This window comes from Electrona antarctica (assembly GCF_951216825.1).
Source record: "Electrona antarctica genome assembly, chromosome: 16".
Lineage (NCBI taxonomy): Eukaryota > Metazoa > Chordata > Actinopteri > Myctophiformes > Myctophidae > Electrona > Electrona antarctica.
Window position 1 is genome coordinate 11,731,591 of NC_136797.1, and position 72,089 is coordinate 11,803,679.

The 72,089-nt window shown below is 43.9% G+C and overlaps 5 protein-coding genes across 8 annotated transcripts in view; 3 read left to right on the plus strand and 2 right to left on the minus strand.

Annotated features, from left to right (window-relative positions):
* Positions 1–6,816: 6,816 nt before the first annotated feature.
* Positions 6,817–17,324, plus strand: ptgdsa (prostaglandin D2 synthase a). 2 transcript variants are annotated; one of them, XM_079524412.1, is made up of 8 exons: positions 6,817–6,931; positions 11,270–11,409; positions 11,773–11,849; positions 14,798–14,908; positions 15,897–15,998; positions 16,528–16,582; positions 16,687–16,911; positions 17,236–17,324. In XM_079524412.1, exons 1-6 carry the CDS (start codon positions 6,839–6,841, stop codon positions 16,560–16,562), a joined length of 558 nt encoding a protein of 185 aa, XP_079380538.1. In that variant the 5' UTR covers positions 6,817–6,838; the 3' UTR covers positions 16,563–16,582; positions 16,687–16,911; positions 17,236–17,324. The 2 variants fall into 2 exon arrangements, with proteins under 2 accessions (XP_079380538.1, XP_079380539.1); XM_079524413.1 differs by having other exon boundaries at positions 16,531–16,582.
* Positions 17,325–21,353: 4,029 nt separating this feature from the next.
* LOC306940327 (protein AMBP-like) lies at positions 21,354–23,650 on the plus strand (the record flags this gene model as incomplete). Its single annotated transcript, XM_079525346.1, has 5 exons — positions 21,354–21,373; positions 21,509–21,585; positions 21,996–22,115; positions 22,565–22,666; positions 23,622–23,650. The coding sequence occupies 5 exons, from the start codon at positions 21,354–21,356 to the stop codon at positions 23,648–23,650; spliced, it is 348 nt and encodes a 115-aa protein (XP_079381472.1).
* A 1,141-nt stretch (positions 23,651–24,791) lies between these two features.
* LOC306940180 (protein AMBP-like) lies at positions 24,792–32,538 on the plus strand. Its single transcript, XM_079525190.1, has 10 exons — positions 24,792–24,958; positions 27,162–27,304; positions 28,186–28,256; positions 28,391–28,501; positions 29,367–29,468; positions 30,075–30,130; positions 31,212–31,302; positions 31,756–31,923; positions 32,071–32,241; positions 32,431–32,538. The coding sequence occupies exons 1-10, from the start codon at positions 24,821–24,823 to the stop codon at positions 32,457–32,459; spliced, it is 1,080 nt and encodes a 359-aa protein (XP_079381316.1). The 5' UTR covers positions 24,792–24,820; the 3' UTR covers positions 32,460–32,538.
* Positions 32,539–50,374: 17,836 nt separating this feature from the next.
* nrarpa (NOTCH regulated ankyrin repeat protein a) lies at positions 50,375–54,940 on the minus strand. Its single transcript, XM_079524120.1, has one exon. It carries the CDS (start codon positions 54,315–54,317, stop codon positions 53,970–53,972), a length of 348 nt encoding a protein of 115 aa, XP_079380246.1. The 5' UTR covers positions 54,318–54,940; the 3' UTR covers positions 50,375–53,969.
* An 11,785-nt stretch (positions 54,941–66,725) lies between these two features.
* The window catches only part of exd3 (exonuclease 3'-5' domain containing 3), a 54,781-nt gene continuing 49,417 nt past the window's right edge, over positions 66,726–72,089 (minus strand). For 2 of the 3 annotated variants that reach the window (XM_079524436.1, XM_079524437.1), the window contains 2 exons: positions 67,714–67,780; positions 66,726–67,492 (listed from right to left, as the gene is read on the minus strand). In XM_079524436.1, coding sequence (XP_079380562.1) covers positions 67,119–67,492; positions 67,714–67,780 — 441 coding nt within the window. In that variant the 3' untranslated portion in view covers positions 66,726–67,118. The remainder of the gene's footprint in view (positions 67,493–67,713; positions 67,781–72,089) is intronic. The other variant, XR_013791918.1, reaches the window with a different exon arrangement.

The window sequence follows — 72,089 nt, forward strand, 5'->3', positions numbered from 1 at the left end:
AAGGCCAGGTCTGGGTGTTCCATTGTGCAGAGAGGAAGCTTCTTTTGGGTCAAACAACAGTAGTGTGTTGCCGTTAGAGGCAATTGCCCATTGGCTCTGTGTCACTCCATTTGATGATGTTTGGCTATAACTCCAATCCTTGTATTGGGAATTGAAGTCCCCTGCATAGAAGGCATGGGCGCTGGTACCAGAGGAGTGAGTGAATTCACATCATCATATGTCTTCTGCAGATCAGCTTCCACCAATATGGAAGGAGGTGGTGTTAGGAGGTGGTGTTAGGTCAGGAGGTAGTATTAAAAGAAGGTGGTATTAGGAGGTGATATTAGAAGAAGTTGGTGGGAGCCGATCTGCATCTACTTAACAGGGGGCGGGTGGGGGTGCGCGAGCATGCTCAAATACGTTGCTTGTCAAACAGGGCCACTCCAATATGGCCTCTCCAATATGGCACAGAAACCCATTAGAAAAGACATACACTAGCTAGGCAACACACATTGTATCTATGGCAAGGCGCTGATTATCAAAACATAACAATTGAATAGTAAACACTAAACGGTGCAGGCACACGCACAACTGGCACAGAGACCAGAAAAGAGAAAGCAACAGATATGGGGCATAATTGGCCCACAGCGCAGCAGCCGCCAACCATAACAACACAATACAAAATATAACATTAACAATAGTGGCACAGCAGCGACCTTCAGAACACAATAGAAGACATAGGTCATAGCAGCCAGCAACAGTTGGCACATCAGAATTCAATCTGCTATTACCTTCCACATTCAGGACAGTCACTGTCAGCACGGGGGGTATAAAGTTTAGGGATAAAGTTTGCCCGCTTCTGTCTTCTTCTCTGACACAGTGCAATTCAACTTCAGCCATTCAATTAGTGGGACATCACTGAGAGCGCAGAGAACGTGCACACATCAAAAGCACACACAGCTGACAGATTGTTAATTAAGGCTGAACTCCGATGGAGTTGCAAAGGGAAATAAAGAATAAAGAATGACTTCAATCCTACAGTTTGAATTCTGTACACACGCACAGAGAGCAAAAATGATATGGGGAAAACAAATAAAAAATTTATTTTTTTTCCTCGACTTTCGACGGTGTGTATTATGCTTTTTGTAATCTTGTAGTACTCGCAGTTCAATGTATTTTCAAGAAAAGAAGGAAGTACTCGCAGTTTGTACTTAAGTAAAAGTATCAGTACAGAATCATATACATAGTCTTGTTTGGTATTCAAGAATTGAAAAGTATTGGCACAAAAATAGTTTAAGAAGTTTAAGAAGTTTTCAAATGTAATTTTTTTTAAATCCTTTGAACATAACAGATGTACAAGATCACAACGTGCACGTGAGCTTGGGGTTACAACCAAACATCATCAAATGGAGAGACACAGAGCCAATGGGCCTCTAGCACCAACTCACTACTGTTGTTTGACCCAACAGCATGTGCACCAAGGTGCTCCCCGCTCGATCATGATTGGAGGAAACAAAAACAAAACCTAAGGTGTTTTGACCCCAGGGGTTAACTGGGGACAGGGAGGAACTCCTTATTGGTCAGTGCACTCTATAGTAGGGAGGATTATCACAAAAAAGCGATTTGAATTAAGTGAAATCACTGAATATACCTTTAAGTAGAACCTGGCAACAGCAGACGTTATGAATATGGACGATTCAGTGCCACAGAGCTTGTGGTGTCGGGAAGAGTCAACCAGATGATACCTGATGCAAAGGGAAGAGTCAACCAGATGATACCTGATGCAAAGGGAAGAGTCAACCAGATGATACCTGATGCAAAGGGAAGAGTCAACCAGATGATACCTGATGCAAAGGGAAGAGTCAACCAGATGATACCTGATGCAAAGGGAAGAGTCAACCAGATGATACCTGATGCAAAGGGAAGAGTCAACCAGATGATACCTGATGCAAAGGGAAGAGTCAACCAGATGATACCTGATGCAAAGGGAAGAGTCAACCAGATGATACCTGATGCAAAGGGAAGAGTCAACCAGATGATACCTGATGCAAAGGGAAGAGTCAACCAGATGATACCTGATGCAAAGGGAAGAGTCAACCAGATGATACCTGATGCAAAGGGAAGAGTCAACCAGATGATACCTGATGCAAAGGGAAGAGTCAACCAGATGATACCTGATGCAAAGGGAAGAGTCAACCAGATGATACCTGATGCAAAGGGAAGAGTCAACCAGATGATACCTGATGCAAAGGGAAGAGTCACATATGATACCTGATTTAAGGGGCTTGTCAGATGTGTGCAGGACAAGACGAAGACAAACACACTGGAAAGACCTGTGGACAAGCTATGACTCATCTTTGAGACGGACACTGATGTTTGTTTTCATGATAAAGTTTCACCCACGTGGCCTGGGCCATGGCTCAGTGGTCCAGGCACCTTGGCTGGTAATCCAGTCTGGCCCGGGTTCGACTCCCGATCCCGACGGCCTTTACTGCATGTCTTCCCCCCCCCCCCCCCCCCATCTCTCTCCCCATTTACTGTCAGCCTACTGTCTGTCTGTCCCTCCATAAAAAAAATAAAAATAAAAACATTTAAGTTTCACCCATGTGTCGCCACATACATATGCCTGCTACATGCAAAACAGTCAAGTTCACCCACGTGTCACTGCAGTTACACACGATGACATTCACCCACATGCCGTCACATACCTATGCCGCTGCATGCCATTACATTCACACACATACCTAAGCCGTTACGAGCAATGACATTCACCCACGTGTCGCCACATACATAATGCCTGCTACACGCGAGGACATTCACAAACATGTCGCCACAGTGATGTCAGATCATATAAAGTGGTATAATAATGTTAAGATAAAATACAGTGTAGTGGTGTACTATGATATGGTAGCAGTCCATGGTCGTGCTCGTGAGGAGGCCGGGTGCACAGTCACACTCTTGATAGGCTCAGTGAAGGCTCTGTGAAGAGGCCTGGTCCACGGTCACACTCTTGATAGGCAGCTGGGGGTCCATAATACAAGTCCATGGAACTGCAGAGTGGGAGACAAAAATTAACTCCGGGGAGCGGCTCCCCAGATGATGAGTTAGTGGCAGGCCTTACTGGACCGTGAGTCTGTACAGTGTTAATAACAACCACACTGATGGGAAACGAACCCACACAATCAAGGGGAGGAGGAGAAGAGGAGAGGAGAAGATAAAAGGGAGGAGGGGATGGGGATGGCAAGGGGAAGGGGGAGACGTAGAGTTCTCAACGGGCCTGAGGCTCAGCTCGACCATAACGCTAAAGCATAGCATCAATGCTAGCGAGCTAAAATGAGGTCCATACTTGCTCTAGAAAACACCAATGTTCCCATCATGCTCACCGGATAATCCGAAAAGACATCGCTGATCAGTTCAAAACCACGGACAGCGCATAAGGTTCAGAGAAGAGAGCGTGCAAAGGCCGCGACTAAAACAGAAACTTGTGGTTGGTCATACAGAGACGGTGCTGGTGGGGCACTAGCAACAGTGCACAGCAACCGGAGAGGTAAAAAAATGGAAAATAGCAAGGCAATGTTATAGCGATATCAAACGCCGCAAGACTTCCAAAACAAGTCAACAAGATTTGCACTTTTTCACCCTTCAGTGTGTGCATATGAGTCTTTTATGAACAGTTCAAGTGCCATGACTGAGGTACAGACGCATTTTCATTACTGACACATGGCAAAGGCCAGGTTTGGGTTGGTATGGGTGTTCCATTGTGCAGAGAGGAAGCTTTTGGGTCAAACAACAGTAGTGTGTTGCCGTTAGAGGCCCATTGGCGCTGTGTCACTCCATTTGATGATGTTTGGCTGTAAACCCAATCCTTGTATTGGGAATTGAAGTCCCCTGCATAGAAGGCAGGTGCTGGTACCTGTGGGAGTGAGTGAATTCACATCATCATATAGGTCTTCTGCAGATCAGCTTCCACCAACATGGAAGGAGGTGGTGTTAGGAGGTGGTGTTAGAATGACGGGTTAGGAGGTGCTATTAGAAGGTGGTATTAGAAGGTGGTATTAGAAGAAGTTGGTGGAAGCTGATTGCTGAATTCATTCACTCCTGCTAGTACTTGCACCTGCAATATACACAGGTCCATTTCAATGAATTAGAATATTGTAAAGAGTCCTTGGGTTTCTTGAAAGGCGCTATATAGATTAAAGTTATAATTATTATTATTATAATTGTGTAAGTTCATTTTTTCCCTAATATAATTCAAAAAGTGAAACTTTCATATATTCTCAATTCATTGTGCATAAAGTGAAGTATTTAAAACCTTTTGTTTTAATCTTGATGATTATGGCGTACAACTCATGAAAATAAAAAAATCCTATCACAACAAATTAGTATATTTTACGAGACTACTAAAAAACAAGAAATGTCGACCATCTGAAAATTATATTAAAGTGTAGAGAGCACACACGATGTGCATTTTATTATTTAACAGTTTGCAAAAATATATATAATCTCTGCCGAAGCTCGAATCCTAAAAACAGGGCTTGGGGACAGCCTTACGTTACACCCCTTCATGATAGACCATAAGCCTTGGTGGCTTGGATTGCAGCCTTATGAAGTTTTATAAATTTTTCCAGAAAACTATTGGGGAAATGAATCAATCTGTGTCACTACAAAATGGCTGTCACTAGGCCGTGATGCTATGCTTTAGCATTCAAGATGGAAGCCAAAAGCGGACGCATGTCATAGTGGAATAGTCTAAAATCACTGGCACCCAAGTGCCATACCACCTTCGTTATTGTGTTAACGTTGTTTGATAAAAGCAGATCACAAACGCAATTGGATGAGTGGGGAGTCAATGGAGGGTATTGCAACTCTAGATTCATCCCCATTGTAAAAAAAAATCTAGAGTTGCAAATTGCGGCTAACCTTACCCCTAAACTTATTAGCTGTGTGTGTGTGTGTGTGTGTGTGTGTGTGTGTGTGTGTGTGTGTGTGTGTGTGTGTGTGTGTGTGTGTGTGTGTGTGTGCAGAGCACTTCATTTGTGGTCAAATCATTTGAACACTGAAATAAACAAATACATACATTTGATTATTAAGGTAAAATAAGACGACATGGAAACAGACTAAAGTGCAAAAATGAACAATATGGCCAACAGTGGCATGTGCTCAATCAAACAAAAGCCATTAGCAGCATTAGCCACAACAAACAAGTCCTACCATGTGCTTTCTCCTTCACCCTGCATGAGAGCTGGAACACCATTTCCTGCAGAGTCAAAATGGCTCTCCACCAGGAGGAACAAGACTTTTGTACTTCCTGCTGGTCATGTGACTATAGGTCAGGTGCAGTAGGTGCACCGTTCACCTGGATTCCCACATGCATTTTGACCATATTTGAAAATAGCCGATCTACAGGCTCGCAATGTGACGCATTGTGAGCTTGTATACAGCTGCTATTTTCAAAAGGTTTTTAATATTTGAAAACTTGAAATGGGACATTCTGCACAATGACTACTTTTACTTTTGGTATTTAAGTACTTTTTTATGCCAATATACTTTTGTACTTTTACTCAAGTAAATGTTGAATACCGGACTTTTATTTGTATAACGTATAATTTCTACATTGCAGAATTGATACTTTCACTCAAAGTAAAACATTTGAGTAGCCTTCTTTTGTATTGTATTGTATTGCACCACATTTTCAAGATTTTTCAAAAATAGCAGACCTACAAGCTCGTAGCTTGTAGATCTGCAATTATTCAATAGCTAAAGTATAACATAATGCTTAAAACACCAAAAGGGGTTTCCGCCCAAAATGGGTTATATACAGTATGTTTACATTGTAATGAGAACATATTGCTAATTTTACTGTCCAATGACATGGGCCAAAAAAAAATTGCCCAATAGTGACAGCCGGTCAGTAAGTGGATTCATGAATATATGTATATACACAATATTTTAGGCCAATAAAAAAGACTATATACCAAAATGTTCCACCCGTCCACCTCGACTGCCGGACTATGTGAAATGGCACGAGGGACGATACAGGTATACCCAGAGCCATCTAATAGAAGAGTTACGACATTTTGGGGGGACGGAAACCAAACGCTCAAGCGCCGTTCATGCAGCCTGAACTGAGACAAGCTGGAGTTGGAAATACATTGTTTTCAACGAGGGCGGCACAAATAAGAGCTATTTTAAGCATGTGTGCAACATGACAACTGTTTTAAAGTATTGTACAGTAACAACTAAAGTCTCTTTAATGTGTATGTTGTACTATTACTAAAACCATAAAAAAAAGAGGGATTTAAGATCATTAAAGCTGGGCTGTTGCCTGGTGTCCAATGCATTTCTGCCTATACTTCCGGTCCAAGACTTGTCCCTATTTGTTGTCCCCATTCTCAATAGAAGTCTATGTAGGAGAGCCGCCAATGGACTGCAGGCCCCACGAAGTGAACGCAGTTTGCGTAACTCTGTCTATGATATCTAAGGCTCTGGGTATATACTCAGAAAGACCACCCCCAGTGCCCTCCTGCAGGGCCCTGTATGTTCCACTCTGTCGTCAAACAGTTGACTCCTGTGTCCTCAGCTGCAGGTCCTCCGAGATGATTGGCTAGGCATCAGGTGGGTGGGTCATGAAAGAAAAAAAAAGAGAAAAAGAAAAAAAGAAAAAGAAAACAAGCTGTGGCATTGCCACTCCATACCTGTACTTTTCACCTCATTTAATACGGTTCACTTTAGGACTACATCTCTCTCTCTCTCTCTCTCTCTCTCTCTCTCTCTCTCTCCCCCCCCTCTCTCTCTCTCTCTCTCCTTTCTGGCCCCAGCTGTCTCTCTCTCAGTCATTTGGCCTCTTCTCCGAGCAAACATGAGGATCTCCGTGGTTGTCATGGTGACGCTGTCATATGTGACAGCGCTGCACGCAGATGTACAGCCCCAGAAAGACTTCAACCTACAGAGGGTAGGACATGCGCACACGCACGCACGCACACACACAAACACGCGCACACACACACGCGCACACACACACACAGAGAGCATGTATTCAGCAATATACTAAGTTTACCGTAACCATCTTTTAAATAGTAATGCAAACGAGGTCAATCCAGTTGACGATATTATAGCTTCATGGAGGTTTTTGTATACATGTATGCTGAATGTTTTGGCCGCGGTGTTGTTGTTCTACTGTTAATTTAACACCAAGAGTGTGTAAAAACATGAGGGTCAATAATTCTTATTACGCTGCCGTCAGAGTTACATGAACACAAGATCTTACTGTGTAATGTGTGACATACAGACATGCAGTGACTCTCAGAGAGCCTCTTGTTTGACAGAGCTGTCATTCAGCTGTCCAGTTCCATGTCCCCCCCTAGTCTGTCCTCCTCTCTATTGACTGACCTCTTCTCTGAGGGAACGCTGTGTTCTGATGTGGCTGTGTGTGTGTGCGTGCGCGTGCGTGCGTGTATGTGTGTGTGTGTGTAGTATGTGTGTGTGTGTGTGTGTGTGTGTGTGTGTGTGTGTGTGTGTGTGTGTGTGTGTGTGTGTGTGTGTGTGTGTGTGTGTGTGTGTGCGTGCGTGCGTGTGTGCGTGCGTGCGTGCGTGCGTGCGTGCGTGCGTGCGTGCGTGCGTGCGTGCGTGCGTGTGTGTGTGTGTGAGAGAGAGAGAGAGAGAAAAGGGGAGGTAGAGCTCGTTTGTGTGTGCGCGTGCGTGCGTGCATGTTTACGTATGTGTGTGTTTGTGTTTGTGTGCGTGCGTGCGTGCGTGCACAATCGTTGCACAATCGTGTGAGTGAGTTTTTGGGTGGCCAGTGCTAACCCTGACCTGGTATAGCAGTTGGACACTTGGCTTCAATAGCTATATTCAGTGTTGTTCAAGTTACTTTTAACTAGTAATTAGTTATAGTTATAGTTACTAGTCTGAAAAAGTAACTGATGATTTTCCAATTCAGATGTTGTTTTCAAGGGGAAAAAAATCCCTAATGTAACTGATACAGTTGGTTTGTTTTAAGCTCTACTTGCCAAAAGAGAGGAAAAAACAGGAAAAGAACACGGTTCTTTTGGATCCCATTACGTAACGTGGGTAACTACTAACTCACCCATTGACAACACAGTAACTATAATGGCGTTACTGAATGGGAAAATGGAAAGAGTCACGTTAAAAGTTACAGCAAAAAAGTAGTTTCTTTATGTAAAGTGACTTAATGTAAGGGCGTTGGTTCCAACACCGGCTATAATCAATCCAAAGCAAACTATTATAGGCTGACATTTTGCTTCAACGCCAAAACTATAAAATGCTTCTTCTATAAAAAACTATACTTCATTTCCGTCTGGGAGAACTATGTTCCACATGACCTGCCACACACTGCACGTTGTGGGAGGGGATTTCGTCACCATCACTGAGTGCAGAGTTGAATTGAAAAGTTCTTAAAACTGTTAAGCCATTTAGACCTGGGAACGGTTCTACAAATCCTGACAGTTTTCTGACAAACCCATGTTTCTATGTATGTGGTTCTCAAACATTTTCATGTCAAGGACCCCCAAGATTATATGAAATTGGCCGCCGACCCCCATCTGAAAATATGTTGTTCCAGGGGGACCCCCCAGCCCCCAGAAGCAAAGATTTGAGTTAAAAACGTTGGCTCTGAAAGAATATTCAAAAATTTGCACTACATTTTCACGATTTTTCAAAAATAGCAGACCTACAAGCTTGTAGCGCGGCACTCGGTGCCGCGCTATGAGCTTGTAGATCTGCAATTTTTCAATAGCTAAAGTATAACAATGCTTAAAACACCAAAAGGGGTTCCCGCCAAAATGGGTTAAGGGAGTGTAAAATAAAACAAAAAGTGGACAGTGACAGAACATGATGCGGTGAAAATGATGTAAAACTTTGATAGAACTTTGGGTTGTATTAGATATATACCTAAATATGTGTGGATGATCTTTATGTTGTTTGCTTCTGTGCTCCATGGACAAGAAACTGATTCCATTCGAGGAAATGGGGTCTCAAAAATCACACTTTTGGCACATAAACAACAAGCTTCTCCAACGAAGATTTTGCCAGCTATGGGCCAGTGACAAAATGGGGTTAGCAAGATGACATATGGTTTTTTTAAATCTTCTTTGTGTGTGCGTGCGTGCGTGCGTGCGTGCGTGCTGCGTGCATGCATGCATGCATGCATGCATGCATGCGTGCGTGCGTAATTGCGTGCGTGCGTGCCCATCCATCCCCCCATCCATCTCTCTCCTCCTTTCCTGTCAAACTACTGTAGTCTATCATTAAAGGTAAAAAGCCCCCTTATAAAAAACAAAACAAACTAGAAAAAGTGCCCTTCTGGGCACAGGTCTCCACCAGGAGGATAGGAGTGTGTGTGATGTTTGGCAAAATGTTTCGGAGTAATATAAACATGTTTTTTTGTTTGTTTGTTTCTTGCAACAATTTTCTTCGTTTTGTTGAGGAAATGCAGAGCCAGATCACTCATAGCATCTCTGAGGATAGAATTCTGGATGAGCAGGACATGTGCAGCATTTTTTACAAAACGGGCTACTCCTGAAAACTTTGGAAGGCAATCTTAGCTAATCACTGGCTCGTCTTGATCACATGACTACAGAGATCATGTGTACCGATGTGCGTGAGATTTGGATTAAATCTGTGCGACTAACACAAACAATGTGTTTTGCAGAAATCGGCCTCATGGTGGCGCTATAACCGGCAGATGTGGAGGGATGCAGGGAAAATGTTTTTCCATGGCCTCTAGGGAGTGTGCATACATAAGTTGTCGATGCAGTTATAGGTAAAAACAGGAATTGTCCTGTTATAGCGCCACCGTGAGGCTGATTTGGGGGGGAAATAGTGGCATGTCGTCCTCGGCCTATATGTGCGTGTATAATTTCATGGAAATTGGACACTGTGTTTGTGATTTGTGGCATTTTGTTTGAAACGGACCAATCATGTGAGTTTTGGAAGCCAATCTTAGCCAATCAGGATGGAAGATGGGAAATTGTGCAGATCTGTGTTGATCACATGACTATGGAGATAGTGTATACCGAATTGTGTGATGTATGGATCAAATGTGTACGAGTTATCTACATAAATGTGTTTTGCCTAAATCGGCCTCATGGTGGCGCTATAACAGGCCGTTGAGGAATATTTGGGGCAGAGGTTCGTCGTTGGCATCCAGGGAGTGTGTGTGCACAGTTTGGCATGGATCGGGCCAATGGTGCCAGAGATTAGCTGATGAAATATTTGGGGCAGAGGTTCGTCGTTGGCATCCAGGGAGTGTGTGTGCACAGTTTGGCATGGATCGCGGGCCAATGGTGCCAGAGATTAGCTGATAACGGACGGACGGAAGGACGGACGGAAGGAAGGACACACACACACACACACACACACGGACGGAGTGCAAAACATACTCTCTCCCCATGCCTTCGGCCTGGTGGAGACAATAATGTATAGGACTCAAAAGGGTGTGAAACTACTAGATCCTGCCATGCTCCTCTCTTACCAGAGGAGGATGAGCAGAGACAGCAGGCTGTCACCACCACATCAATGCAGTGGTCACTCTACTACTACTGTCTGGCAAATAGTATACCACTGTAGCAGAGCATCAGGTTCTGATCTAGCAGGCTCAGGAACCGTCTCATTCACCAGGCCACAGGAATTCCATTTAGGCCTGACATTGAAATTTAAAAAAATGTCTTCAAAATCCTGACAGTTTTCTGAAAAACCTCATGTTCAGTATCAGTGGTGCTCAATATTTCATGTCAAGGACCCCAAACATTATATGTAATATGCCTCCGCCCCCCCATCTGAAAATATGTTGTTCCAGGGACCCTCCAGAAGAAAAGATTTGAGTTAAAATGTTCACTCTGTAATAGCCTATTTATATTCAAAGATTTGAGGCACAGTTTCACGATTTTTCTAAAATAGCAGACGTACAAGTTCATAACACGGCACTCGGTGCCGCGCTATGAACTTGAAGATCTGCTATTTTTCAATAGCTAAAGTATAACATAATGCTAAAACACCAAAAGGGGTTATTTTTTTTTGTTTTTTTTGTGGCTTTCGCCTTTATTTAATTTTTTGGAGGGACAAAAAATGTGCCTGGACCGCTGAGCCACGGCCCAGGCCACTTCTTGCATGAGGAAGTTACAAATATACCTTCTTGAATCGTCACTCTCGAATCTTCAATCTGAATCTTAGTTAAGGGATTTGCTCTCATCTCCATGCATTTGGATGTGTGTGCGTGTCATACGTGTGTGTGTGTGTTTTGTGCTGATATATCGTATTTGTGTGTGTCTAGTTTGCAGGGAGGTGGTTTCGCGTTGGCCTGGCCTACGACTCTGCAGCATTTGCTCCCTACAGAGACAAAATGAGGATCTCCATGGGCATGATAACACCACACAACAACGGCAATGTGAACCTCACCATGTGGGACCTCACGTGAGTCTGTGCGTGCGTGGGTGTGTGCGTGCGCGCGAGCGTGCGTGCGTGCGTGCGTGCGTGCGTGCGTGCGTGCGTGCGTGCGTGCGTGCGTGCGTGCGTGCGTGCGTGCGGCATAAGGGAGGGAATGCAGAGAAAGATCAGCAGGGTGGGGTCATTTATGCTTATAGTTGTGTGCCAGTATCGTGCAAAATAGCAGATCTACATGCCATTTTCGGTGCCTGTATAGCAGATATACTGTACAACATGCTTGTAAATCTTGCATTTCATTGGCGACGCTGCATGGTGTACAGCCAAGTATAACGAAGCCCTTTAGTCGGGCTAAAGTAAACATTGACACTGTGTTATCCTTATATGGTCTAGACCCGCAGGTTGTGTAAGCAAGCTGTACAGATATGAGAGGACCAACAAGGCTGGCCAGTTCACCTACTTAAGCACACGTAAGTCTGTTATTAAAGGTTTCTGTCTGTCTGTCTGTCTGTCTGTCTGTCTGTCTGTCTGTCTGTCTGTCTGTCTGTCTGTCTGTCTGTCTGTCTGTCCACAAATCCTGTTATCCTGTATAATAAAGTATTAATTAATGAATTAAGCTGAAAGACACGCATGTGTCACTTATTATAACAGACACAACATCTTGTATGTTGTGCTAATTCTGAGGTTTTAAATTCTGACATGAAAGGCCCATTGTGCAATATATCGGCAGCCATGTTACTGAATAAGGACAATAATTATAGGCTGCTGCAGCTCTCCCCTCCCCTTCACAAATGTGCAACAGATTTTACAGCAGTGAAAGAGGGACAAAACCCCTTGCGCTTTTTGACTACAAGCGAACCGTGCCGTATTGATTGATTCAGATAAGGTTCTCAGAACCTCATTTTGGCCCTGCTCATAGAGGTAGAAAGTATTACACTTTCAAACGTTTCCAAAATAGTGACAAAAGCAGATCTACTGTGTACAAGGGTTGTGGTATAGGTCATGCCATTTCTTTCATTCGTTGTCAAAAATAACCATCCATTAGCTATTGTTACTGGTCATTTCAAGCTGATTGTTTTGGGAAGTAAGTAAGTAGCCTTGCCGAGCCATGAGGCCCATAGGGCAGGAGCCTATCTCCTGTTTCTGTAGCGTGAGGCAGCTTGATGTATACAAGTACACCCCCTGGACATGACGCTAGTATGTCGCAGGGACTTACCCCCAATCCAACCCTTGATGCTGAGTGTCAAGCAGGGAGGCACTGGGTCCCATTTTTATAGTCTTTGGTATGACCCGGCCGGGGATCGAACCCCGACCTCCCAGTCTCAGGGCGGACACTCTAACCACAAGGCCACTGAGCTGGTGTTTTGGGAAGTGCTGGTAGACTATGGCAGCTCTGGAAGCTCTAAGTCAAATTTTAATAACATCCTACTAGAAATGCGCCACGTCTCTGCGTGCGTGCGTGTGTGTGTGTATGTACGGTTGTAATGCACGTAACTCGAGAACCGTTTGCCCCACCAACTTCGACACACGCGTTCCACACCCCCGCAGGGAGTGCAGTGCCCGGCCTCGAGTCGGTCGGACCCACGGTTCTCCAGAACCACCACAAAATGGTCAGGCTCTGCCAGTTGCCCGAATCAGCCTAAATCCCCTCACCGGTGCAATTTCCAGCCTCTGGCTAAGCCAATTGATTGCCATGGCAACCCCACATCTGCAAATTGATTACTTAACCACTCTACTTGTCACAGTCAGTTTGCACTCTTCAGACACAGGGAGACCGGCAGATACAGAAATCTCCATGTGGGACACAGACAGACAGTTCAAATGGGTTCTATGACAAGTTGACAACGGGTATTATTAAGTAGGCCGATGGCTGACGGGCACGTACAGGTCTAGTGCTTTATAAATCTTTTATTCAACTAGACTGGTGCCCGGCTGTATGAGCACTGAGTCTGTAATGTAACTGGTGCCCGGCTATGCAATACCTGTTGTACCCGTGTCAGAGTACGCGATCCACCCATCTGTCTGTGACCCATATATGGAGATTTCTGAGCTCTTCAGTGTTGTCAGCCAAGATGTCGTGCCGCAGCACGTCTACATAGGTGGTACGCTTCTTTCCCCTCCTGGCTTTGCCCTGGGTTGGCTCCCATAGGGTCAATTTACTTGCCTCAAGTTCTGGGTGCCTGACGCAGTGCCCTGCCAGCCTCATCCTTCTCTCTCTGACTTTGTCCGTGACCCGTGGGTAGGTCCACATTTCTGATGCGGTCCGTCCATGTGACACCTATAGTGCCATTCATAGCATTCTTGTGTAGACCCCATCCAGGGCTTTTTCCTGTATTGTATTGTAAGGGTCCATGTCTCGGCCCCATCAGGTCTAGAGCCCGGGCAGAGGCCTTTTGTGTGCCGGTTCTGGACAACCGTGGGTCCGACCGACTCGACACCGGGCACTGCACTCCCTGTGGGTTCCATTTGTACAGAGTTACAGACCCATAAGGGTCCATTTGGTTCCAAACTATCAAGCTGGGGGACCCCCTGGAACTCCCTACAGTCATTGACTGTAGTATATGAGTGATTCCATGTACATCATTTGAGGCTGTAATACTGGAAACAGCCAGGAGAGGGCGACAGAGATAGGCCACTCCTGGGACTTGCTTGCACTCATCCCATCTCAGAAAGCTTTGTAGACCAGGGGTCACTCACCAACACCAACACCGTACATTTGTCCCGTGGCAAGATTTAGATTTTCTGTTTTACACACCATTATAATGTTCTTATTTTTGAGGGGCGCTAGCACCTCCTATATACAGGTTTAATGTTTGTTTTTAGTGCAATGTTTGTTTTAAAAACGCCATTGACAATGAAGGGAAAATGTACGTCATCTTGTCCCTAACACAAACATTAAATGCCATTAACAATAAAGAGAATTTAATGTTTGGTTTGTCACCGTTTGTTTTACATCATCATTACATCACCTAATCATAGCAACATGAGTTAGACTTTAATATATTAGCGCCCTTCACTTCACACGGGTGTGATTTTATCATAACACCCACTTACTGAATGTTAAGTCTCCAGGTTATTATGACACTATGGCAGGAGTCCAATAGTATAGTTCTCAAATGTTTTATTTGCAAGGACCCCCTTAACTTCCATTTGAACACACTCAGAGTTACAGACCTGTTATTCGGGGCGATCCATTTATGTGTTTCCCATATTATTGTCCACTCATTTTGTATGTCCGACTTGTCCGTGGCAAAATATGTATGTTGACAAAAATGTCCCGTTTTAGAGTAGACCCATGCAGTCAGATAAGTTCCAAGTTTTTTTTGAATGATCTTGAAAGTGCATGTGAGAAACTACTATGTAAGAAACTACTACTATATAGAGTAGTAGTAATAAGGTCCTGTTCTGTCTCTCTCAGGTCACAGCATGATGAAGGACATCACAGTGGTGGAGACAAACTACACTGAATACGCCCTGGTCCTCAAACACAAGAAGTTTGAAAGAGAGTACACACAGGTGGCTCTGTATGGTGAGACATGCACGCACGCACTCACGCGCACGCACACACACACATGCACGCACGCACACACACATACGCGCATGCACACACACACACACACACACACACACACACGTGCACACACACACACACACACACACACACACACACACACACACACACAGACACACAGACACACACACCAAAGTAACTAAAGTTTTCAAATAAAACCAGTAGAAGTACAATATTTGGATCCGAGATGTAGATATGTAGTGTGGAAGTAAAAGTATTGGAAATTGGAAATACTCAAGTAACGTACAAAATACTTCACAATTGTGCTTAAGTGCTTAAGTAAAGGTACTTAATTACTGTCCACCACTGCCCTCTGCATCAGGGGTGGGCAACTTTGATGATGGAGAGGGGCCAATAAAATTGTAATACTAATCATTAAGCTACTAATTTATAGACTAAAGTAATTACAGCGAGTCCTGGTTGCATGTTTGGAATTGTAACAGCTGAAGTGAATAATATATCAGTGTTCTGATATTAACCTGCAGGCCGCATTAAGTGAAGGTGGGGGCCGCATGTGGCCCCCGGGCCGCCAGTTGCCCATGTATGCTCTACAGCAGTGGTTCCCAAAGAGGGGTCCGGGGACCCTCAGGGGTCCTTGAGGGAGTTCCAGGGGGTCCTGCAGCTAAATGATAGTTTGGAACCAAATGGGTCTGTAACTCTGAGAGCGTACAAATGGAACCAAATGGACCCTAATGTGTCCATTTGGTTCCATTTGTACAAATGCCATTAAATGGGGGGTCCGTAGCCTAATGCACGTCAAACTGGGGGTCCTTGAAATGAAAATGGTTGAAAGTCACTGTTAAAGCCGTAAAAAATCATTTGGGGGTCCTTGGCCTATAGGCGGGCTAATTAGTGCCAATTTTGGGGGTCCTTGACATGAAAAGGTTTGGGAACCGCTGCTCTACAGTCAGTCATACAGTATTTCTGCCTGTGTCTCTCCCTGCAGGTCGTTCTCGTTCTCTTCGACCCGAGATCATTCAGAAGTTCAGAGACTTTGCGCGGTCCCGGGGTTTCCCCCCAGAGGCTGTTCTCACACCACCTCACGGAGGTAAGCAGGGGTTACAATAGAAGATATGTGCAGGTATACACTCTCAAAACACATGCACACATTAACACATTTTTGGGCGGGAACCCCTTTCGGTGTTTTAAAGCATTGTTATACTTTAGCTATTGGAATAGCAGATCTACAAGCTCGTAGCGCGGCACCGAGTGCCGCGCTATGAACTTGTAGGTCTGCTATTTTTGAAAAATCGTGAAAATGTGCCTCAAATCTTTGAATATATATTATTACAGAGTGAACATTTTAACTCAAATCTTTGCTTCTGAGGGGTTCCTGGAACAACATATTTTGAGATGGGGAGGGCGGAGGCATATTACATATACTTTTTGGGGTCTTGACATGAAATATTGAGCAACACTGATACAAAAACATAAGGTTTTTCAGAAAACTGGCAGGACTGGAATAATTTCTTTCCCTAAATGGGTTTATGCACACATGCATTGATATAATATTAATTAACAGGTTGATCGAATGCGGCATTCCTAATTCATATTGGTGTCTCTTTTTCATTTTCCAGCAGAGAACTGCCCGCCGATAGGATCTGGGCGCTAAAGTTGGATCTCTTTCTACAGGTATATTTCACGCTTAAATGAAAAACTTTGTGATTTGCTTTTTTGAAATAGTCAGATATGCTCCTGTTCCACAGATAATCAACCTTTTGTTTCCCTCATTCCAGCTCATTGAAAACGATGACAACCTGGTGTTGAACTGCTACTGCATTTCCTTCCAATTTCTTCCAAGAACAACAATGTGATCAATTCAAGTATCGAGCCTATACACCTACTCCTCCCTCAGTTTGGACGGCATGCACTTGAGCCATGTGTCAAATCGACTGACCGGCTTCATCGGTGTGCTTGTATTTGGCTAAGAGAAATGTTGTAGAGTTTAATTAAGCGAGGGTGTGGCTTAACGTGATTATTGCCACTTCAGTGATGCTTGCGGAACTCGACTACGTCTCGTTCCTGACCGCATCACGGTCGTGGCAATAATCACGTTAAACCACACCCTCGAGTGTAATATTGCAATTATACAACAGTTACCCGTAAAACTAAGAAAATCGCTGAAAAAAACTTATTTTTTTAATGACAGATGTAGTCACTACGACCACAAATGTCCCAAGAAACTAGCTAGCCTAGCCACCGAGTTTGCTGCGCTCTGGGAAAACAGCAGCTGAATTATTTGTTTTGATTAGTTGTGGAGTGGTGCTCGTTTGAACCACGGCTAGAAGGCTGTTTCAACCAATCAGATTGCTTCCTCGAAACGACCTGTTGTATAATTGATATTAATTAATTACTGAATTAATTTTACCCATTCGACATTATTCCGGTAGAGTGTCTCAGCCCTATAGCGGTCGCTTTATCACCTTTAAGGTGTATTACTGGTATATATACAAACAATCATTGACAATGTTGATTATTATCGATATGTATACTTGTCACCATCAGATTTTCAGCACATTGTGTCATATTGCCATTACAGTATATTACATTGCTGTGCACATTCTATGGCAAATATATAACTCACATTATGAATAAATAAAGCGTGCTTACATCAAACAGCTCTTGATGTTTAAGTGTGCTTCGAAGAGCCAAATGTCAAAGAGTAAAAAAAGAATGAAAGGTAATATTGTAGGTACAACCACTTCTAATTGCATTTGTATAACTTTTGGGAGAACAGTGGCCATCATATCTATCATATCTATCATATCTATCATATCATATCTATCATATCCATCATATCTATCATATCTCTGCTGTCAGACTCAGACAGAAACAGCTATGGCCAAGATACGGTATGACCTTTTCAGGAAATGAAAAGAAAAAACATGTTTTGCCTCATCCAAGTTGGTATACTGTGACTTTATACATTGGCAGGTACTTGAATGAATGTGTCCTTATTATCACCACTTTATACCCAAATACAGTTCAAGTGGAGTTTTCCGTCTGACAACTATCTCCACGAGTTGGAGTTATGTGGTTTGATTCAACGACAGTTTGAGGATCCAGTGGAGTTGGATACACGCGCGCACACGTGTGTGTGTGTGTGTGTGTGTGTGTGTGTGTGTGTGTGTGTGTGTGTGTTGCTTGTGCTGACCTGGTTCTCTGCAGCGTCACACAGATCAAACTAGCTTCCTCGCCCTCACAACAGTGTTTGAGGCCGCAGCTCTGTTAGGCTACGACCAAAGTATAAATCTTAATTTGCTCCTTGGAGTTTTGGCAAAACAAAGACTAAAATATATACACACTGAAAGAGTACTGGTAAGATCTGTCACGGTAGCCATTTTCATACAGTCATGTGGTTGCATTTTCTCACTTAGCTGTTGAGCAGCTGTTTCCAATTACCTTTATTCGTCTTTTTGATTGGACAGTCACAGTCAGATAACCCGGGAACCCAGGTGACCCTGGTCTGATCAACCAACTTATGCCGTTTTTATGTGGGCTGTGCTCCTACAGTACCAAAGTATTTCCTGCCAGCTCACAGGCTAGCTGATATTGCTTCTGACAAAAAACACACGCCGCATGATATCTCCTTAAGGTACTGACAGCAAGGGAGCCCGTGCCCTTGGCTGGATTTACCACTGGCGGTGGTGGCTCAGGGGTAGAGTGGCTAGTTCAAACCCGGGCTCCCCCAGAGTTAGTGTCGAAGTAGCCTCGGAAACCCAGACGTTTTTATTTCCAGGGAGAAAAAAAAAGTCTGGGTCCGAGTCCACTTCAATTTGGCATACAGTAGCGCAAACGTCAATCACTCTCTGCTGATTTCTGATCGTCTGCACCTTTGTTAAATTGACGCACACCCGTACACACACACTCCTCTCTCTCTCTGTTGCTCTAATTAATTAGTCACATGTCCAGCAGCTGCACACAGTTTCTGCCGGTGGATCCTGCCGGGAGCTGCTATGCCATAGAAAGCATAGGTGAGCTCCAGGCTAGTGTCGAAGTGTCCTTGAGCAAGACACTGAACCCCTAATTTCTCCTGATGTGCTGGTTGGTGCCTTGCATGGTTTCGGCCACCATCTGTGTATGAATGTGTGTGTGAATGGGTGAATGTAATGCACAAGTAAAGCGCCTTGGATAAAGGCGCTATATAAATGCACCATTTACTATTTACGTCTGGGCTAGGGTGGGCTGCAGCCCAGGGGCCGTACCCCAGTCGATGACATATTTTTGTTTTATTAGGGTGATTTTGCCGTGCCCACCCCAATAAAATCTGCCAAAACGAACACCCACGTGGCAAAGCTGTAAGGAGCCAAAGATTACTCTAGCCAAAGGGGCCTCAACTCCTATAAATCCACGGCACTGCCCGTACGTGCCCCTTCCACTGCCCGTACGTGCCCTTCCACTGCCCGTACGTGCCCTTCCACTGCCTGTACGTGCCCTTCCACTGCCCGTACGTGCCCTTCCACTGCCTGTACGTGCCCTTCCACTGCCCGTACGTCCCCTTCCACTGCCCGTACGTGCCCTTCCACTGCCCGTACTCGCCCTTCCACTGCCCGTACGTGCCCTTCCACTGCCCGTACTCGCCCTTCCACTGCCTGTACGTGCCCTTCCACTGCCTGTACGTGCCCTTCCACTGCCCGTACGTGCCCCTTCCACTGCCCGTACTCGCCCTTCCACTGCCCGTACGTGCCCTTCCACTGCCCGTACGTGCCCTTCCACTGCCCGTAACTCTTGAGAGATCTCAAGAGTTACACTATTGTTAAACATCTGCGTTACTTAATTTACTACGTCGGCACACAATGCAGAATAAAGGGAATGCAGAATAATTGTTATTTTGATCAACGTTTGCCTGTTGTCTTCTACGGTACCAACATCAATACAACATGGAAACGATAACAAAATTTAGTCTTGGGTCTGAGAGGCTAAATGTCATCAAATGGTGGTTAGGTATTTTTGTAAATCTCTATGGGAAAAATATATAACCTCAGCCTCTTCCGTCTCTATAGCAGTGGTTCTCAAATGTTTCATTTCGAGGACTCCCTTAACTCTCAGAGTTACAGACCAAGGCTCAATTTGGAACCCCCTCAACGAAAACTGAGGAGGGACCCTCCCCATGGGGAGTTTGGGGACCCCACTTTGAGAATCACTGCTCCAGGGACGCGCACACATAGACCTGAAAGGGGGCTTGAGCCCCTGTCATTTGACCCGTCTGTAAAAGTGCAGCATTTACTCCATGGTGAAAGAAATGCAAATGCATTTCCTTTCCATTCCATGCAGGAAGGCAGCGTTCAGGATAATCTTTTTTCCCCCGAAGTCTCCTGAACTTGAACGCAGCATTTTGCGTTAAACTAATTTGTTTAGAAATCTATGTCGTTACACACCGCATCTCCAGTAGATAAAGAGTGCTGGGTTGCGCCTCGGAAATAGCTGATGTACAAGCTCTCAACGCGTCGCAGCGCGACGCGTTGTGAGCTTGTAGATCTGCTATTGACCGGAGAGATGACGTCATACACTCCGTGCCTATAAGGCCCCGTGAGGCTCTCCAACGCACTCGGCCCTAGTGGTAAGAGGAGGGACTGCAGGCGGACCCGTGGAGTTATGACGAGGAAACCCTGTGCTCTCTACCCTTTTAATACTCTATGCTATAGTCCCGTGCTTTGGTTAGTTGTTTTGGCTTTTTCTGATAAGCATTGATTATTTCTTTGTTCAAACTCTGAAGTCCAACACAGTGCGCGCACGCACGCATGCACGCACGCACGCGCACGCACACGCGCACGCGCACACGCACACACACACACACACACACACACACACACACACACACACAGGGGACAGAAACACAAGGGTGCAAAAAAGAGGCGATAAACACCTCCAGTGTCTGATGAGAGCAGACCGTCACAGAATGCATAACGAAGTGGTTTCTCTGCTGGTGGTTCTGGGGTGCATCCGGTCCCTCCAGGGGGTCCCTGTCCTCCCGGAACCTCTCTATCCCACACAGGAGAACTTTGATCTGAGCAGGGTGAGTGAGTGTCATCACAACACACTACAGCGTATAGCCCAATTTCTACTACTCATATTACGTTCTGTCATTTTAGTACTTGTTTTAAATATTTTATACATTATTCCCTTTGGCCTCTGTGTTGTTGAACTGTTCAAATGTTTTATTTGTGTGTCCTTTCTCTGTCAAAATTATGCTTTTATTTGGCATGGCATGTTTCAGTGTAAATAATAATAAGGGTAATAACAACAACAACAATAATAATAATAATGCTCCCATTAGTTCGGGGGTAAGTGGTATGAGGTGGCAGTGGCATCTACCTGTCCCCACTATGTGCAACGTCAGAGGAAAGACCCAACCATTGGTATGCTGAAACTGCAAGATGTTACTCCAGAGGGGCTTGTCAAAATGACAGGAGCTCTACTAAGGTGGGACTTTTATTTATGCTCAAAATACACACTCATGCACACATCATGCACATTCAATCGCTTCCCCACAATAAAGTTGCTGAAATTGTTAATGCGTGCGTGCGGGTGTGTGTGTGTGTGTGTGTGTGCGTGTAGGGGTGGCACATGTAAGCAGACCTCAGCAGATTATGGCTTGACTAACACACCAGGACGGTTCTTCTATCATATTGCAAGTACGTCTCTCTCTCTCTCTCTCTCTCTCTCTCTCTCTCTCTCTCAAGGCCAGTCCACACCAATGCAACATTCAAGTACTTGCACGTTGCAACTACAGGCAACCATTCTGCCCAATGGCAGTTGCAAGGAGTTGCATTGCATTGGTGTGCACTGGCCTTAAAACTGTTTTGTTGCAAGGATTTGCGACAAGTTGTTGCAATGGTGCGGTCTGGACGACACACCGACACACACACCGACACACACACGCACACGTGCACGCACGCACACACACACACACACACACACACACACACACACACGCTCCACCTCTGTCTGCCTTATCTTATACACTGTTATATTATGTCATTAATTTAGGCCTACAGTATGTGTCATCGATTCTACATTTACGTGCATGCTGTCCTCCCTGCAGAGTTTGGAGCTGATGTGGATTCATATGTGGTTCATACTAACTACGATGAGTACGCCTTGATGATTATGCTGAGCACAGAGACGTCATCCATGGACAAGACCATCATAGTCAAGCTGTACAGTGAGTTGGACAGATTGGACTCTTCCACCTTGGCCTGTCTGTCTGTCTGTAGGCCTATTCGTTCTTATACTGGTTTGTAAAGTGAACCAAGAGGATTTAAGTTAGGCCTGACATCGAAATTTAAAAAATGTCTTCAAAATCCTGACAGTTTTCTGAAAAACCTGTATCAATGGTGGTCAATATTTTATGTCAAGGACCCCAAAGGTTTTATGTAATATGCGTCCGCTCCCCCATCTGAAAATATGTTGTTCCAGGGACCTCCCCAGAAGAAAAGATTTGAGTTAAAATGTTCACTCTGTAATAATATATATTCCAAGATTTGAGGCACATTTTCACGATTTTTCATTGATTGGCTGGCCTCTAAACCAATGGGAGACTAGCCCTATACGGCCAATGAGACACTAAGCCCCACGGTCAATGGGACACTAAGGGCTCCATTTTCGTCACAGGTCGGACTATGGAAGTGAGAGACTCTGTGGTGGATGACTTCAAGACGTTGGTCAGAGAGCAGGGGATTACTGATGATGCCATCATCATTAAACAGAACATGGGTATATACTGTACACACACACACACACACACACACACACCCACGAGAAATTGGGAATTAGCATAAATTAAAACTAAATTGGGAGAGACTTGAAAATATGTAATACTAATTGATTGAAATGTTTATTTGAATAAAGCAATGTATAACAATATAAACAGAAAGGTCAGAATAACAAGCAGTACAAAAATTATTAAAAAAAGCAAATTCAAAAGGAGTGAGAATGAGCATGGCTTATTGCTCCCACCCCCTTGCCATTAATACTAAATAGTAAATATCATTCAATAATCTATTCAAAACTTGTATAACTAAATCTGTGATATCTATGCATGCTAATATAATATAATACTCACACATGTTGTTTGTATAATGCTTATTTTTCAGTTTTCTTTTCTCCAGGTGAATGTGTTGTAGAGGGTAGGAATGTAGCAGAACCTACTGCTTTACCTCAGGTAGGTCCCATATTATTCTTAAATCAAACAACAAAACTATACTTTCAGCCTCAGCCTTGCCAGCCGCACACAGAGCCTATGGAACACATTCCTCTTTTCCGCCATCAGACTTGAACACTACAAGGCAGTGTTGTTTTTAGCAGCAAATTTTGATTTTAGTTTTAGTCGTAGTCTCTTGAATAGTTTTCATTTAGTCTTAGTCACATTTTAGTCACCTGGAATGTCTTAGTGTTAGTCTAGTTTTAGTCGACTAAATATCATAAGATTTTAGTCAACTAAATCTACAGTTGATTTAGTGGAACAAAATGTGTTTTGACGGGCCTTGATGCCGTCGTAATGACAGACTTTTTCACTTGCTGAAAATAGCAGATCTACAAGCCCACAACGCAATTCAAAACCAACCTGTTGGAGTGGGATAATAAAACTAAACATGGTCTATTCACTTTCGCACATTCAAGCGCACAAAACATATAAATACCAACACTGATTGATTATTCACTTTTGCAGATGAAGAGATCCTGACTGTAGCAAGCTGATGAAGACAGAAGCTGCATCGGAACATGCCAGACACATCAATGTCATTTTGTTAGCTGTTATATTGTCTATTTGCCTTCTTGTCTTATACATTTTAAACATACACAGCACTTGTTATACTGCATATTATGTAAATGCATGATGTGGATAATGTGATAACTAAAAACAGAAAACAGCAGGGGGAAACATTTGAAAAGCAACTGGATGCATTTGTTTACATGCAGCTTTGCACTTTTTGCTTTGCGAGAAGTAAATGGTTTTTAATTCTGATACAAGACTTGAATGAGCATGTGTTTCAGAGTAAATGGTGCAAACACGCCGTACTGGAAGACTTGACAACTGAAATATGTAAATATATAAAAGAAAGAATAAAAATGGAGGAAAGTGTAATATGGACCTTTTTCTTTTCTTCATTTATTTCAAGAGTACCTTAGGGTTCAGTTTGGTACTCAGAGTTAAACTATTAAACACACGATTGTAATAATACCCATCCTGGGTGGGAACCCCTTTTGGTGTTTTAAGCATTGTTATACTTTAGCTATTGAAAAATAGCAGATCTACAAGCGATGCATGTCTGTAACATATACTGTAGGGTACAATATTGGAACAACCAACCATAACTTTTAGAATAGTGGTGTGTGTGTGTGTGTGTGTGTGTGTGTGTGTGTGTGTGTGTGTGTGTGTGTGTGTGTGTGTGTGTGTGTGTGTGTGTGTGTGTGTGTGTGTGTGTGTGTGTGTGTGTGTGTGTGTGTGTGTCATATACTCATAAGGAACAAATGTGTGGTGGGCACTGATCACCATCAGTCTGTCAGATGACTTTTATTGATTTGGTGATATTTGCTTCAAATGTCCAATTCTGAAGTCCAATGACTAGAGAGAGAGAGAGAGAGAGAGAGAGAGAGAGAGAGAGAGAGAGAGAGAGAGAGATAGAGAGAGAGAGAGAGAGAGAGAACTTTGCTCTTTCAGTTGTTTATTTTCTCATTTGAAGGGGAGGGGGGGGCGAGACAGGCAAACACAAACACAACATACACCATGGGTCAATGGCCCCTGTCCCACTTTGTTTAGCAAGGCTGAGATGGTGTTTTCCAGTGGTGAAGTCAAATCTAGTAAAGGGTGAGCCGTTGGAGGATTCAGAGTCTCACAAGCTTTAAGTCTATTAGTCAAAAGGCAAGATGGACAAGATGCAGAAAGGAGCGGATCTGGTTCCTCTGGTGTTGTTGGTGCTGCTGGGGTGCGTCTGGACCCTCCAGGCGGTCCCCGTGCCCACGGACCCCCTCTACCCCACGCAGGAGAACTTTGATCTGAGCAGGGTGAGTGCACGATGGAAGACGTACTTTAGCTATTGAAAAATAGCAGACCTACAAGCTCAAAGAACGTTTTTACTCAAATATTTGCTTCTGGGGGGTCCCTGGAACAACATCATTTCAAATGGGGGTTGGTGGCCAAATACAGATAATTCTGCAGGGGGTCCTTGACATGAAATAGTTTGAGAACCATGGGCATAGAAACATAGGGTTTTTCAGAAAACTATCAGGATTTAGAAGACATTTGTAGAATCGTCCTCAGGTCAAAATGGGTTAATGATTGTTATTATGGATCAAGACTCACGGGTCTATCCGTGGTGTAGGTCTAAATATGTGCATCCTATTTCAGGCTATAGAAATAATCATATATTCTGTCTAATTTGCTTCCTAACCAGGTGAATATTATATTTGAATGGCTACTTATTTATAAAACAATAATTGTATTACTTTTGAAGCCAGTTCAGCAAGTTCAGCTAACTTTTAAAAATTGTATTATTATTATTATTTTATACCGTTAACACGTATGTCGAATTTGAAGTCAGCAGGGCGAACGTTTCTCGGGTTACGTGCATTACAACCGCACACACATACGTACATACGTACAGAGACATGGTGCATTTATAGGTACAGTAAAAAATCTCACCCGTGCTGAAGTAAGTGGTGCAACTCCGTGTGGGGGTCCCCAGGGGGGTCCCCAGAACTTCCAGACCCCCAGGAACGCACCAAGGGGGCCGGGGAGGTTCCGGCGAGCCGCCCTGCGTCCGAAACGGTTGAGAAATGACTGAGTTACCGTGTGGGGGTCCCCACGGGGTCCCTCTACTGTACTGTTTTCACGCCTGAAATCATCATATATACAGTTAATAGGCTGCACAACAGTGTCACTTGGTTTTGAAAACCAACCAAATGCTATTTTCGTGCTCGGACAGACCCAGCCAGCCAACCAGAGACACACAAAGCTCTGTAATGAAGTGGTCGCACCACTTAAAAATGATATAGGCCTATTCATTTTCCATGCCAGGTTTTATATTATTTATATTTTCTCTCACTTCATTACTTCTCGGTTCACTTCATTCATGAAATTATCCCATTACACCTGCTGTTTATTTATGTTCTATGTGATTTCTATGGGTTGGCCTTTGTTCGTCTCAATGTCAGATCAAACTGCTTCTATTCCTTCTCTTTCTACTGCCCCCTACTGGCATGTCCATGTCTTCTTCTGATGACCCATATAATTCTCTGTATGATGTTGTTGTTCTCGATGATGCTGATAAAATGTATAAATTGTAAAGTACTGTATGCTACTAAAAAGTGAATTAAAAACATTGGGTATACTTCTTATTAAGCCTATAGGCGTTTTAGGCTGTAAAGAAATAACAGTTGGCCTGAAATCCCTGAATATAACACAAGCTATTTTGATTATTATTTTTTGGTTACTTTTACGCCCCCCAACCCCCCCCCCCCCCCCCCCCTGTGCTGTGGACCCCCACTTGAAAATATTATGTGCCAGTGACCCCTATACCTATCCAAAAGAGATTTGTATTTTGTCCACATTTTTGAAAATAGCTACAAGCTCACAATGCATTGTAACACATCGAGCTTGTAGGAATGTAGGTCATCTACTTTCAAATAGCTAAAAACTAAAATTGGGCATTTTGCTGCATGGGGACCCTCTGGACCCTCTCAAGGACCCGCGTTGAGAACCAGCGACTATGTCTTCATTAATTCATATTTTTTATTTGTCTTAATTTACAGTGTATTATCAGTTTAGTGGTGAAACAGGCCTGCCTACATGCTGCTGCAAATGCAAATAAACAAAGACATAAACATTTTAAAGATGTCTTCTAAATCATGACAGTTTTCTGAAATACCTATGTTTCTATGTCAGTGGTTCTCAACCTTTTTCATGTCAAGGACCCCCAGAATTATCTGTATTTGGCCGCGGAACCCCCATCTGAAAATATGTTGTTCCAAACCCCCCCCCCCCCCCCCCCCTCCCAGAAGCAAAGATTTGCTCTGAAAGAATATATATTCAAAGATGTGCGGCACATTTTCACGATTTTTCAAAAATAGCAGACCTACAAGCTTGTAGATCTGCTATTTTTCAATAGCTAAAGCATAACATAATGCTTTAAAACACCAAAACGGGTTCCTGCCCAGAATAATTAAAGTGTAAATATATTTCAACAATGCTCCTATCTCCTCAACCCAGATGATGGGGAAGTGGTACGCCGTGGCCAAATGGAACACATGTCCCCATAAGCAGCAGCGCCACAAAGGAGAGGTCGCCATTAACTCTCTGGTCCTGGAAACCGACGGTGAGGGAAACGTCATGATGACAAAAACTGGACTGAGGTAAGACCAGTGTTGTTCAAGTTACTTTAAAAAAGTAATTAGTTATAGTTATACTAGTTATAAAAGTAACTAATTACTTTACTAGTTACTAAATTATGAAAGTAACTAGTTACTATAGTTATTTTACTTTACTTTATAATAAAGGAGAAAGAAAAACTAAAAACATATATACAATTTTACAATTCAGATTTAAAAAAATCCCTAATGTCACTGCTACAGTCGTGGTTTGTTTTAAGCTCTACTTGCCAATAGAGAGGAAAAAAATCACACCCGTGTGAACTGAGTGGTGCAACTCCCCCCCCCTCTCTCTCTCTCATTAGCAGGCAACAGTGCATCACTATCTCTCTCTCTGTTTCTGGCACAACAGCGCCCCTACTGGTACTCATGAGTCACACATAACGTCACAAACATAGGTTAACGTCACGGACATTGCTGTTCCTTGGAGTGGTTGCACCACTCAAAAAACAGGAAAAGAACACGGTTCTTTTGGATCCCATTACGTAACGTGGGTAACTACTAACTCACCCATTGAAAACACAGTAACTATAATGGCGTTACTGAATGGGAAAATGGAAAGAGTTACGTTAAAAGTTACAGCAAAAAAGTAGTTTCTTTATGTAAAGTGACTTAATGTAAGGGCGTTAGTTCCAACACTGGGTAAGACACATACAGTATGCACGCGCACAAGCGCACACACGCGTGCACGTGCGCGCGCACGCACACACACACACACACACACACACACACACACACACACACACACACACACACACACACACACACACACACACACACACACACACACACACACACACACACACACACACACACACACACACACACACACACACACCAAATGTGTGTTTTTTTCTTCTTTCTAGGCATGGGCAATGTAAGCAGTTCAGTGCAGATTATCAGCTGACCGAAACACCAGGACGATTCTCTTTTCAGAGTATGTCTGTCATTAACTAATCCTCCTGATCCTCCTCTCTCTTTCAACACAGATATTATTATTTCTTTGTTATAGAAGAATGAACACTCACCGCTATATTGTGTTTGCCTGTGTGTATGTGCTCTTCTCAACAGAGTTCGGGGTTGATGCCGATGCTTACGTGGTCCACACAAACTACGATGAGTATGCCATAGTGATAATGATCCTGTCACATGGACACAACAAAACTTCCGTTAAGCTGTACAGTGAGTAGAAATCCTCCCATGATTTATCAGACGTTTTGAGGGGCTCTAGCGCCTCCTATATTCAGCTAGTAAGTGTAGATTTCTTCTTGCACAAACATTACATTCCCATTGACAATGAATGGAGAGTTTTATGTCATAGTGTCTGAGCCAATAGGCACAGGGCTCCATCTTGCGCCACCCTTTTTACTATTTTGAAAAACATTTTAAAATAGTTCAACTAGCCGATCTACATCGTCACGTTGTGAGCTTGTAGATCGGCTATTTGAACTATTTTAAAAGGGTTTTTTAAAATAGTAAAAAATGGCAAAATATGTTTAGGGTTTAGGGTTAAGGGGTGGCGCAAGATATAGCCCATATAGTGTCCGTTTTACCTCATGAATAATGTACGATGATAAGAGCTCCTCTCACTTCACACGAGTGTGATTTTTTTATATTATATAGCCTATTGAAACCTTAATAATTCAGTGTCATCAGCCTTCTATGTTTAACCGTTCTTTGTATATATTATAATTCTTAAATGTCGGGTGTGTCCGGTCCACACATAGTAAGTAGCCTTGCCGAGCCATGAGGCCCATAGGGCAGGAGCCTATCTCCTGTTTCTGTAGCGTGAGGCAGCTTGATGTACAATTACACCCCCTGGACATGACGCTAGTATGTCGCAGGGACTTACCCCCAATCCAACCCTTGATGCTGAGTGTCAAGCAGGGAGGCACTGGGTCCCATTTTTACAGTCTTTGGTATGACCCGGCCGGGGATTGAACCCCGGCCTCCCAGTCTCAGGGCGGACACTCTAACCACAAGGCCACTGAGTTGGTCCACACATGCCCAATTATTAAGATTGGAGTCTGCCGCTCTCCTCCACCAGGTCGGACCATGGAGGTGAGGGACGCTGTGCTGGATGACTTCAGGACACTGGTCAGAGAACAGGGGATGACGGACGACAACATCATTATTTCTAAGAACAAGGGTAGACACACACACACACACACACACACACGCGCGCGCGCGCGTGCACTGCTTGAGGAGTTTAGATGCTTAGATTGAGGAGCATCCCCCAAAATCAAATTACAGAACATATGACACATTCTTACAACAATACTACTAGTGTCCATGATAAATAAACTGTATAGTGAACACAGATATTTTCAATCAATGCAGTTTAGTATTTATCTTATGAGTTTAAATGATCCGACAACATACAGTATACATTTTCTCGGCATTATGTTACACTTGGACGTAAAAGGATAAATACTATGTTTTTTTATGGTCCAACGCGACGCGTTGTGAGCTTGTAGATCTGCTATTTTCAGCATGCAACCAAGTGTAAAATGACTTGTCTTTTACTCATACTGGATCTCTTGTCCACTAGTCCCTTCCTAATATTTCACTCTAGTTTTTATCTGTTGACGAAATTGTCAACATATTTAGTCTGGGTTTTAGTCATCATAGCTTAGTTTTCATACGTAGTTTTCGTCAGTGAAAAAAGGTAGTCGACGAACATTTTTCGTCTTGGTTTTAGTCGACGAAAACAACACTGGTACCAGTGATAAGGATGATATATCTCTCTTCACAGGTGAGTGTGTTCCAGGAGAGCAGGCGATACAGCAAGTGACAGCACCTGAGCCTCAGGTATAATTTGTTTCCCTTGTCGAGTGACAGTGTCTCTTGCTGAAAAGAATGGGTTTGGAAAAAGAAAAGAAAGAAAAAAAGAAACACTCGCATTGCATTTTTTTGTTGAGAATCACTGAGTTTTGGGGAGAAAAAAAGGGCTTTAAAGGGAGGGGACCTCTTACACACAAACAATATGTATAAAAGTATATCTGGAACAGCGACATAGATCATCCATACTGTAGATGTAAGCATGCAACTGCAAGTCTGCAACCTTGGTTCATTTGGCCTTGAGTAATACTCATTCACATCTGCACTGTAACTAGAGATGTCCCGATAGTGTATTGGTATCGGAAAAGTATCTGTATCGGCACTTATTTGTCATATCGGTTCATAATGGTATCGGCGAATATGCCAGTCAGTCTAACCACCGATCCGACACAGGGGTAAGGGGTTGACACCATTGGCAGGTAAATAAAATGTTGGGACATGTGGAGTTCACATTTGAGTGAGGAGTCTGCTATAAACACAACACGAGATATAGCTAGATTTTTTTTAAAGGAGCATTCAGTGATTTGAGTGATTTGGAAAACCACCCAGTCCGCCCCGGTAACAAAATGTGCACATGCACGCTCTACAGTGGGGGGAAGTGCAACAGGCCAACAGCATGTGCATCAAGGCCCGCCCCCACTCGATCATGATTGGAGGAAGGCCCATCTCATCCTGATTGGATGAAGGCTTTGCCACCCGCCACCAAAACTGAAATTAGGGTTTTTTGACCCCAGGGGCTCACTGGGGACAGGGAGGAACTCCTTATATGGTCAGCACACTCTATAGTAGGGAGGATTATCCAGAAAAAAAGAAAAAACAAGTGATATTTAGATTAAGTCAAATCACTGAATATACCTTTAAGATTTGTTTTTGTGCTTTTGTGCCTTTATTGATAGTTACAGTGAAGACGGATAGGAAAGAGGGAGAGAGAGAGAAGGATGGAGCAAAATTGTCTGTGGGACTTTCAATGCAATATGAACATTTAGCAATTTCCCTATTTGACTTTGTTAAAATACCCGACTGTGTCTGTCTCGATTGTGCTTGTGTTCAGAGGTTTAGGAGAAGTGCGGTACCTCTCCTACCACACTTCACAGAAGAGGGATCTGGTATGGGAGAAGATGCACCCATGTTCAAAGGACCTGGTAGGACTCTATCATTCTCATTTCAGTTAACCATTTTTTTACCCCTCTATCACACGGAACTTTGCTTTTTGTGTCCATATCACTTACGCCCAAAATTAATGTGAATTAATTTACTTTTACTGTGTGGCCCCAGTGCCCCCCACAAAATGACCGGAACTACTTAATATTTACCAAAACTAGAGCAGAACTCCCACCACGGGACTCGGGCAATCAATTAATACAGTTGCAACCACTATATTAATGGCAAGTATTTCATACAGCTTAAGTTAAAAAAATCTGAACTATCCCTTTAAGCCCAGTTCAGACCAAAGACTCACGGTGAGCCAAGTTGAAACAAATTCATGTCGCCTAGACTGTAACTGCTGCTTCATATTCACTAAATTGTTTTTTTTAAATCTCTCTCGTAATCGGTTCACTCTCACTCTCTGTTTTTATCGCCCTTGTTCCTCACAGAGTCCTGTGGGGCAGCGCCAGATGCGGGGCCATGTTTTGGGATGGTGCAGCATTTCTTCTACAACTCCTCCTCGATGAGCTGCCAAATGTTCAACTATGGAGGCTGTCTGGGCAACCAGAACAACTTCGCCACCGAGAGAGAGTGTCTGCAGAGCTGTCGTACCGAGGGTTAGTGGTGCATATTGTTTACACTACAGAGAGGAAACACTGTCCTGGTTCCTTTGTTTTTACTGTCTCACAGAACAATTACAACTATATTTTTCTCTTTCTTAATTCTTTCTTTCTTTCTTTCTTTCTACATATGTCTACGTTTAGCTGCGTGTCGTCTGCCAATGGCGGCCTTCCCCTGTAGAGGCCAGCCACCAGTGTGGGCCTTTGACTCTGTCAGCGGTCTGTGTCTGGCCTACAAACAGGGCTTCTGCCAGGCCAATGGCAACAAGTTCTACAGCAAGGCTGAGTGTGAGGAGTACTGCGGTGTAGTCAAAGGTGAGATGAATGAACAAGAGAAAGACACAGAAAGGGAAACACAAACAGCAACACACCCACAAATACTTGCAGACACAGTACAATCAAACATATGCATGAGCAAACATAGCATAAACAAATACACATACTGTAGGCCTATGTATAGTCTATATACAGTATGGTAATGTTTATGTATTTTCAACTTTACAGGTGAAGAGGCCACACTACTGCCAGCATGAAATGAAGAGACAATTTATGGACCCAAACCCCATCACATGGATGCAAGATAGAGACAGTCATATAAAATAAAAATGAATCATGATTTTGTAACAATGACAGTGTCTTTGCGGACTACATGCCTGTTGCAGATCACCAATAAACACATTCAAAGGTTTGCCTGAATGTGATACAATACCTTGTTGATTTAAATGTGTTCTTGTTCTTCTGGGATGGGGCAACTGTCAGTGATTAGTGTTGATTGGTGAGGAGGCACTCTCCTCCCAATGGGGGCTCCTTTTTGGCAGGTGAGCCACTAGGAAAATAACTTCGTTAACAAAAGCTAAAAATAACGTAATAAATGACAACATTGAAGCCAACAAAAAAAAAGAGAAACATTCTGGGAGGCAATTAATCAAGGCTGTAGCAACAGAATTCAGCCCAATCTGAAAGTTTCAGCATAATTTCAGATGGCTCGCTCACCACTGACAAACTGGTTGTGGGCGAACTGTTTTAACCGTTTTTTCACTACTTTTTCACAACTTCCCCCACATTCAGGACAGGTTATGGCTCTGGCCACATCCAAACTCACAATGAGAAACTAGGTGCTCAAAAAGATGCATTTCCCATTCAAACCGAAGATGTGCTGAAAAAGTCTCATCGCCCTTCAGCCAAACAAGGCCACATCCCCACCAGATTCCTCAGAGACGCAGCTGTCTCCATTGCTCCCATAGTAACCCACATTACAAATGTATCCATCAGTCAGTGTCACGTCCCACAAGACTTCAAATTGCCTCAAGTAATCCCTCTATATAAGAAAGGAAGCAAATTAGAACCTGGCAACTACCGCCCTAGTCCTTTGTTCCATCTCAAAGGTCATAGAGAGATTATAATTCAAGAACAAATGAACAGCTACCTCGCCAAGCGTAAACTGCTGTTTGAATTCCAATCTGGCTTCAGAACATCCCACTCCACTGACACAGGTCTACTGTATTTGAACGACTACATCAAACGTGAGGTAGACTCAGGCAAATTCTGTGGCATGGTCAAGCTGGACCTCCAAAAGGCGCTCGACACTGTAAATCATTAAATTCTACTGGACAAGCTGAAGAATAAACTGAACTAGAAAAAGTGCCCTTCCGGGCACAGGTCTCCACCAGGAGGATAGGAGTGTGTGTGATGTTTGGCAAAATGTTTAGGAGGATGTTTTTTTTTATTTGTTTTTGCAACAATTTTCTTCATTTTGTTGAGGAAATGCAGAGCCAGATCACTCATAGCATCTCTAAGGATAGAATTCTGGATGAGCAGGACATGTGCAGCATTTTGTACAAAACGGGCCACTCCTGAAAACTTTGGAAGGCAATCTTAGCCAATCAGTGTCCAATCTGAGAAATCCAACAGACTCGTCTTGATCACATGACTACAGAGATCATGTGTACCGTTTGCCATTTCTTCATACGCCTTTGATGGCAATTGGATGATTTGAGGCATTTTGTTCCAAAAATGTGTTTTGCAAAAATCAACCTGTTGGTGGCGCTATAACAGGCCAATGTGAAAAGGGTGGGATATATTCCTCAGCCTAGTAAGAAAATGTGTGAAAGATTTCACGTAAATTGCATGCTGCGTTCATGATTTGAGGCTTTTGTTCAAAACGGGGCAATCTTGCAAACTGTGAAAGCCAATTATAACCAATTAGGATGGAATATGAAATATGGGACAGATCCACCTTGAGCACATGACCATAGAGATACTGTGTAACGATTTGTGAGATTTTTGAACAGAATCTGGAGGAGTAATATCAAAAAATGTGTTTTACAAGAGTCGGCCTCCTGGTGGCGCTATAAAAGGCAGATGCGGAAAATGCAGGTCAAAGGTTTGTCCTCGGCCTCTGGGGAGTGTGCATGCAACGTTTCACGCAGATCGGTGCAGTTTTAGGTAACAAATGTGAAAAGCTGCCTCATGGTGGCGCTATAACAGGCCGTTCTGGAAAATGTGGGGCAGAGGTTCATCGTTGGCATCCAGGGAATGTGTGTGCAAAGTTTGGCATCGACCGGGTTAACGGTGCCGGAGATTAGCTGTTCACAGACGGACGGAAGGACGGAAGGAAGGACGGACACACGGACGGAGTGCAAAACATACTCTCTCCCCATGCCTTCGGCCTGGTGGAGACAATGAAATCCTACCTGGAGGGAAGAGAACAAGTGGTTGACATCAATGGAACGATGTCCTCGTCCCTCCCAGACCTTAGTGAACTGTGGGGTTCCCCAAGGACACATACTTGGGCCGTAAATGATTCTCCTTTACATTAACGACATGAATGCTGCCTGTAACTGCAAATTGTTCTCATTTGCGGACGACTCGGCACTCAAAATTAAAGTTGAGGAGGCTCTCATTTTTTCCGAACACATCAAAATCCGTACTTGGCTTACCGATAACAAACTCTCACTATACAATCTTGGTAAAACAGAATCTATTCTTTTCGGTTCCAAACATTCCCTCACCAAGGTCAACGTAAATTAGGTTAAAGTTGATGACATAGTAATCTTCGGCAAATAAGAGATGACATATTTGGGCTGTGGTCTCGACAACAAGCTGACAGGTGAAAGCATGCATGGCAACGAAGGTGATCAAAAACAGTTGATCAAAGAACAACATTCCTGGGCAGAATTTCCTCTTTTGTCAACAAGTGTTGTTTTCGTCGACTAAAACCAAGACGAAAAATGTTCGTCGGACTACCTTTTTTCACTGACGAAAACTACATGGAAACTAAATGAAAACTTTATGTAATATGTAATATGCCGCCGACCCCCAGAAAATATGTTGTTCCAGGGACCCCCCAGAAGCAAAGATTTGAGTTAAAAACTGAAACTCTGAAAGAATATATTCAAAGATTTGAGGCTATTTCAAAAATAGCAGACCCGAGTGCCTCGCTATGAGCTTGTAGATCTGCTATTTTTCAATAGCTAAAGTGTAACATAATGCTTAAAACACCAAAAGGGGTTCCCGCCCAAAATGGGATTTAACACATTAGAATCAAACACTAATCTGATCCCGATATCCAGACTATGATGTCAGGCATCTATGACATCTATGACTCCATATGGAAATGTTTCAGCTTATTATTTTGTGTAATATTGTTTCAGCTTTTCTTTTCTCGTGTTTCCTTTAGATCTGCTCACTGTGCTACAGTATTTCTCCCCTTTTCTCTTTCATGCAATGTATCTCAGTATACGGTACGCAGAGGAGGATCAAGTGCATGTTTGTGTGCGCGTGTGCGTGCGTGCATGTGTGTGCGTGCTGTATGTGTGCCTCTCCTCCTCCTCCCCCCCTCTCTCATTCTACTCCACGCTAAGGAGCCAGGTTTCCTGCTCTGAGTTCCCAGAGTTCCCGGCGGCTGCTGGTGGTAGAATGCTGGGAATATCCGGAGAGGAAGGGGAAGTGACATCACAGAGGTGACCTTCCGTACCAGGCCATATCACCTTGTGCCCCCCTCCCCCCCCACATCACTCCCCTCCACATGCGCGCACACGCACGCACGCACGCACGCACGCACGGAGAGAGAGAAAGGGGAGAGATTATTATTTTATTTTTTTCAGCAGCAAAGGTATATACAAATATAGAATTGTGATTAAAAAAAAGATAAGGTTTGACATTCAATGGATCTTTCAATGAATATATATCAACACATGTACATCCCATCAACAGTCAGTATATATATATATACTGTATATATATATATATATATATATATATATACAGTCTGACAGTCAAGCGTGTGTCCACGCGCGCGTCCTCTCTTCTGTCCTCCAGGCAACATTATAGACCACATCATGACCCTTGACCCAGTGACCTCAATAATATCCAAACCTCACTGTCTCTCTGCACAGCGTGTGACACTCTGGCCCCCTTTTTCTGCTTTCATGTGACCCCTCGGTGACACACGCACGCACGCACGCACGCACGCACGCACGCACGCACGCACGCACGCACGCACGCACACAGCGCAACTCACGCACGCGCGCGCGCGCACGCACGCACGCACACCAGTGGTGGAAAGTAACTAACTACTTTTACTTAAGTACTGTACATTCTGCACAATGAGTACTTTTACTTTTAGTACTTAAGTACATTTTGATGCCGATATACTTTTGTACTTTTACTCAAGTACATTTTCAAGTCCATACTTTTACTTGTAACGAAGTAGTTCTAAATTGCAGTATTGGCACTTTTACTTAAGTAAAACAATTGAGTACTTTTTCCACCACTGACACGCGCACACACACACGCGCACACACACCAAAGGCTTAAATGACCACTCAGTGACACTATACCCAGACAGCCAAGTCAGACACAATGGAAGACACAGCACGTTCCATCCCCAGGTGGCATCCAGAGACTCTAGACAGATCAATGGTCTAATGGGCTCCAAAGCAATGGGCGATGATCATTAACCCCTGGGCCTGCAGTGTGTGAGTCCCTGTTACTGCCCCATAGACCCCAGACTATTGTGTGTGTGTGTGTGTGTGTGTGTGTGTGTGTGTGTGTGTGTGTGTGTGTGTGTGTGTGTGTGTGTGTGTGTGTGTGTGTGTGTGTGTGTGTGTGCATACAAAACCTTTTCCCTTTGTTGGATGGAGTTGTTTAACCACTTAAGCCATACATACCGGTGTTGATTTTAGTCATAGTCTCTTGAAACGTTTTCATTTAGTTTTAGTCACATTTCAGTCACCTGGAATGTTTTAGATCAACATATGGAATGTCAGAACAGGTCAACTCCATATATGGACATCTAAGGGTTTGAGGTCAGATGTAGAGCTGCTGGCCGGCTCCATATAAACAGATCTAGGACGATCCAGTGTTCTCCATGTATGGCTATCCAGGGTTTGATGAGGTCAGTGTCGTGATCTTCATATATGGAGACGGCCATATATGGAGCGTGTCACGAGGCGTGGTGGTGTGACAGACGGACCTACGGTCGCAATTATTACAGATTATTATCACATGCAGCTTCAATACGTATGGCCAGTTTTTTTTTTTTTTGCAACGATATTTGGTTTAACTTTAGAGGGAAGATCCAACACACACACACACACACACACACACACACACACACACACACACACACACACACACACACACACACACACACACACACACACACACACACACACACACACACACACACACACACACACACACACACACACACACACACACACACACACACACACACACACACACACACACACACACACACACACACACACACACACACACCTCTTTTTTTCTGTAGGCATCCCCTCTAATTCCAAAAGCTCAACCATGAGTCCACACACCAGTGTGCGTGCGTGCGTGCGTGCGTCAGGGTTGGTGGTGGTGGGAGGACAATGGGCAGTGAGGGGGCTGGTTGAATAGAGCCATTGAGTCTGTTCAGCCAGACAGAAAAGCATGTCCCATCTCACTTCAAAACCCACAGTTTCACTCTGTACAACTAGGCCTTTATTCTCCATAATTACTCCCTAACACACACATACACATGCACGTGCATGCTCGCACGCACACACACACACACACACACACACACACGCACGCACGCACGCACGCACGCACGCACGCACGCACGCACGCACGCACGCACGCACGCACGCACGCACACATTATGCTAACAAAAAAAACACACACATACATTTAGCAGTGGCAGTGGGACAGCAACAACCTTGACATAAACAAAACCCCAAAGAATGTCACTTAAAAAATAGCAGATCTACAACCTCACCGAGTGCCGCGCTATGAGCTTGTAGGTCTTTGAATATATATTCTTTCAGAGCGAACGCTTTTAACTCAAATCTTTGCTTCTGGGGAGTCCCTGGAACAACATATTTTCAGATGGGGGTCGGCAGCCAATTACATATAATCTTGGGGGTCCTTGACATGAAAATGTTTGAGAACCACTGACATAGAAACATAGGGTTTTTGGTGCTGATGAGGGGAAAATGGCATCATAAGGTCAAAACTTTTGCGGTTTCACCTACGAACGTCTTCGTCTAGACGCCGCCTGAGTCACAGATAAGTTCACGTGGCCAAAAACAAGCCAACTCTTGCGAGAGAAATAAGTCAAATCTCCCCTCGAAACACAACACATCACACTGTGACACATACTTGAGCCAGGGCTTAATAAGTGGAGACACCAGAACGATTCACACTCCCCCAAACCTATGGGTATTCATAGTATATCGAAGAGATGTTGGCTTGTTATAGATTTTTAAAACTGGAACTGGAAAAATACCAGCCCAAAGTCGCAGTAAATAAGTGGACTTGGCAACACTGCAGGTGAGTATAGGCAGACACTAGGAGGCAGAGAACTGCTGACCATAGAGTAGTAGAGAGAGTGGGACAGTATAGCACTGAGGTGATGGACTGTGGGAGTGACAGACAGACAGACAGATAGAGAGAGAGAGGGCCCTTCACACGGCCCTCTCTCACCTGGATGACAGGCAGCTGAAGGACAAATATGTACGTAACCTCGTATGCTGTTTGTGGACTACACACAGTCTGGTCGGGACTGTGTGTAGTCCAGGGTCTTTTGAGCTTACTGTGTAGAGTCTACACAGTAAGCTCAAAAGACCCGGGCATGCATGTGCGACTGGACACTAAACTTCCTGATAGGGTTGTCCTGATCGGATCGGGAGATCGGGAAATCGGCTCCGATCACATCATTTTCAAAAGATCGGAAACGGGAAGAGAAGATCGGATTTTTAATTGTCTAATGTAAATCTCAAAGAAAGTATGTATAAGCAATGAGATTTTGTAAAAAACTGTTGTGCATGCTAGTTGTTTTCCTTCTGGTCCCAGTCAGAGATCATCAAACAAAGACTATAGTCACACTCAGAGGCGTGAAAGACACATGATGAAACAAAGGAAATGAAACCCCCGCTATGCATGATTGCATAGGTGTCTGTAGTACTCTGTATGAGAGAGATACTCTTTAAGAGTTTTAACTTGACTTCAGTTCTATAAGTGTTATATAAAAATCGGATCTGGAAAAGATCGGTATTGGTATATGTCTCAAAATCAAATGATCGGAATCGGATCAGGAGCAAAAACAACGTGATCAGGACATCCCTACTTCCTGATAACCCGTCGCCATGCAGGGTGCACGGTGGCCAAACATCACATCTGACCCCATGAAACCCTCAGCACAGGAGTCCCCCAGGGATGTGTGCTGAGCCCTCTCCTCCTGTACTCCCTATAGTATATACTCGCTCATCATCAAACATGCTGACAGCAGGACAGCAGTGAAATAGGCCGGATTGCTGGCAACGACGAGTCCGCTTACACAAACATGGACGAGGTGATGACTTCAGTCCTGGTATAAATCTCGCTGAGTCTAGTTCTCTAGAGAGAGTTTGGGGGAAATCGGTCAATCACATTTAGCTCAAGTCGGCTGCATTTTGGAACATGCCACATACAGTAGGCTACATTACATACACATCCGATCTGAACGGGAGTATACTATACATGGGCATTTAGGTTATGTGTAACCCACGTTCCCCGCAATTTAATGTGTCGGTGCTGCATAATACGCTAAACCCGCTATTTGTTTAATGTTAATTAAATTCGCAGTTTTTTAATAATTAAAAAGAAAGAGCGGATTTGTCGCGGACCTGGTGGTGACGAGGCTGTCGCGTTATGACGAAACCGGAAATCAAGCCATGCTGCTAGGGCTTCTGGGAAAATTAGTTCAATGCAAGTGAACGGGCGGTTTGTTTGGACTACAACATGCTGTGGAGGCTGTGTTCGTTTCGCATCGTAATGGCGGCATGTTTTTCTCTTCAACAACAAACCATGGGACTAGTATTTTCCGCCGGATTTTCGTCGATCAAAGCTGCAAATACTTTGGTGTTATGCTCCAAAGGTAATAGATCAATCCCTGGCAGCCTAGATAGGATGGATAGATTAATCTAAGGCCCGAAAGTGTTAATGGACTGGCTTTCTTTTCTTCCACCTGTTTCTTTATCTTCGTCTATCACTGTTTCTCCTCCCTCGCTCAAGCTCTCCGTGTCCCGCCTCAGAACCAACCAACCTCCATCGCACAAAACACACACTGTCGCCTGTGTTTTGGAATGGCATTGTATCGCGCATAGGCACGCACGCACGCACGCGCGCGCACACAGGCAGCAGCAGAATGCTGTAATGTGCTGTGTTTTGCTGAGGTGGTGGTGGGAGGGGAGGGGGGCTTGTCAGGGGAGCGAGCAGGAAGGGGGGGGGCGGGGGGGGGTGGCCAGGTTGGGGGTTGATGCTCCATATGGGCTCAACCCGCCCCCCCTACATCCCTCCATCCTCCTATCCATCCCTCCCCCTGCAAACAGGCAGATGTCATATGGGACGTTCCACCCCGGTGGGGCACAGGGGTCACCCTGCACAGGGGTAAATAACAGAACAGGAGGGGGGGGGGGGGGGGGGGGGGGAGAGAGAGAGAGAGAGCATACATGCCTTCCTGCCAACAGTCATTCACCTCCAATCCGCCAAGCACATGCACCAAATACACATGCATGCGCGTGCTCACCACACACACACACACACATGAAATGCTCCCTATAAATCAAATCAATCTGTGCATATAATCTGCTTATGTGTAGTGCATGTGCACATTTCGCCATGAGCCACACTTTAATATATTAGTATGGGGGGAGGGGGGGGGGGGGGTACCACCAACCTGTGGATTCTGGACACTGTCATACAACAAAACATAATAGGGAATTTATTTATAGTGGGGTGCAGGGTGGAGATAAACATTAAACATAAAATAATGAAATATGGAGGCATATATATATATATATATATATATATATATATATATATATATATATATATATATATATATATATATATACAGACAGACAGACAAAATCTTGTCGCGTCCTAATTCCTTCACGCGTGTCACTGTTGGGCAGAAACCTCTTATATATATATATAGGAATTAGGGCGCGACAAGATTTTTGTGAAGGTGTCTGCAGTGGCGTATATGACTGTGGAGCTATGGGCCCTCTGTGGAGCTATGGGCCCTCTGTGGAGCTATGGGCCCTCTGTGGAGCTATGGGCCCTCTGTGGAGCTATGGGCCCTCTGTGGAGCTATGGGCCCTCTGTGGAGCTATGGGCCCTCTGTGGAGCTATGGGCCCTCTGTGGAGCTATGGGCCCTCTGTGGAGCTATGGGCCCTCTGTGGAGCTATGGGCCCTCTGTGGAGCTATGGGCCCTCTGTGGAGCTATGGGCCCTCTGTGGAGCTATGGGCCCTCTGTGGAGCTATGGGCCCTCTGTGGAGCTATGGGCCCTCTGTGGAGCTATGGGCCCTCTGTGGAGCTATGGGCCCTCTGTGGAGCTATGGGCCCTCTGTGGAGCTATGGGCCCTCTGTGGAGCTATGGGCCCTCTGTGGAGCTATGGGCCCTCTGTGGAGCTATGGGCCCTCTGTGGAGCTATGGGCCCTCTGTGGAGCTATGGGCCCTCTGTGGAGCTATGGGCCCTCTGTGGAGCTATGGGCCCTCTGTGGAGCTATGGGCCCTCTGTGGAGCTATGGGCCCTCTGTGGAGCTATGGGCCCTCTGTGGAGCTATGGGCCCTCTGTGGAGCTATGGGCCCTCTGTGGAGCTATGGGCCCTCTGTGGAGCTATGGGCCCTCGATGCTGTGGAGCTATGGGCCCTCTGTGGAGCTATGGGCCCTCGATGCTGTGGAGCTATGGGCCCTCTGTGGAGCTATGGGCCCTCTGTGGAGCTATGGGCCCTCTGTGGAGCTATGGGCCCTCTGTGGAGCTATGGGCCCTCTGTGGAGCTATGGGCCCGCGATGCTGTGGAGCTATGGGCCCTCTGTGGAGCTATGGGCCCTCTGTGGAGCTATGGGCCCTCTGTGGAGCTATGGGCCCTCTGTGGAGCTATGGGCCCGCGATGCTGTGGAGCTATGGGCCCGCGATGCTGTGGAGCTATGGGCCCGCGATGCTGTGGAGCTATGGGCCCTCTGTGGAGCTATGGGCCCGCGATGCTGTGGAGCTATGGGCCCTCTGTGGAGCTATGGGCCCTCTGTGGAGCTATGGGCCCTCTGTGGAGCTATGGGCCCGCGATGCTGTGGAGCTATGGGCCCTCTGTGGAGCTATGGGCCCTCTGTGGAGCTATGGGCCCTCTGTGGAGCTATGGGCCCTCTGTGGAGCTATGGGCCCTCTGTGGAGCTATGGGCCCTCTGTGGAGCTATGGGCCCGCGATGCTGTGGAGCTATGGGCCCGCGATGCTGTGGAGCTATGGGCCCGCGATGCTGTGGAGCTATGGGCCCGCGATGCTGTGGAGCTATGGGCCCGCGATGCTGTGGAGCTATGGGCCCGCGGTGGAGCTATGGGCCCGCGATGCTGTGGAGCTATGGGCCCGCGGTGGAGCTATGGGCCCGCGATGCTAAACAAAGCAGGGCAAGGAAAAAAAACACATGAGAGTACAAACCCACACGACACACACACACACATAGTCTCACACACACACACACACACACACACACACACACACACACACACACACACACACACACACACACACACACACACACACACACACACACACACACACACACACACACACACACACACACACACACACACACACACACACACACACACAGGAGGCAGTTTTCTGTGTATTGAGGATGAATAGTTATATGCCTTCAGGGAGAAGAAGGAGTAAGGTTACTTTTACACACACACACTGCACTTATACAGATCCCTTTACCACTGGGGTTTAACATGGATTTGAATGAGAAAGAGGGGGACAGAGGGGTGGACGGACAGACAGACAGACAGACAGACAGACAGACAGACAGACAGACAGACAGACAGACAGACAGACAGACAGACAGACAGACAGACAGACAGACAGACAGGGGACTCCCTTTGTGTAACAGGAGGTCTGCTGCTGCTCTGTTCCAGTATGGCTATGGGAGATGGAAGAGTGGGGTCACCCCCTCTCTCTCTCTATCTCTCTCTCTCTCTATCTCTCTCTCGTCTTTCTGACATAGGCTGGCTTGCAGTGTTGCCAGACTGTGTGTGAGAGAGAAACAAGCCCCAAAAAAAGCAATTAAGCGAGCGCTTCACTTCGCCCCTTTTAAAACGTGTAGGCTATTTGAAAATAGCAGATCTACAAGCTCAAAAATCTTGAAGACATTCTGAAAAAAATGTGGAATATTCTTTCAACTTTTTTTTTAACACCACAAATCTTGTATGGGGGGTGGGGGGTTACTGGCATAACATCACATGTTTTCAGATGGGGGAGGGTCCGCAGACAAACAAATATATATTCATTTGGGGGGGGGGGTCCTTGAATTGAAAATGTAACCCTGGTTTAAACAACATTAGGAAAGACCCCCCCACCCCTCCAAAGAAAACAAATAAATAAACGCAACTTTACAGGGAAAAAAAACACGCCCAAAGTCGCTTACCGGTATATTAAGCTGACATGGCAACACTTGGCTGGCTGGCTGGCTGCTCTGTCTCTCCTCTTCATCCCCCCCACCCCATCTCTGTCCATCCATCCCCTCCCTCTCTCTTTGCTATTAGCATAGCAGCTGCCCTACTACAGGCAGGGTGTGGGGTGGGTGGGACAGGACAGGTTGCTCTGTGCATAATGTGTGTGTGTGTGTGTGTGTGTGTGTGTGTGTGGGGGGGGGGGGGTCCAGTCAATGGCAGCCCGTCTGGCTGCCTGAATAGCAAGCTAAAGGCAGGCCCCCGTGAGCTAGACAAAGGAGGGGGGGGGGACGGGGGGGGGGGCTGGGAGTGGTGGGGGTTGAAGGAGAGAGAGAGAAGAGAGGGAGGGGAGGGGTGCAGAAGAATGAGTGCAGTGAATGGAGTGCCTTGTCACCCAGTATACTATGGAGGAGAAGAAAAAAAAACACAGAATGGAACTGGGAAGAATGAAAGAAAAAAAGTTCAAAAAGGAGCGAAGAAGGGGCAAGGAAAAGGACTGGCCCCGGCCACCTGTCTCTCTCTCTCCCTCTCTCTCCTTCTGCTCTCTCTCTCTCTCTCTCTCGCACACACACGCACACGCACACACACACACACACACACACACACACACACACACACACACACACACACACACACACACACACACACACACACACACACACACACACACACACACACACACTATTTACACCCCATCTTACCAGCAAACAGCCTTTTGGGGGGGGGGGGGGGGGACTGGTAGCGACAGACAGACATGTTTGTGTTTTCTGAAGAAGAAAGTGCAATATCAGCAGCTATAGGATTTAAAGCCCGTGTCAAAGCGTTGCCGGCTTGATGTGCTTTCTGCATTTTATCGTTTACAAATTGCCTATAACTGTAGGTAATTTAGTTGCAAACCCATTTTTGGACTGAGGTCGATTCAATAAAAATGTCTTCTGAATCCTAAACGTTTTCTGAAATACTTGTTTGTTTCTTGACATGTTTCCATGTCAGTATAGTGCTCAAGGCCCCGATAAATATGTGTAATTGGCCCGTTGACCCCCATCTGAAAATGGGTTGTTCTGATGGAGAAAACTATTGTTGCCTTTTTTTTGAGGGGCGCCAGGTTTAATGTTTGTCTTTATAGTTCAATGTTTGTTTTGTAAACGCCATTGACAATGAAGGGAACATGTACGTCATAATGTGCCTCATTACGTCATTGTCTCTTTATTGTTAATGGCGTTTAATGTTTGTGTTGGCATCAACATGAGTTAGACATTTATAGAGGGAATGCACATGCATAACGTGAATGGCAAATCGAGTGGCAAAATTAGTGACAAAGAGAGTTTAGTGTCGTTTATTGTCGTTTAATGCAATCAAATTCAAGTTTTGTGGGCGTTCCTGCATGCATAACTTCCAGGTACGATGATGTCATGCGCATACCCTCTATTAATCGGGAATTGAACCTCAACTCAATGCTACAGCAGGTGAAATTGCCCACCAAATTAAACTGTTGGGTATGTATGTGGAACCAAATGGTTCCATTTGTACACTCTGAGTTAAATTAACATTGATTTTACAATATAAATTTGGGGTCTCAGAGATAGAAATGTCATTAAATGGGGGTCCGTAGACTAATGCATGTCAAACTTGGGGGGTCCTTGAAATTAAACAGGTTGAGAATAACCGCTAGAGCCGTAACAATCTTCTTTTGTGGAGGTCCCTGGAATATCTTTTCAAATGGGGGTCCGTGGGGCCGATGAGTGTCAAGTTGGGGGTCCTTGACATGAAAAGGTTTGGGAACCAAGCCCCCAGTAAGGCTATCCAACGTTGAAGATGCCACTACCTACTGGCGAAATGTGGAATTGCAGCACTTTAATGGAGGTGGACGGACGTTCATGACGTCACGTGCGTGAGGTCCGGGGCTAGGCTAAACTTCCGCTCGCTCGAGCCATTGAGTTATAATCAAGGGGCCAGTGAGGCTATTCAACGTTGAAGCACTGGGCCCTAGTGGTGGGAGGAGGGACTACAGGCGGACCCATGGATTCATGACCGGGAAACCCCGTGCAGCTGGGCTTTAACATTGAGCGCTCGGTTGCACTTCCGCATTTGACCACCAAAATTTGGTGGTCAAATTTAGTAGACGTTCTGAGACGGTACTTCCGGCAGTCTTCCGGGTGCTTCAAAACGCCACTGAGCAACTTCCACTGACATGAATAGCGCCAGTTCAGTCTCTATCCTTTTATATACTCTATGGTTATAATTATACTTCCGGCAGTCTTTCGGGTGCTTCAAAACGCCACTGAGCAACTTCGGTCTCTATCCTTTATAGCTCTATGTTTGGGAACCACCGATGTAAATTATATCTGAACAACTTTAAGCTTCTTGATAGAATAGCCGATCAAGTCAACAAGCTCACAAAGCGTTGCAAAAGGGGAAAAATACCAGACCAAGTACAGAGCCGGCCCGACCCAGTCGGGTTTATTTCACGGGAACCCCTTTTGGTGTTTTAAGCATTATGTTATACTTGAGCTATTGAAAAATAGCAGATCTACAAGCTCATAGCGCGGCACCGAGTGCCGCGCTATGAACTTGTAGGTCTGCTATTTTTTGAAAAATCGTGAAAATGTAACTCAAATCTTTTAATATATATTCTTTCAGAGTTTCCGTTTTTAACTCAAATCTTTGCTTCTGGAGGGTCACTGCATGGAACAACACATTTTCAGATGGGGGGTCGGCGGCATATTACATATACTTTTTGGGGTCCTTGACATGAAATATTGAGAACCACTGATATAGAAACATGAGGTTTTTCAGAAAAAAAATACATTTTAAAAAGAAATTTTTTAAATGTTGACGTCAAGCCTAAATGGGTTAAAGAGGGTTCAAGTTGTTGATGGATCATTAAATGATCCGAAACAAAAAGGCTATGGTCAATATAGAGTCTGCTCACTACACTCACTAACCCCATTTAGACCCGAGGACGATTCTACAAATCCTGACAGTTTCCTGAAAAACCTCTGTTTCTATGTCAGTGGTTCTCAAACATTTTCATGTCAAAGACCCCCAAGATTATATGTAATTGGCCTCCGACCCCCATCTGAAAATATGTTGTTCCAGGGACCCCCCAGAAGCAAGGATTTGAGTTAAAAACATTGGCTCTGAAAGAATATATATATTCAAAGATTTGCACTACATTTTCACGTTTTTTTTCAAAAATAGCAGATCTACAAGCTCATAGTGCGGCTCTCGGTGCCGTGCTATGAGCTTGTAGATCTGCTATTTTTCAATAGCTAAAGTATAACATAATGCTTAAAACACTTTAAAAATATTAAAACCACTTCCTAAAATGCTATAGGCAGCTGGAGATGAACCACCAACTCGTTTACTCAATCACCATTTCTTTGATGTTTCAACATTTCACAGTCAAAATATAATAGTAATAAAACATAAAAGTACACACTTGCAGACTGCTTGTTGAGTGCTCCCACCCCTAAGGTTGTGTGAAATGTCTTACCGATTGTTTTTCTCATGACCGGCCGATAGGACGGATACCGATACTGATCTTGTGAAATGTTGCAAAATGTTCCAAAAATTATTATATGTCAAAACCCACGTCAAAACTGTTCCTGTGTGTGTGGGGAGGAAGGGGAGAAAGTTTAGGCCTGTCACAAAGATGCAAAATTATGTTATATGTACTATATATATATATCCGATTAACATTTATATACCACTTAAATGGTGTAAAAGATCAGTTTATCCAGAGGGTAAATTGCCGATCACAGATGCCGATTAGAGTGAATATTGGCCGATCACTGATCGCTGGCCGATTATCGGCGCATCTCTAGTTTTCGACTATTGCCATAAAGCAACATTTTGTTGTAGATGTAATTGTTATTCTGAAAGAATAACAATTTCTTTGCTTTATAATATTTAGTTAGATATCAGCATACAGTATATTCCATTCTCAAGTCTCTCTGCTGAAGAAATCATTTCCAAATACCTGAACTGCTCTTGTGTCTGCTGTGTCTGGCCGGTGTAAAGCTATAATCTATTTGGCAGGCCTGCAGCCCCAAGACCAGAAATGCAGGCGAAAGTCTAATTTATACTTTGCCGTATACATGTATAGTTGTATACTGTTGTGTTTTAAAGAATTCTGTTATTGTCAGCGTGCCGTGCCAGTGTGTGCCACTGGTGTACGTAGAAGTAAAAATGAGGCTTAAGGCACATGAAGAATCTATTAGGGGGCCTATATAGCAGCTAGCAGCAAAACCTGGGAGAGCAGCCAACTCAGCCGGCAGACAATGGGAACCCAGCTCAACAAAAACATCCTGCAGAAGTGAGAGACGGAGGGAGGGGGGGGACGGGGGACGTGAGGAAGGAAAGGACAAGCAAGTAGCAAAGCCAGAAAGCTGTTTGGTCCAGCAGCAACACAGTAAAGGGGCTGCTGTTTAGGAGCAAGACAACGCTAGCCGGGGTGTAAAATGGACCATATATAACAGTGGTTCCCAAACGTTTGCATGTCAAGGACCCCCAAATTGACACTAAATAGCCCCGCGGACCCCCATTTGAAAAGATAATGCCAGGGACCCCAATAAGAGAAGATTTGTATGGCTCTAGCAGTGATTTTCAACCCGTTTAATCTCAGTTTGACATGCATTAGTCTACGGACCCCCCATTTAATAGCATTTCTATCTCTGGGACCCCCAATTTATATTGTAAAATCAATGCTAATTTAACTCTGAGAGTGTACAAATGGAACCCGGACCCCACTTTGGGAACCACTGCTATGTACTGTATGTTTTTGGTCTTGGTCTGGTAAAGGGGAGATATGATAAAGATGGCACCAGATCAGTTACTTTAATTGCTTGTGGTTAATAATACAGAAACATTGCTGCACTCGATGTGTTCAGAGGGCAAGTTGAAACAGCTGTTGTGGAGGGGACAGTGCATTTTGTAGTGTAGCCTACATGGCAAAACGTCAAGTGTTAGAACAGCTAGTTTTGGGTACGATATAATATAGGCAAACATTCTGCAAAAATATATATAAAAAGTATATATAGGTTTATACAGTAGTGGTTACCTTTCATTTTTAAACTCGGTTATAGTGAGGATTTTGCAGCATAGTCTTATAACTTTACTATAACTACTATTTTTGTTTTTCTTTCTACATGGAATCACTTTTCTCCCTATACACACACCCTGATGGGAACCGTTAAAAGATTAATGTCGAAAGGGTGAACACCCAGTCAATGTTGCAACATGAACAATTGTTACATGACTGTCTCCCACGGTCCTCATATGGCCAAACACTATCAGTTACAAATCGTGACTTAAATCGAAGATTTGTGTTTTGAAGTGGATTTTTTGTCTTTACAAAAATCACAATATGAATAACATTGTATGCTACCGGTGGCCTGAATTGTTTTTTCATTGCAACAAGTCAAAGGAATCAAACTCCATCAGTGAAATCTACTACCAGAGTATACCCGACATAAACAAACCTAGAGAAAACACTCCTGCAAAACTTTGTGTAGTAAAGTCTGTTATGTTTGTTTAACATGATTGTGTATAGTGTATAGCATGATTGTTTAAATTCAAATGTTACTGTATACTATAGTGTATAGCATTCCGTTGTGTGTATGCATAGTATGCATACACACAACGGAATGCTATACACTGTATAGTATACATGCATACCGGTACATTGCTTATCGTACATTGCTTTCGTAAAAACCATGAACTTTCAGTTTTGTTAGGTTGAGATGGAGACATGGAAGATTGATTATAAAAAACATCTATTACAGAAAAGGAGCAAGCAGGGAAATATACATACTGTCTGGTATACACCAAATAGCCTAGATTGCAAGGGAAATACAGAGAAGCGTGTGACAATACGGAACATTTTAGCATTGAGAGGAGATAAATTGCAGTAAAAGGCTGGGGCCTTATTCATCAGAAAGGGAGAGTGAAAGAGTGTTTGAGAGTGTGAGAGTAACATAAAACCAGGCCTCAGTCTCTTTCTCTCAACACACACACACACACACACACACACACACACACACACACACACACACACACACACACACACACACACACACACACACACACACACACACACACACACACACACACACACACACACACACACACACACACACACACACACACACACACACACACACACACACACACACACACACACACACACACACGAGGTTCCCCTTCTTTAAACCAGGGCCTACCCACAATGCACTGGGCTCTTTTATCCCAACAGTGAAAGGATGAGGCCAGATGAATGACAAAAGAAAGAATGGGGATCTGGGTTGGGCCTGGCTTGGGAAGGGAGGGGGGTATGCTTCTCCGACCATCCTTTTCTATGGAAAATAAGGGGAGGGCTCTCCAGAGGAACTCAGGCTCAGTTTGCCCTGGGAGATGAGGAAGAAATGTATGCTTACACAGGCTTTGAGTTTAATGATTTCTTTACTGGCTTGTACACAAACGTACAAAAATAATACAGCACTTAACTCCGCATCGCATCGCACATCAACATCATCACAGTGTTACAAACGTTCAAACAAAAAATAATAATAATACCAAAAAAAAAGGAAGGAAAAAAAAATCAAACTTGATGGAACATCTGCATCAAGCTTAATTCATACATTGTTGCATGACGGTGTTTCCCAACGAAAATATCAGATTTTCAAGCCAATGAAAATAAGTTATTTTCAGCGAGTGACACCGTCATACTACGAAGCATAAATCAGGCTTCACTCATGAAAATCAACCGTTTCCTCTTGCTTGAAATGAAGCAAGTTCCAGAAACACAACTTGGTCCAAAGAAATCAGCACTTTTTCTTTTCTTTTTTGTAAAAAATCATGTCACTCATAATATACATCAATCCGTTGGCCAGCTCCTTACGTCATAAATGTTATGACCCTGGTAAGCCGTACAACCACACAACCGTGCAATTTTTATTAATCATGTTACAATGATCTTACCATCAAATGTATTATTCCCCTATCATAAAACAGGAAGACAGCACTTCAGAAAAGAAAGTGCCCCAAGATATCATCATCATCAGCGTTGATATATATATATCCATATGTATATATACATACACCCAATCACAGAGATACACACATCTTTGTAAAAAAAAAAACATCACGTTTTCCCCACAAAGTAACATACACATTAGGACATTATCACCTGGAGCATAACGTTATACAATAGTATTTGTTGTGTTTGTTTGTATGTTTTTTCTATTCAGAAAAAAATTAAAAATGTTGACTCATAAAAAGCCAACTTTATCAACAACAGTCATCAGTGCAATATTCAAAACAAAAACAAAAACTCAAGTTTAAGACAAGCGATGCATATTCATTTGTGTTGCTTTTTTATACCAACCTATGCCTTGACGTGGCAGATCTATCGCTTTAACTCATGTGTGGTGGTTGTTCCAGGTTTAAAGTGGGATATTGTCAGCCACTGGACTCTATGACTGATACACAAACACAGCAACATTAGGCCCCATAAGAAGCAAGTGCATGTACACACTCTCCCCAAAAGATTTTCAGTTTCAAAACCCTCCTTTTCTGTCTTGCACACAATCACCACCCAACACTCTCTCTCTCTCTCTCTCACACACACACACACACACACGCACGCACGCACACACACACGCTCGCACACACACACACACGCTCGCACAGACACACACACACGCTCGCACAGACACACACACACACACACACACACACGCATGCACGCACACACACACACACACACACACACACACACACACACAGCTTCTCATGAAATGACCAAGTGGTGCCGTGGGACATCTATCTCTCTATCTGTCGGCCATTAGCAGTGTAGGCTTAAAAAAACGACATAAAAAAAAAGAAACATATAAGCAGCATTGATACAGACGTTAGGGTGCCATGACTTTAAATGCAGCAGGCAGCGTTTTTGAAACCAAATTCTTTTTTCCTCCTCTCACTCTCTCTCTCTCTCTCTCCTGTGATATCCTGCAATAGTCATGTGTTCTTTATCAACTCTTCACCATCCAACAGTAATATAGGGCCCGGGTCAGTAGTAGTAAGAACTAGTCCAAAGCCTTGGGCCTGCAGTTACCCAGTAAATACACTGGAGGCGCACGAGACTTCGCATTGTTGTGCAATAAAACTCCCTGCATTTATAAGTCATGTGATAAAAATTCAATTTTTTTGTTTGACTAAAAGGTTTAAAAACTTGAATACATTATACAAAACGACCACCATAGCAGGCCTTCAGCTGATGAAGAGATACAGAAAAAAACAGACTTGTAGGGAACGATATGCAACAATTGTGTGTTGCGCATATATGCATGTCAATCGTATAGGCAGGCGACCTTGCAGATCTCCGCTTCACTTATGATAATTTAGTTTGGCTGTAGTGTGAAAATAAACTGTCCCAAAAACCGTGCAATGAATACATTGCATGGATTATTCTGTCTGGAATATGAAGTCCTTCAGGTTAAGCTACATTAGGGAAAACATACTGGCATGCAGATGACCATATAGACAGATAATGTGAAGCTCTTCGATTCCAAACAGCTTGACTGAGTGGTGAGAGAGTTGAGTAACTTAACAATACCTTATAGTCGAGGTAGTTGGCAAAAAGGCAACCAAAAGTCCATGGGTGAAAGAAAAAGTCCACTTGTGTGTGTGTGTGTGTGTGTGTGTAGACTACATGTGAAGTGATGGGTATTTGAAGGGGAAATGGCAGGCCTACCTCCATACAGGGACTGTTTATACTAGAGTCTGAAGCAGCTTGAGTCACCCTAGATATCCTTAGAACGCAATAGATTTTTTGAGAAGAACCACAACAAAATAATGCATCTTCTCAATGTACCTTCATAAATATAAAACCCAGTCTGCTTTCACAGTGATGACTAGTATGTTAATAAAATACTGAAAGGAGATCATAAAGTGAATTCCAAATGTGACTTTTTTTTCTTTCTATTTTTGTTGTTGATACAAAGCGAAAGCAGCGGTTCTAGTAACACATTGACCACTGGGCAAAGTGGTCGCACTGGCCTGAAAGGTTGGACACCAGCATGGCAAAGTCGGCTTACAGTAGGTTCTGAACTAGGCCTACTATAGATTTTATTTTCTATTTTTACGGAATCAAAGTAAAGCTATTGTGTACAGTACTTCACGACATTATTGAAGTCAATCGTTGTTACATCATGATTACAACATCTGGAAAAGCGAATTGGATATAATGCCGCTCTTTGAAGAAAAAGGAAAAAATATCAAATGGAAGAAAAAAAATCAAAAAAAATCAAATCAATTAATTAATAAAAGAAAATACACCTAATAGTGGCCAAACAGAGAGCAACCCTTCTTGTCCTGTTCCATGTGTATTCCCTTTCAGATATTCCAGCATGCAGCCATAGCATCAAGTGCCATATTTTACGGAAAATAATTTAAAAGGGTCTCACACTAGTGAACAAACGGGCTCCCTCAAAGAAGCGTTTTGACTGTATATAGGGAAGAGGATAGGAGGAGGTCTACTCCAAACCGTGGCCATCTGCAACTCGGGGGAGTTCAAACACACGCAACGCAACACACGCACACACAGCAACCGGCTTTATATTATAACTGGACGTCACAATCTAGTATACACATTCAAGAGGAAAGCTTTAGTACCAACAAACTCACTTTTAGTTAAAAGATTCATGTTTTGAAGCCGATACAGGTTCTATAGATATAAAACATGTGGTGTATCACTCACGAGTCAGTCTGTCTGAGCCCCGTTTGGTTTTTTTTAAATGAGAGGGGAGTGTGTTGTGTGTATATAGGTACGGTAGGCCTACTTTTATTGTCGTTATACAATTTGGCACAACTAAATGGTATTTCTCTCTCTCTCGTTTTTTTTTTTTTTTTTTTACATGCAGCCTGGCCTTTTATATATGCGTTTTATTCCTTTTTCGTGCCCCCCCCCCCCCCCCCCCCCATCTTCTTCTTTTTGTTGTTGTTAAGTTTTACCTGACAGCAGATCGAGAGAACAGATCAGAATCACCGGGCGCCGCCAGAGGAGTACTTAGCCTTGGTGATGAGGTATAAGACAATGTCCTGGTGGCCTCCGAACGCGGCGATGTGCAACGCGCTCCACCCTTCCCGGTTCGCCAGCCTGATGTCGGCGCCGAACTTCACCAGCAGCTTCACCAGCTCCAGGTTCCCGTCGATGACCGACTGGTGCAGGGCCGTCTGGCCCTCGGGTCCGAAGGAGTTGACGTTGAACTCGCAGTTCGTCATGTTCTGGAGCAACGAGTGGAGCTCCTTGGTGTTGCCCTGCTTCACCGCCTCCTGGAAGACCCTCTGCGGCGCGGAGCACGTCGACTGCTGCACGTCGGCCTGGCTCATGATTGTATGATCGGGGAGGTGTTTTGGGGGGAACGGAACGATAATCCTGCCTAGTGGCTTCCTATAAAAAAGCAAGATCGATACGATATTTCGTCTTCTCGGTCCGTGTTACTTTGTTGTCTCTGTTGCGATGCCCACAGTTTGGCGGCTGGGATTATAAACCGGTTGTCAAGGAAGGCACACCTCGAGCGGAGTAGTCTATTGTATAGGCCTACTGGAGAGATACGACCGTAACGTATGTATATATCCCAAAAAAGGACGAAAAAAACACACGTGGTGTGCAAAAAAAACAACAGTTGAGAGATCCTAAAATCCCTAATACACAAAAGAGGGGGGGTTGACAAAGATAGTCCCAGAGTCAGAAGGAGTGTATAGCTGTCCCTGTCCCTCTGACCCTATCCGTAGCAGCATGGGATGGAGAGAAGAAGTTATAGCTCCGGCTTCACGAGGAGAAATTGTGTAAAATACGAACCACTGTCTCCAAAACTATAGCCCCGTTTGTTTGTTTGTTGGAAGTTGGAACCCCGTCGCTTTTTCTCGAAGAAAGAACACAAAAAAAGGCCCAGCCTGTTTTCCCCGACGACGAGGCAGCTTGCCGTCACGTCCCTGGACCTGTCGATGTATGTGCGTCGTTGCCAGGGTGTCTGAGGACAGAACAAATAAAGTTTTTAACATGAGACTCGTGAGAAAAAGGCTTATTTTAGCCGCCCCGATTCCCTTCCCACACCCCATGGTTGGTGATGATGCACTCCCCGGTATACGGATTCCTTCCCTACATTCTTCTCTTCCGTCACATTCCACCACATTCAACGACGAGGAGATCGAGCCATCACAGCTCTACATACTATACAAGTTGGGTAATATAATCTCCCCCCCATGCAAATACTGTAAATATGGCCTGCAAAACAAACAGCATAAATGTATTACTTGCCTGTGGCGGATGGACGGGTCCCGTTGGCGACAGAAAACGATTAGAAATCCACCGCAGGGCCTGGCGTGTATGTATGGTCCTTTGCAAGTCCGTTGACCGTGTGAGACTCTTCTTGCCTGTGCGCTGCGATCCGGGGGAATATTTTACGCGCCCCGCATTTGCATAACAATACTCCCCCCTCCTCCTCCTCCTCACAGAGGCGACTGTGGAGGAATGGGAGTGGTTTAAAGGCTAGTGCCGGCTTTAGGTATAGGGGAGGAGGGACCCAGTCCAGGACCACACTGTGAAAAAGCCGATAGTGTCAATTTAACTCTGAGAGAGTGTAAATGTAAACCAAGAAAGAGAGAGTTACAAATGTGGGATAGGTTAAATTAAAGCTGCAATCAGCTCCTTTTTGGGGATGTACTGCCCAGTGCTTTATAATTCAGTGGTTCCCAAACTTTTTTTATGTCAAGGACCGACAGATTGACACTCATTAGAAAATATACGCCAGGGACCCCCATAAGAAAATATTGTTACGTCTCTATAGCAGTGACTCTCAACCATTTTAATTTCAAGGACCCCCAGTTTGACATGCATATTAGTCTATTTAATTCAAATTTAGTCCATTTAATGGCATTTCTATCTCTGGGACCCACAGTGTATATTGTAAAATCAATGTTAATTTAACTCTGAGAGTGTACAGATGTTTGTACCATTTGTACACTCTCAGAGTTACAGACCCATAAGGGTCCTTTTGGTTCCAAACTATCATTTAGTTGGGGCCCCCCTGGAACCCCCTCAGGGACCCCTGCATGGTTTATATGACTTTCAAGCAGCACTTTTGATTGATTGAATAATTATACAGAAATTAGACAGAAATGTATAGGCCTATACACAGTAGGCTACAGCACGAGGTATACAGTCAGAAATGTTGGCTAAAAGGATAGACATGTTTCCATTGTGGTTCTATATATGTAGGCTATTCAATTCATCAACCAGTATAGGTGTCCGACAACATGGTCTCAGTTTGTCAATGGTATGGGAGAGAGAGAGACCTAAAACTACTGCAGACGTATAATGGTAATAAAATAATGCATCACTGAAAATAACGTTTTATTCAAAGTTGCGGATATCAGCTTTAGGTTATAGCTACTGAAACTGTATCTAGGGTGAAGGCGTGGTCTGCTGGGCGCCGCTGCCAAAAATGTTACTGCAGTCTGCAGAAAATATTAAGCAGCCAGCAGCCAATAAAGTTAGTTTTATTATGCTATCTCTAGGCTAGTTAGGCTGTAGCCTACCACAGGAGATATTAAAAGACCTTCTGTCGCCGCCGCCGGAGCAATAAACTGTCGAGCAATCAGAGTTAACTGAAATCAAGGGATTTGTTTTTAACATGCAAGGAATATATTTATGAGAACAGCGACTCCTGGGTTTTCGAAGTCCCGGACGGTATAGCATGGATGCCATCACAGCGGTGCATCGTGTGAATTTCCAAATGAAAAGCTAAAGACTATACAGACAGGGCTCCGTAACTAACAGCCCTCTCTCTCTCTCTTTCATGTTAATTTTGGTCTGAAAGGGTGTTGAAAATGACACACTATGGAGGAGAGGGAGTGGTTCACACAACAATGTGTGTCCCAAACTTTCTCTGCGACACTCGAGTGACAGCAAAGACATGCAAGGAAAGGATATTTCCAACACACAAACATGTTTTCGTTGTGTCTGTTTAGTTGTTGTTTTTTTAAGCTCGGATTGATTGATTGATTGAAGTATTTAGTTTTCAGTATAACAGTTTGCAGAATTACAGTACATTTCAAGCACAACTCAATACAAACAACTGTTAACTGTGAGTGTACGACCCAATAAAGCACTATACACTTGTTTACAAGAGGGTCCACCACTCCACCTTGTTCAATTCATCATAAAAACAACAGAAGTTATGCTACTGTATAGCTACAATGTTGGCTTAATTGCCAATATAGCTCCGTTTGGAACCTCATAGGAGCTAAAGCGTAGATCTATATGACGTTCCAAACGGAGCAGGCTTGCCAAATGGTTAGGTACAAAAATAACCCCAAATGGCCGCCTGGGAATGATGCGTGGGACCTGTGCCTTTGGTTGTATATTATATATACTCATTATAAAACACCTCTCGACGTCAGGTGGCTGATGTCAGGCTGTTGTTTAAATCATAAACTCAGTGCAGGATATATTCCAGTTGTGTTTTTAAAAGGCGACGCTTTGGGACTTCAAATAACAAAAAGCCTGTGCGTTACTTCCTCTTTTGCATGAAGTGAAAAGAGGTGACGCTGTGTGTGTGTGTGTGCGCGCAGATTGACACGCCGCTCTATACTCAGCTGCCCGGAGGCCACCGTGGGAAATGGGCGTGCGCGCGCGCGTGTGTGTGAGAGAGTGTGTGTCCCCATCCTGCGCGTTGCTCTCACGGGTTTTAAAGCGTGGAAACCACACACAAGGTAGCCTAATAAGCCTAGATTTATACATTTTTATGGTCTGAACGCGCTGTGATCTACTTCTCTGTCACTTCTCTCATGGTTAGGCAGCTCCTCTCTTTCCCACACTAGTCTGAAATGTATAGATGGCCGGTGGTTCATGCATGGTTGTGTGTGGCTTGATGCGTGCAGCGAGAGCAAAAGGGACGCCACAATCACATCCGACAAAAGCACGTCAAATAACGCACGGTATACAGAATGTGTGAGAATCTCACACTGTGATTTGTGTCTGCATGCAGCGCCAGGAGGTGAATATTGGTGTGTGTGTGTGTGTGTGTGTGTGTGTGTGTGTGTGTGTGTGTGTGTGTTGGCTGGCTCCATGTGTTGGCTGGCTCCATGTGTGTTTGTTCTGTTGGCAGAATACAGTAGTATATAGGATATACATTTGCAAGACATTGATTGAGTTGTGCATCTGGAAAAAAAAAAACTGACTCATTTCTTTCACAATGATCTTTGTGCTTTGTTCAAGAACACACAAAAAAAGAGTCTGCACACCAATTTCTGCTCCCAGGCCAGATATATTTAGCCTAAACTTGAAATGTGCTGAACGGCATGCAATATAGGGCTAGGCTAATAAAATATGAAATGCCCTTCCTCAGCATGACGTCAGTATTCTTTCTTATAGCCATATTATTTAGTTGACAGTTTTCTGAAAAACCTCATGTTTCTGTCAGTGGTTCTCAAACTACTTGACTTCATGTCAAGGACCCCTAGAATTATCTGCATTTGGCCCCCATCTGAAAATATGTTGTTCCAGGGACCCCCCAGAAGCAAAGATTTGAGTTAAAAATGTTCGCTCTGAAAGAATATAAAGATTTGAGTTAAAAACGTTCACTCTGAAAGAATATATATTCAAAGATTTGCACCACATTTTCACGATTTTTCCAAAAATCGCAGACCTACAAGTTCATAGCGCGCTATGAGCTTGTAGATCTGCTATTTTTCAACATAGCTAAAGCACAACATAATGCTTAAAACACCAAAAGGGATTCCCGCCCATGGGTTAATTGTCTCCATCCTCCTTATCTCCTCTCCTTGAAACCTATACACGGAATACCCCGCATGGAACAGCAGAAAACATCTGTCCTCGTCTGGACAGTTGGAAAACATCTGGCAGACCAAATTTCATTTTGACGGCTATCTCCCCCTGCATGTATGCATGCAGCCATGCATCTTTTGACTTTGCTTTGGCGTATATGTTTGAATAAAATGTCCCAGTCAATCCGTTTTCAATTTGTTTACTTTAGCCTATAGATAATGTATCCGAACTGATAGGAACAGTTCGAATTGGACACTATATGGGCTCCATTTTCGTCAACGCTAAACCCCTTATCCCTAAACTTCTTTGCCTTTTTTTTTTTTTTTACTATTTTGCTAAACATTTTTGAATAGTTAAAATGGCCAGTCTACAAGCTCACAATGTGTCAATGTAGATTGGCTAGTTGAACTATTCAAAAATGTTTTTCAAAATAGTAAAAAAAGCCAAAGAAGTTTAGGGATAAGGGGTTTAGCGGTGACGAAAATGGAGCCCTATATCTATAGGACTAGGCTAACACCCTTTATAGGCTATAGGCCTACTTTGTGAAATTATCATGAAGTAACCTTTTTCTCAAGTTCTTGTAGCCTAAAATTGTAACATTTCAAAAATAACAAATATCCACGGGTGTGTAGGCCTTAGACTCTATATAACTCTATGGTGTGTATAGGCCTACATCAATACAATTATATTTTTTGAATACTCAGTCAGGATTGATTGATTGAAGTATTTATTAAGTTTGCAGAATTACAGTACAAAAACTGTTAACTGTGACGACCCAATAAAGTCGTCACAATAAAGCATTACACTTGTTTACAAGATGGAAACAAGCCCCTTGGGGCTTCTCCTTTTAACAATCATTGTAAAATCGTACCACCGTAGGCTACTGTACTGTTCAGAAACTGTACCATGTACCACCATGTTGACTACAATGGGTCAATGACATTTCGAGGACCACCAAGGTTGGTTATTATTACTTAAAAAGGGGTTCCCTGAATTGCTGCAGTTGGCTCTCGTGTGTCGTTTAATTTGTCTAAATTGTCTTCAAACCCTGAGTGGATTCTATACTCACACATTATAGGCTATACAGACAGAAGAATGTCAGAGCGCACGCGCACATGCACACGCACGCGCACACACACACACACACACACACACACACACACACACACACACACACACGTCCATTCCAGGCTCTATTTATGCGTCCATTTCTGGTCTATTATTGCTTTAATAAAACAATGCATTTCGAGTGCCCTGGGGTGGGGTGGGTGGGGGGATGGGGGGGCAGCCTTAAAGCACCGCTGAGTTCTGTGGGGGTGTGTGTGTGTGTGTGAGGGGGGGGGGGTTCCTCTGTGACTGAGCCATGCAGACCGATTCGGCTAGTTTGTTGTGAGCCGAGTTTTTGGCGCCGAATCCGGGCCTCAGGGGCTAGAGCAGACAGGAGGGGCTCCAGCACTGACGCACAGTCAGCCATATAGCAGGCAGCAGCACAGCCAGTGTTGCCAGATTGCGTGAGAGAAAGAAGCAACCAGTTATATGAAAACAAGCCCAAAAGAAAAAAACTAGGCCTTTTGGAAATAGTAGATGTACAAGCTCACAACGACAACATATATATTAATTTGGGGGTTAGGAAACAAGCCCAAAAAACCCGCAACCCACAACTACAGATATGAATATTTACAAAGCAACTTCACAGAGAAACAAGCCCAAAGTCGCTTATAATAAGCGGACATGGCGACACTGAGCACAGCACAAAGTCTGAGAGAGAGAGAGAGAGAGAGAGAGAGAGAGATGTGACGTTTCAATGTGGGAGGGGCCTTCTGCCTTCCAATTCATTACGGACACCACGTGTTCCGAGAGCGTGGGAAAGAGGCAAGCTTTTCTTCCCAGCAAAGAAAGAGCAGGGATCAAATAACATGGTGCAGGGGCAGGGAAAAGCTTGCAGAGGAGATACCGCGACCGACCGCCCGGCCAAGGACAGGACAAGAGACTATATGCAGAGAGAGAGAGGCTTTCAGGGGCTGGTGGAGGAGGAAGCATGTATGCAGACTTCAGTCAAAGAAGCCGAGAAGATTCGGAGAATATTGCAATATGATGAATTTCTCAGAAGTTCCAAGGACAGACACAAAGAAAGGCGCACATTGCCAAGCTCGAGACGTTTTTTAAATGCAATACAAAAAAAAGTGAGAGTCAAGAAACAACCCAAAGTCTATTCAAAGATACATTAGGCTGAGTTTGAGAAAGAATACACCATGCACCCACATTTTGCATTATAAAACTGATCTCATTCAGCATATAGTCACATGTGCTGCAATGATCCTTATCCAATGGACCTGTTCCAACACATCTACAACAAACATCTACACTTTTATGAGGAATTAACTAACCCATACAATGGATTTTACTGGTGATCACCATTAATGAATGGTGAACTAACCAGAAGCGTTATTGACCCATAACAGGTTTACAGCTAGCCTTTACAGATTTAGTGTAAAACAGTGGGTAAAATTAGTTTTTCCAATGCCATATCAATGTAGGCATATAAGTGGCATATAAGTGAAACAGCATGTGAAATAAGTCCTTAGCTAATGATACCCTATAGGCCTATTAAACTTGGTTAAAAATGGTAAATGGTGCATATAGCGCCTTTATCCAAGGCGCTTTACATAGATTGTGCATTACATTTACCCATTCATACACCGATTGCGGCGGAAGCCATGCAAGGTACCAACCAGCACATCGGGAGCAATTTGGGGTTCAGTGTCTTGCCCAAGGACACTTCGACATGTAGACATGAGGAGCCGGGATTCGAACCGCCGACCCATGGATCATTGGACGACCTGATCTACCTCCTGAGCCACAGTCGCATATAGTGACTTCCCCATACGTTAATGGCGCAGACCTGCAGGAATGAATGAGTTCACGATAAATTCATGAATTGATACAAGTTTATCATTCATTCATAATAAATTACGTGTAGCCTATGAATTTGTCCCCTCAAATAAAGTTACCGTAATTTGAGTCAATCTCACCCCATGCATGGGTCAAGTGTATACGTAGCTCCACTTTTGGGCAAGTATGCGTGGCTTCAGCATCTCATATAGTGTCTCTAGCAGTGCACTGGTGCCCAATTTATACTTATAGTTGCTCACCAGTGTCTCCCGAAAGAAAATAGCAGATCTACAAGCTCGCTATATGACATGTGAGCTTATATGGGCTATTTCCGTCTACGTCACTGGCCCGCAACAGAGAACCAATCAGGTTTAAGAATTCCCACCTGCAGGGAAAACCATGTTCAAATCCGGCCTTAAGCAAAGCAGCACACAAACAGTTTAGATTCTGCACAATAGACTGTGAAATTCATATTCTTGATCATCCAATGCCTGCTTCTGTAACATTATTCGACGCAACTAAAATGCCTATCTCACAGCATTTCCCCGCCCCCTTTTGGAGATAGTGGTGTTATTCTTTTTGCGGTCCATAGGCTTCCATGTTAAAAGAGGTATTTTCACAAGCCACAAACTACCGTTTTGTAAAGGTAAGGTTTATTCTACTTATTTGAGTTGTTATACCATTGTGTTTTCTTCATATTATTATCGGTCTTTGACATTTTAACATTAGGAAATGTACTTAGATTCTCCAGAGGAAAAAAAGTGTAAATGCGTAATGTTAAATGACACCACTATCTACCGGGAGTGGGCGTGGAAAGGGGGCTGTGAGATAGGCCTATTGCCTAATATCCTGGCAGTTAGTCGTGCTAACACGTTAACACGTTAAAATTACCACAGCCGAAGTGCCCTTGAACAAGGCATTGAACCACTACGATGAAATGTGTTCTATGAGCAGGGCCTGGCTGGAAACAAGTTCTTGAGCTTAGCCCAGATACCCTGGGTAAATATAGATTTCATTTCATTTCAACAATACTCCCACTAACAATGGCCTGAACCTATACTTTTCAGAATATCAACCTGAAGATTATGCAATCGTTGGTGGATCTCGACCTGTTTTTATTGCACAATAAGGCAATAAGCTGCTAACTTACGCACCCCCTCCCCTCCCAAATACACACTTATTTTTCCACTACTTCAAAATAAAATGTATAATAAAAACAAATAAAGAATTTAGTGAAATGTGATACCATGAGAATAAAAGGATGCCAGGAAGGGAACCTATAGGCTAGTGAATGCATGGGTTTCATAAACTTGAAAAACCCTATGTTTCTGTCATTCGTTCTCAAACATTTTCATGTCAAGGACGCCCCGAAGAAAATATGTCGTTCCAGGCACCCCCCCCCCCCCCCCCCCCCCCCCCAGAAGCAAAGAGATGAGTTCAAAATGTTCGCTCTGAAAGAATATATATTCAAAGATTTATTTGAATATACATTTTCACGATTTTTCAAAAATAGCAGACCTACAAGCTCGTAGCGCGGCACTCGGTGCCGCGCTACGAGCTTGTAGATCTGCTATTTTTCAATAGCTAAAGAAGTATAACATAATGCTTAAAACACCAAAAGGGGTTCTTCCCGCACAAGATTTAACCAATGCTTAAATGAAACATGACTATAAAATCAGAGGATGCAGCATGGCAGGAGCCAAGGATTCAAACACGCATGACAAAGACTTTGTTATAGTGAGGGGACTGAAAGTAAAGCTCCCAGACTCCCTGTCGTGACATTGTGAGTCGTAATAGGCCTTAACCACTTAAACCCAATATACTTCATTGACCAGGCCGTCCCCCCCCATGGGGGGTCTACTCACCTCCTCTTCTTTTTCCCTCTACACCAAACATCTTTGATGGACTGTGGCTCAGGAGGTAGAGCAGGTCGTCCAATGATCCATGGGTCGGCGGTTCGAATCCCGGCTCCTCCTGTCTACATGTCGAAGTGTCCTTGGGCAAGACACTGAACCCCAAATTGCTCCCGATGTGTACCTTGCATGGCTTCCGCCGCAATCGGTGTATGAATGTGTGTGTGAATGGGTGAATGTAATGCACAATCTATGTAAAGCGCCTTGGATAAAGGCGCTATATAAATGCACCATTTACCATTTACCATTTAAAATAGCTCGCACAACAAATTCAAGCGTTGTAGCAGCAGTATCGATACATGTAAAGAATATACAGAGATGAGACTGAATATAATATATTTGTGTGTGTTACAGTCAGGGACGAGCAGAGAGTGTTAGAGGCAGGGGCTGAAATCCCGTTAAGAGGACACTTTTGGACAAAACTGGCGGAAATAGCAGATCTACAAGCTCTCAACGTGTCGCGCTGCGGCGCGTTGAGAGCTTGTAGATCTGCTATTTCCGGGGCGCAACCCATGCAGCACTCTTTAGCTATAGTGTAGATGCGGTGCGTAACGACATGGATTTCTAAACAAATTTGTTCAACGCCAAAATGCTGCGTTCAAGTTCAGGAGACTTCGGGAGAAAAAAAGCAATTCTCCTGAATGCTGCCTTCCGGCATAGCATGGAAAGGAGTGGCATTTGCATTTCTTTCACCATTAGTAAATGCTGCATTCGTGGTCTGGAAAGGGCGAAGCCCCCTTTGATGTCTGTGTGTGCACGTCCCTGGTTACAGTCCATGGAGGAAAGCCGTATATCTATAGCAAAAGCAGAGGAAGGTGCGCTTGTTTTCCAGTCTGAAAGGGGTGCATACTTGGTCATTGGTTAGACATAAGGTTGGTGAGGGGTGCGTTAAGACGACCGGATTAAGGTTGGTGAGGGGTGCGTTAAGACGACCGGATTAAGGTTGGTGAGGGGTGCGTTAAGGGTTGGGAGAGGGTTAAGGTTAGGTTTAGGTGTGCTGCCCCGTTGGCGGTTAGGGTTAGGGTGAGGATTTGAGATAGGTTGTAGGACTAATGACTGGTCTAACCAATGACTAAGTACTAAGTACTGCACCCGAGCACTCCCTCTCGTATAGGTCCATCGCCAACCGGTATAAATGCTTCCACGCAGCTCTTGAGGACTCAGTTAACTGTCAGAGGTGTAAAAAGAAGTGGGTGAAATCAGTTTTCTTTCTCCCGCATGCTTTTTCAGTTAGAGAGAAGAGGGGGGACGACGACATCAACAGGGTACTGTATGGGCATCTCCTTTTGGTAGCCAGAAAAATTGAAGCACATCGGAATAAGAAGATCAGCACCGTGAATTTCAACAAATAAAAACAAGACTGGGTTTTACAACAGGGTGACCTAGTGTCCATGTACAGCCAGTATTTGGAAGACAATTAAGAATTCCATAATGTGTTTGGATATGCTTTGCTCTCATCTCACCCCAGGACTCATCAGTGAGTCCACCTGGGCCCTGGTGCTCACTCTTCCTCTTTTCAGTTTTACGTTTGATTTCTAATTCTCCTAATGCAACTTTTAGTGATCCTATTCCTCAGATCAAAAAATGTCGTCTTGCTTTCGCACTTTCCACTCACTGCATTTTGTCTGGTGGCGTTTTTTGCGGGGGTCAGTTAGGCCAACGGCTGCAAGTCCAAATTATGTTAAAAAAATAGCAGATCTACAGGCAGATCTACAAGCTCATAGCGCGGCACCGAGTGCCGCGCTACGAGCTTGTAGGTGTGCTATTTTTGAAAAATCGTGAAAATGTGGCGCAAATCTTTGAATATATATTCTTTTAGAGCCAATGTTTTAACTCTTCTGGGGGGGTCCCTGGAACAACATTTGCAGATGGGGGTCGGCGGCCAATTACATATAATCTTGGGGGGTCTTTGACATGAAATAGTTTGAGAACAACATGAGTTTTTCAGAAAACTGTCAGGATTTAGAAGGCATTTGTAGAATCTTTTCTCAGGTCTAAATGGGTAAATAAGGAGTAGTGTGCGGTTAGAAGTGGTTAGCAGCCAGCCATGTGCGTCAGCATTTCTCTCTCAGGGGCACATCCAAGGTTTGAAGTGAGTCGCCAATTATTGGGTGCTTTATCTATGCCTCGGGCTGAGCTCAGTCTCTGCGGTGACTTTGAGTGCATACGTACATACCCACCACAACTAACTACAGCAGGGGTGGGCAACTTTAACGATGGAGAGGCCCACTAGAGTACCACACTCACTCCAGAGAGCAAAAATAGCTGATCTGTAGATCAGCTATTTTTGAGTGGTGTAAACCACTCCTACAACTGGCTTTGTTTGTGCAGAAAAAATGAGCATGGTTGCTATGTTCACCCTGTTCACCCGGGTGTGATTTCTTGAGTGGTGTAAACCACTCCTACAACTGGCTTTGTTTGTGCAGAAAAAATGAGCATGTTTGCTATGTTCACCCGGGTGTGATTTCATTACGTCAGACATGATTTCATTACGTCAGACATGATTTCATTACGTCAGACAGGCTATATAAGACCTTACACCACTCAGTTCACACGGGTGTGATTTTTTTTGCTATATTTGGATTGAAATCCTGAATATCGTTTTTGCTATTTATGAATTGGAATCTTGAAAAGTAACCTAAGTTGTTATATAATTTCAAATGCATTTAGTTATGGTTATGTTAGCTTTATGAACTAAATACAAATACATTAGGACATTGTTTGGAATCGTAACAGCTGAAATCAATAATATAATCAGTATTCTGATAGTAACCTGCCGGCCGCATTAACAAGGCTCAAGGACACTTGAGACAGTAACTCTGGGGGAGCCTGGGTTTTGAACTGGCAACCTTGCGGTTACAATCCAGCCACTCTACTTACCCCTGAGCCACCGCCGCCCCATATTCATCATTTTGTCACAACAACAGTTGGCTTTGTCCGCGGCGTAAACGTCTTTAACTAAATACTTTTTGAAAAGTATCTATGGGGAAAATGAACAGGGAATTAATTCCTGGGCCACTCGTCAGGGGCGCGACTGCGAGGATCTATATAGGAGAGCAGTTCATTTTTTTATAGAGGGACAGACAGTAGGCTGACAGGAAATGAGGGAGAGAGACGGGGGAGTGACTTGCAGTAAAGGCCGTCGGGATCGGGAGTCGAACCCGCGGCACACTGCCAGACTCGGGCTACCGGCCAAGGTGCCTGGACCGCTGAGCCACGGCCCAGGCCTCGTTTCATCATTAACGCAAGAACAGCCTCAAATGCCTCCTACATGTGCTTTTTTTATTTGAGCTTTAATGCTAAAAAAAACAACAACACCACATTGATCCCATAGAATGAAGAAACAGTTTACATTAGTGGCTTTTAGGGATTAACAAGGATTAAGGATAAAAATTGAAATTGGCACACAACCCCCCCCTCCCCCCAAAATAAACAGATTTCCCATACAGATCTCACATGGATCATATAGAATAGATTGATGGAGACAGATGTGACCTGCATGAATTAGCAGTAATGAGCTCGCGAGTGCAATATTCAGTGTTGCTGCGCCGCTACGCCAGCGGATGCCATGGTGGAAGACGACGCATCGTCCTCCGCGATGCGCAGAATGTCGTGGAACTGGGCGAGGACGCGAGCGGAGTGAGAGCCTTCCCAGAACACCTTCCCGCAGCCCGTGCAGACAAAGAAGTGCGGTATCCTGGGCACGATGGCGGCGGGGACCGCGTGAAGCTGTATGGAAGCACCCCCGGGGAAGGTGAGCGTGTCGGGGTCTAGGACCGTCACGGGGGCCCAGTGACACTTAGGGGCGTACCTGGGGAGGTCCGGGGGGGTCTCACCACCAGAGGTCAAAGTGTCTTCCTGTGGAGTGCAGCAGTCCAGTACCGTGTGGTCCGTGTCTTGGAGAAGTCCTACAGAAAAAAACAAAACAAGGGTACTTGTATGTATTTACTTGTGATGTATATAGCCACATTTCAACATTTCACACACACACACACACACACACACACACACACACACACACAGACACAGACACAGACACAGACAGACACACACACACACACACACACACACACACACACACACACACATACACACAGAGAGAGAGAAAGGTGCGTATGGCAGGGCTGACCTGTGTCTTTGAGCATCCTGACCATGTCTTCTCTGGGCAGCGCCATGTACTGATTACTGTTACATGCCTAGAACAACATGGAGCATGAAGAATGGACCGGTTATTGTGATAATTCATTTTTATTTGCTTTCATTTTAACCTGTAAGTTGATTTATTTTTGCTTGTATATCCCACCTCTCCCTTAACTCAGGCATTGCCTTTTGACAGATTAGAAGATAATGGCAATGAGAAGCTCTGTATTTTAAAATGTATGTGTGAAGTCATTGACATTTGTAATGAGAACGACAATGACTTCACTTGAAGATGTTAAACTGTGTTTCGACAGGAATACTGGTACGCTGCTGTGAAAAAACATTAACATAAATCGCTGGCACAGACGGGGTAGATTCATTACAGTTAAGTACCGTCATGTGACTGTTCCCACGTTAGATTCATGTAAAGGGTACAGTACTTAATGATTGCACAAGAGTTGTCCAAAAGTCTCTGTATCAGAATGAGTCACAAATATGTATTTGGGAAAAACAGAAACAATATCCATCCGCAGGCTGGAAGACCTAATTGAATTCTACTCTGGTCGCAGATCTCTCTCTTAATCCATTTTGGGCGGGAACCCCTTTTGGTGTTAGCATTATGTTATACTTTAGCTATTGAAAAATAGCAGATCTACAAGCTTGTAGGTCTGCTATTTTTGAAAAATCGAAGAACGACTGACATAGAAACATAGCTTTTCAGAAAACTGTCAGGATGTAGAAGACATTTTGAGAATCTGATCTCAGGTCAAAATGGGTTAATTCCCCCCTAATCCCTAAGCACACCACAATGTAATGAAGGGAGTCACATCGCAGTTGGACACTCCATCTCCATGCAAGCATTTTGTTCGTTGAAACGGTTGCATGGAATAAAGCTAAATAAAACCTCATGACTGAAATCAGATTAGAAGATGCCGTCATTCCATTTCTCTAGAGGCTTTAATTTAGATAAATTACGGCATTACAGTTTTATGGAAGATACTTCTGAACATGTTGATCCATTTCTAGGTTTGACCACTTCACGTACTCTTTCATCCTAAAACGACTAATAACGGAAAATAGCTGATCTACAAGCTCACAACATGTCACGCTGCGACGTGTTGTGAGCTTGTAGATCGGGCTATTTTCAGTACAAGAATCCATAGTGGCTGCTGTGGAAATCCCCAATGACTGGAATCAAGTCGTGGCGACTGAGAACTTTGAATCCATGCGGTTGCCAGGCAGCTTCTCTCATCACAGTAAACAAGATAATTAATTTGTTTAAAAATCAAAATTAATTGAAGGGACAATATTCGTTTCACTCCTCGCCTCACTGGGATCATCTTTCATATGAATTGATTGAGTTATGCGTCATGGCGGTTTGTTGGCCCCTGGCAGGATAAAGCCTGAACCAATTATCCACAAAGCTACTAGCATCCATGATGATGCCCACAAAGCAATACCAAAGCCAAATGCCAATGCAAACTTGAGTGAAAATGTCTTTTTTAAAATGTATTTTTTTCTGAAAAACCTCATGTTTCTATATCAGTGGTGCTCAATATTTCATGTCAAGGACCCCAAAAAATATATGTATTTGGCCACCGACCCCCATCTGAAAATAATGTTGTTCCAGGGACCTCCCCAGAAGCAAAGATTTGAGTTTAAAACTGAAACTCTGAAAGAATATATATTCAAAGATTTGAGGCACATTTTCACGATTTTTCAACAGCTAAAGCATAACATAATGCTTAAAACACAAAACGGGTTAAATCTGTGGTCTGGCTTTGCCAGGCTGGTATGTATGTATGTGTGTATGTGTGTGTGTGTGTGTCTGCTGTTCCCCCAAACTAGCTCTCCCCACGGAGTCATGTTTCTGGTGGAGGTGACTGACCACCAACAGGACGACACCAGTGTTGTTTTTGGCAGCAATTTTAAGTTTTAGTCATAGTCTCTTGAATAGTTTTTACTTAGTTTTAGTCACATTTTAGTCACCTGGAATGTTTTAGTGTTAGTCTAGTTTTAGTTTGACTAAATGTCATAAGATTTTAGTCGACTAAATCTACAGGTGATTTTGTCGACTAATGGCTGATTTTACACTTGCTGAAAATAGCCGATATACAAGCTATGAGCTTGTAGATCTGCTATTTTCAGCATGCGAACTTGTGTAAAATGACTTATGCTGGATCTCTTGTCAATATATTTAGTCTTAGTCTTAGTCATCATGGCTTAGTTTTCATTTAGTTTCCAGTTTCCTGGACGACACCAACATAGTGTGTGAGGAAAGCAGTCCTCTTTGATACAACCTTTGCTTTAGCATTATATTTCACGCTTATACACACAGTGAACCACCAGACCAACTGTGACATGTTGTGAGGGAAATGGTCGACTCGTCGCATGTAAACCTTGAACCTATATATATAAGTCTAGCCATCTGGATAATTGTAGATTCACTACGCGTCTGTTTGGCAGCGAGATCGGAGTGAGACACAAACGCACGCACTCACGCACGCACATGCACACACACTGTACATTTTGAAGGAAGGCAGACAGCGATTTAGCCCGCGGACCCCCATTTGAAAATATATGCCAAGGACCCCAATGAATTACAGCTCTAGCAGTGATTCTCAACCGGTTTCATTTCAATTCAAGGACCCCCCCATGCATTAGTCTACGGACCCCCATTTAATGGCATTTCTATCTCTGGGACCACCCAATTTATACTGTAAAATCAATGTTAATTTAACTCTCAGAGTTGCACTCCCAAATTTGGTTGGACCCCGTGGAACGTGTGAAATAAGAAAGCATGAACCCTAGTCAACCAAACAGGACAACAGTCACACAAGTAGAGTCAAAAGGAGCGACGTGCCTCAAACATTGGGAAAGCATTGAAACAAATATGTAGGTTTTCCGTTCTATACAAGGATAGAACGGACATTTCCTTTTCCACTCATAGCATAGTGTTGTGCTGTCCATGTCGAACACAGAAGTCTTCAGTAGTATACACGGAGGCCTCCATGATGCATAATGCTGGTACATTGATGGTATGTTGTCTGTATCCTTATTACTTTCAAGTTCAATGTAACGTTCATCTATGTAAAGACGTATAGGGCGCTTATGCGCTGCTTTTATATAAATGTTATATTGTTTTAGACATACGTGCCCAGGCCAGGTACTGTGTGTGTGTGTGTATGTGTGTGTGTGTGTGTGTGTGTGTGTGTGTGTGTGTGAGAGAGTGAGAGAGAGAGACAGTAGTTACACCTCAGTATCATTCACACATGGCCCTTTCTGTGTTAACACATTGCCAGCCCCAACACACACACACTCGTGCACGCACACAGACACCCATGCAAAGAGTGGCCTGTAAGCCATCCTGTCATGTCAGTGCTAAAAGCCTTGTCAACACACCTGAGCACCACCCAGCAAACAGCATTCCATTAAGGGGAGGGCTGTAAATACACACGTGCGCGCGTACACACACACACACACACACACACACACACACACACACACACACACACACACACACACACACACACACACACACACACACACACACACACACACACACACACACACACACACACACAATTACCAAGTGGTGCTGTGGGACAACGATCTCTCTATCTGTTGGCCATTAGCAGTATAGGCTTTAAGGACTTGGCTACCTGTTGCCCTTTTTGCACACATTTTGTGTTGTCATTTAGTGCTCTATTGATTTTCAAAGTTTTGTATATATAATATTGTGAATTTGTCTGTACTGTCTATGACTGCACTTTTGGGTTCTTGTTGGCTAAATGTTGTTTGCATTAAAAGTAAAACTCAATCTGTGCCAGGGACGTTTGGTTACGTTTTAAGCAGTAAAACCCCCTGTGCCAAGACGTAAAGTTACGTTATTTAAAAAAAAGCTTTATATATATATATATATATATATATATATATATATATATATATAGAGGTGAGCGGGTGGGGTTGACATATGCCCTTACAGGGCTGCATTCACAAATTCAAGACACCTGTCTTGAGTTTGTCTTGTGTCTGTGTTTAATGGCCGCTCCAATGGAAGCTCATATGGTTTGACCAAACATTTTGTTTGATGGGGGGGGGGGCAGAACACATCCATCAAAGCTGTGTTCAGACACAAGTCGGGTGTCAGACACAAGGCAAGTGTCTTGAATGCATTTTGGGCGGGAACCCCTTTTGGTGTTAGCATTATGTTATGCTTTAGCTATTGAAAAATAGCAGATCTGCAAGCTCATAGCGCGCCACCGAGTGGCGCGCTACGAGCTTGTAGGTCTGCTATTTTTGAAAAATCGAAGAACGACGGACATAGAAACATAGGTTTTTCAGAAAACTGTCAGGATGTAGAAG

Bases quoted from the DNA above. Each gene is read 5' to 3' on its own strand.
- ptgdsa (XM_079524412.1), top strand. From the start codon at position 6,839: ATGAGGATCTCCGTGGTTGTCATGGTGACGCTGTCATATGTGACAGCG. The intron at 11,410-11,772 runs GTGAGTCTGTGC...TATATGGTCTAG, and splicing joins CTCACCATGTGGGACCTCAC to ACCCGCAGGTTGTGTAAGCA. The intron at 15,999-16,527 runs GTAAGCAGGGGT...TTCATTTTCCAG, and splicing joins TCTCACACCACCTCACGGAG to CAGAGAACTGCCCGCCGATA.
- LOC306940180 (XM_079525190.1), top strand. From the start codon at position 24,821: ATGGACAAGATGCAGAAAGGAGCGGATCTGGTTCCTCTGGTGTTGTTG. The intron at 29,469-30,074 runs GTAGACACACAC...CTCTCTTCACAG, and splicing joins CATTATTTCTAAGAACAAGG to GTGAGTGTGTTCCAGGAGAG. The intron at 30,131-31,211 runs GTATAATTTGTT...GCTTGTGTTCAG, and splicing joins TGACAGCACCTGAGCCTCAG to AGGTTTAGGAGAAGTGCGGT.
- nrarpa (XM_079524120.1), bottom strand. From the start codon at position 54,317: ATGAGCCAGGCCGACGTGCAGCAGTCGACGTGCTCCGCGCCGCAGAGG.